Raw genomic sequence first — 70285 nt, forward strand, 5'->3', positions numbered from 1 at the left:
AATCTGCAGGGAAGTCCCCAAGGAGCCCCCGTGAAGAGAGAAATCAGCTTCTTTCCTAACAAAAGCAAAGAACTTTTCAAGGTGTCCTTTAGGCTTCACAGCACACAGTGAGATTGATCTGTGTTCGGCCCCCCAGAGAAAATCACCAGTCTGTATTTTTTCTTTCCTTACACATAAATGGGCAGGAGCTACCCACACCTTTCCCATCAGGAGCCGTCAGAGCCAGCACTTCCAGCATGAGGGAGAAGGGAGGGAGGAACAGCCCATGGGGCCATGTGATGCTTTGCAGTCCTATATGAGGCATCAGAGAATCCATCATATTTAGCATCACTCCCCGGGTCCTGAAGCCACCAAACATGGCTAGATGCAGAGTCCTAACCTGCTGGGTGCAATACGGGCACAGGAGCTGGGCATTCTGCCCTGGGGGCTGGGATTCCCTGGCATTGGGCATCTGGGCACATGGATGCATGGATAACCTCCATGTCCTGCAAGGATGTCACCAAAAAGCCCTGCCCCATGTGGGCCATGCTGCAATGACCGTATGGAGTGGCCTCCACCCCCCTGACTCCAGGCTGTCCTGCCCTGGGCTCCTTTGCTCACCAGCTTCCCATGAGCTGCATCCGTGGTCGGATTCATCCCTGCGTGCCCTAGTTTTGCTCTGCTCCTGGCTAAGCCCCAGCAATGATGTGCAATCCCCAGGCACAGGAAAGCTTGTTGCAAGCTGGGGAAATTCCACTTTTACTACAGCAGATGGAGTCCGACATCCAAAGTCCAGAACGAGAGGCACTCAGAAGACTTTGCAGGAGGCTTTCCTAGTCCCTAAAATTCTGGATTTCCCATTTGGACAGGACTTTTTGGTCCATGTCACATTGTATTTTGAGGCTCCTGGTGGGATGAGCTCTCCTGTCCTGCTGGCACAAGCGGGAGCCCCCAGGCTTGGTCCCAGTTGCTGGAGCATTGCCCCTTTGGAAAGGGCATGGAGCTCGCATCTCACAGAGCTGGGATAACACTGGCATGGACAAAAAAGCCAAGAACAACAAATACATTTTAAATGAAGCAGTTAAACACACCACGTGGAGGCTAGGGGCAGTTATTTACGTGCTGAGGCTGGGACGCTCGCCTTGCATCGCTCCCCACTGACTCCAGGGCGGCGGATGCTGCACAGGCAGAGACCCGTCTGCAGAGGGAATTGCAACGCGGAGACAGCGAGGAGACAGGAAGGAAAGCAATGGCAGAGGAGGCAGGAGCAGCAGCCTTCCCCGCTCTCCATTGAGCACAGACTCCTCGTGGTGCCGGAGCAGCAGCCGGTGGCTTCAGCATGACGTCTCGGGGACGGATGAGCCGGGGGAGGGTGTGTGTCAGAGAAACCCCCGGCTGCTTGCTGTGTTGTGCCAACAGTAGCGTGTAAAGCGCTGTCTGTGCGAGAGGAATAGCGTGTCAAGTGCTCCCCGGGGCCCGCGGATCGCTGCTCGCCTCCGCCTCCCTCCCTCCCCTTCCCCAGCCCGGGCTGGAGGTGAGGGCAGAGCAGCGGAAAGGAGCTGGAATTGGCATCCCGGCATGCAGCCCGCTCTGGAGCACCTTCCCAAAGAACGGCCAGGGAATGAGGGAATGGGGGGCACTGTGCCTTGGGATGCTTCTTGGAGGCCAATGCATTGGCATTGGTGAAGTTAGACCCTCTGGAGGTCTCCAATGATGCCAGCATCAGTTCAAGGTTGCCCTCATCCAAACGAGGGTCAGGAATCTCCATGAATGGAGATTTTGGCCTCACCAGGCACATGTTCCATTGCTTTGGAATATTTGTGCATGCACATAATTAACAGTAGAGCTTTCAGGCAGGCATAAAGGGACAGAGAGAAGGTCCTCAGCTGCAATATTATCTGTGCCTTTTCCAGCCGAGAACGTGAGCGTTTAATGGCGTAAAGTTGTGTGATGCCTTCTGCATCTGTTTGTGTGGGAAGCAGACAACCACGGCCCCAGCCAGTGTCCACCATGCGTGTCCATCCTGCGTACAGATGGAGATGGGGAAGAACAGCATTCCTCCCACTAAGAAAGCAGAGTTAGGCTGAGATGCACCACGTTTTGTAACTTATATATAGATATATAGCAGCTTTGAGGTTATCCTTGGAAAAAATAGGACAAGGGGAAAGAGGTGCATCATGACCTTTGCTCTGTCCCCTCTTCCCTGCCCCACAGAGCAGCTCCAGGAATTATACCTTGGCTAGATACAATTACCCACCTGCAATAACACAGCTGAATTAGGTGCCAACCTTATTTTTTTCAGGCCTGGTCATTGGGAAAAATCATCAAAACCTCACTGGAGAGAGAACACGTGTCACAGACAGTTCAGACGTTGGGAATCCACCCTATGCCTCCAAGGAAAGAGCCAGCAGAGGACATGGGTGCACAAGGAAGGGGGCGGATGGTGGTTAATCAGCTCTCTGCTTCCGTGACTGAGCTCGGAGTTTGCAGCAAAGAGCTCCGGAGAGGAGAAAAGCCTCTCACTCATGAAAGAAACATCAGTGCTAATCGAATCAGGATCCACCCCGGCAGCACGCGACAGGCCACAGCAGCTCATCCATATTTCATGCTTTGCTCCATTTGGAGGAGATGAAGCCTGCGGAGTGTCGAAGGTGGGGGACGGGACGAGGGGCGAGCGTTGGCCAAGGCAGGGGTGTGGGAGCTGTGATGTGGCCGTGCCTGTCTGGCTCCATCTGCTCTCAGCCTTTGCAGTGATGCCTCCAGGAAGGTTTCTCAGAGGGATACTGTGAAACAGCAACGCACTGGGCTGTCCCTTTGGAGGCAACACATCTCGCCAGGTTCCTGTAGACAGTCCGGGCTCCAGCACATGCTCAGGCCATGCATGCACTGATAGTGAGTGGTTCCCCAAAGCCTGTGTTGCTCCGTGCCTCAGTTTCCCCACTGGAGGAGGAGATTTAGCTTTGCCATCAGGTCAGCTTTGGGCTGAGTGTCACCCACATTTGGCTCCTGGCCTCCAGGAGGTCACAGGACTTTGCTCAGTCTCTTCCTTGGGCGCTGCAGACTTTGCTTGTTGCCTAGACATGGGGCAGGTGATCCTTGATGCTTTTGATGATAGATGGAGCTCAGGGAAGCCCTAGCTGGTCATGGCCAGCAAGGTGAGGAGAAGGCATGTCAGAAGCCACAGCAAACAGTGACTAGGCCCTGGCTGCCCTCCAAAAGGAGCCCTCCAGAGTTGTCAAGAGGCTCCATGGGGATGCCCTGGGATGAGGGTGTGTGCACAGTGGGCTCCACAGAGATCCGTCAGTGCAGGAGAGACTGGTGGCAGATGGACATCTCAGCTCGTGGAGGGGTTTGAACCAACCCTTCTGCTCTCATAGCCAAAAATATGAGAGCAGCTGCGTGTGGGTGGCTTGTTGCATGCCACCAAGCTCCGAGTGGGGACAGGGGGAGGAAGCTGTGCAGAGAAAGCGGGGCTGATGGAGCCCATGGACTGCCCCAGGACCAAGGCTGGTCAACAGGAGCATCACAGGAGGCTTGGGCAGCTGGGAATTAGACTGGCACATGTTCATTTCCACATCCCTTGGGGTTCCGTTACTGGTACCCACCACCAATGCTGCCATGGGGGCCAACGGGGCATTGCCCCGGAGCTGTGGCATCTCTGGGTCCTCCCAGGGCTGCAGCCGGGTCCTCCCAGGGCCGCAGACGATGCTCAGATGTTCTGTGCTAATGACCGAGAGAGGGAAACACTGATTGAATCTGACAGGCTCCAGGTCTCCTGCAGGGCTGGGGTTTCGGGAGGCTTCCTGCAGCACTCAACCTGTGCAGCAGCGCGCGGCAGCAGGTCAGGGCATGGGATCTGTGTACCGGGAGGGATGCAGACACCCAGGGACCAGCCTGGGACTGCAGGAAGCCACACGTCCATTTACAGACAGGCCCGTAGACGCACTGCGTGTCTGCCTGCGTCTGCTTTGGCTCCCAGCACCTAGGCACAAAAATACAGGCACAGGGAAGACCAGCTACTTGACAGAAACAAGAGCTTTGGGTAGCCCCTGCACCCCAGAGACACCAAATACTTTTAAAAATGTGGGGACTCCCACCCCATCTGCAATAGTGGCCTAAAACGCAAGTCCCAAGTGCCAACCCTGTGTACCCAAAGTGTCCTGTACCCCTCTGGCCTTCTTCCATCAAATATTTCTCCATGTTTCATCTTGGTTTGTGCAATGCACTTGGATTTTATAGAGGTTTGAAAAGGGAAAAATGAATATAGACATGATAAAGATGGAGTTGTGTGTTTTTCTTTCTTTCTTTTCTTTTTTTTTTCTTTGTTTTGCTTTAGGAAGGCTGGCAAACACAAATAGCATGAGAAAAGAAGAATGGAGAGAGAGAGCTGGTCCGGGCCCACTTGTTCTCCAAGGTGGTGGACTTCAGCCTTACAGCACATCGGCTCATCCATGCAAGCTTGCTAAGGGGACAAAGTTTAGGCTGTTCTGGAGCCATAGAGCAGAGCAGGACCAGGGGTCTGGGGACATGCAAAGAGCAAAGTCAGCAGCACCTTGTCTTGCCAGGGCTTGGTTTTGGCTCTTCTGGTGCAGAAAGGGCTCTGCTCCAAAGGGAGGTGAGAGTCCCATGGCCTGAGGAGCCATGTCCAGGGCATGGATGCTGGAAGGAAGATGCAGGAGAGGAGAAAAGCTGAGGCAGGGATTTTGTCAGTGATGGGAGCAGTCCTGAGAGAGGATCAAAGTGAAGGCCCTGCTTCGCGAGGGCAGGGAGTCAGCAGCAGCGGCTGTCAGTGCCGGCGCCGAAGGACTTATCAAAAGCGCGGGGAGCTCAGCGCGATGCGCCACGAGGATCGCCCGGCGCCGCCGCGTCCATCCATCCATCCCGTCCTCCCAGAGGCGGGCAGCTCTGACAGGCGCTCTGCAGAGGGGAAGCCAAACCCCCACCGGCTCCTCCGCTCGCATCCCCTCCTGCTGCCCGTGATGCGCGTGCAGCGACTGGCAAGCAGCACAGCTCTGCATCCGTGTCAAGGGAAGGAGCTCTGCTCTGCCTTGCTGTCCTTGTGGGGAGTGGAGCATTCCCAACAAACCCTTGGATAGGGATACAGCCACCTGCAAGAGGGCATCCCTCAGCACCGTCCATCCAGAGGGATGTCTGTCCCACCATGCTGCCCACAGTCTTCACTTTCCCAGCTGCAGGAACAGCCCAAGGCTTGGCAACCTGGCATGGCACAAGGATACGGAGAGGCAGTGGGCGCTTTCCTGTTGGTTTGTGAGCAGAGCAGGGAGCAAAACACCAGATAAAGGATGGAAACACAGAGCACGAAAGCTGCGAGTGGGGTGCTGCTGACAGAGCATCTGACAGAGCAATGTTCTGCCTGCAGAGAACCGTCACCGGTCCCTGTCTTGTGCTTCTTCCTGGACGTATGTAGATGTGAGCAGAGGCTGCCACCCTCTTGTCTGCAGGGGCACTGCTACCTCGCATACTCTGTCTGAATGTCATTTCTTTCCATGTAGGAACATGTATCCCTCTGTGTTTGCCGTCCCCTGCATCGTTTGGGAGAGGGAAAGGACAGGTGGACACATGGTAGGGCAATGCTACCCACCACTTCATCAGCAAGTGCTCACTAGCCCTCAAAAGCCCAGGGCAGAGGTGAAAAATATGGAAATATCTTGGAAAGCAAGACTGAAACACTTTAGTAATTTATGTGCAGTTTTTATTGCTAAGATCTTTTGCGTAGGTATAAAGATGCAGCTGGGCTGCTGGAAAGGACCTCTGGGTTTTTTGACCATAGTCCATGCTGGATCACAGGTTGTCCTGCAGCACTATTGACTTCAAATCCCTCCTGGGACATGTATATGTCCATATCCTCATGGATAGAGATGCTACAAGGATGCCCAGACCCTTCTGCTGCCCTCCTGGCAGCAGCACCAGCTACAGCGTCTCTGTGAACAAGTAACTGCAGAGCCAGATGTGGAGCAGACATGGAGCACAGATGTGGAGTGGTCTAGACACAAACACGGCGTGAAAAGGGACCTGTGGATCGTAGGGGTGAGGATCTGAACCCCTGGCTCCAGGAGCAGGACCGAGACTCCCAAAGGACAAGGGAAACTGAGGCAGAGAAGAGATCTGAGGAGACTAACACCGCTGGAGATCCCTTATCTTGGCAAAGATGGAGAAACAGAGGAAGAGTAAGAGGCACTCAGGGATGCTCCAGGACCGGGAGCATCGGGAGGCAAGCACAGAGTTCCAGACGGTGCCAGGAGGCTGCAGCTTGACTCGCTGAGACCCCGCAGCTTGCCAACTCCCCGGGTTTGCTCCTCCCTGCACCCCAACAGAAAGGCACATCAAAGAGCACAGCCTTTTGTTGAGGCCCTGTTTGAAGTTTCCTGTTAATTTTTGGTATTCAGGCAGCGGTGTTTAGCTGGCACTTGTTCCCAGAATAAACGCTCGTTGCATTGCTCTTAAATGATTGGAGAGACCTCCGATTTTAATCTTTTATTCATAATCTTCTTCCAGCTCAGACACAGAAAAAACATGTAAATTCAAAACCTACGAGAATTGAAAATTTCATAAGTGCTACTGACCCTTCCCTGGCAGCTCTGAATGAGAGAGAAATAAAAGAATTATAATGAGGAACCTCATCTTTTGATAATGGATTTAGAGGAGTCGGGCACTAAAAGGGGCTTAGCCCCTCCCTGCTTCGTATCCATGCAGGATGCAGCTCGTGTGGGATGGAGTCCCACCAGGATGGAGACTCGTGTCTGGTGCTCCTGAGGTGCATGCTTGCATGGATCATGAGTGCCGGTCCCATTCCTTCCCAGAGGGATGTGCACAGGGATGCTGCTTTCTTGCATGTGTCGGATGCACTTATGGCTGTGCAAACCCTTGCATGCTGCAAGCGCTTACTCCCATGTTCAAGACTCCATGGAGACCTGCAAGCTTGCCTGGTCTTTCAAGCACAACCTGTGTGCGCTTTGCAACGTGTTCTGTGCTCGAGCGCACACTTAGTGTGAGAGCACCCAAGCCCACCCAAATGCCACTGCCATCGTGTACTCCTGCCCACACACAAGTACAACCCCCTCATCCCCACACCTCTCCCTCTCCAAGCACAACCATTTCATTTTCACTCTTCTCTGCTTGAGAAGGACACGGATTGCTCCATGGTCATCTCTGGACGCTGCCTCCTGCCCCACTCCGCTGTCTGCTCCTTATAAGAGCCACTTTCCAGACAGCTTTATGGGGTGAAGATGGGAAGGCGTGGAAGAAACCAAACAGTGATAAGTAATAGTAAGCCCATGAGTCAAACACTCTGGGCTCAGAGAATATCAGTGAATTCTTGGCAATAGTTAACCTTCCTCAGCACCAATAAAGTGAACTGCTCTACTGTGACATGCCTGGAGGCCTAGATCAACAGGTTTCTAGGCCTTTTAACAAGTTTTCTGTGTGTTGTGTAGCCCCATAGTCTTTTTTAATTCAGTGAATAAGTGTCTTATTTTTTTACATTCAAACATTAACAGTACATTGTGTAAGGGGAGCATTGCCAGCTTTGCATACAGAAATCTCCTTGGCACCTGCAGGTGATCTGCAATTCCAACCAGGATGGACCGCATATCCCAGGTCAGGCACATGATGCTGGCTTTGGCCACAAGTCCTGTGGCCTTGGGAAGGTTGTGTGCACGGGTTCCTGCCCAGGATCTTCATCTTCAAAAGAAGATCTCTTAACTCTCAGACTTAATTTTGTGCATCGAATCCCATTCCACCTTCCGCAGCGCTGCAAGACACATTGGGGCTGCTGCAATCCTGACACATCCCCAGCTTGCTCCAGTCTGGACAGGGCCTGTGAATAGCTGGATAGATCCATCCTGGGAGGAAACATGCAACTAACTCACCCTGCAATGGTGATTTTTCAACCCGGATGTGGATATTTGTAAATCTCTGTAGAACTTACTCTTAACCCTTTCAGCTGTGGAGGATGCTTCTATCTTACCTCAGGTTATCCTGAGTAATTTACTGGGACATGATGCTAAATGGCTATGCTAAAAGTGAAGAGAGAAGGTGATTTGGGAATACAGCCTTTCTTGGCAGACTAAGCTGGTATGTGATCAGACAGGAATCATATCAGTAAATACGAAGCAGAGTTTGCCATCTGTTAAGACCATCCATGGAGTGTATTTGACCGCTGCGAGCTTGCATAAAGCCGTCATAAATGAGTGCGGGTGTGAACCTGAGACGGGTGACTTGGCCCAGGGCTCTGCAGGTCTTCTGCAAGCCCAGACTGCTCCCTCCATGCACTCAAATCCAGCAGAACCACACTTATTAACAAGTTTTGATTTAGCTATAAACAAAGTGCTTTGGAGATGACTCCCCATAGCTGTGAATCAGACGTGACTGGAGGAAGCAGGCTGGAGGAAGAAGTTTTATCATGGAAAGAGCAGCTCTCAGCAGTGCAAGCTGCAGAAATCAAAGTCTCTCTGGGGGCATTTAAGAAAGTATGAAAATTCTACTGGGTATTTTCATACATGAGGGGTTTTATTTGCTGCTGTGCATTGGCTGGAGTTTCCGTTGCCTCTCCTGAGGTGGGGCAGTCTGTCCATCTGATCAGCTCCTTCCCCTGGACATGCTTCCCATGTGCCTCCATAAGCCGTTGGCTTCCAAGCTGGTTCCTTTCCTTCAGGAACCTTGTTACACATTCCTGCTTGGGTCTGCAGGGGTTTTGGATGTAGGGGGTCCAGCGCCCAAAGGGATGATGTCCTGGGCATATTCCTCACCATCATTTATAAGCTGATACTATAGTGTCTGTGCAGCTCTGAGAATGGGCCCCTAACCATGCAGAGCCATGGCCACCTGCGTATCTATTCCTGGATTATCATCCATCCTTCTCTGGACTGAGTGTTTGCTTTGGAAGTGGTTCATATAGGTGAATCCTCGCTTAATTTTCCAGGGTAATAAATCAACAAAATGTAGGTCCTCAATGAATGTTGGAGAGAAGGTCTAAGCAGAACCCACACAACTGTGTGTGAGGGATGTGCTTGTGGAGGACACTGGCTGAGGTGGCCTCCAGAGGTCCCTTCCAACCAGATTTCATTGACTCTATGACAAGCAAATTCTCCGGGAAGCCCCCCAAAAAATGGAACATGATGCCTAAGGATGTCTTTGGGAAGTGGTGGGAGAAGAGGTGGGTCACCGATGAGGCAGGAGAAGGACGTGATCACAGAGGAAGCGCAATGGGTGTCCCGTGGTCATGACATGGGTGATAGGAAAGATGAATGTGGTGGTTGAGACGGAGCTCCCGGGAGGAAAGAGGGCATGTGTGCCAGCAGTGACATGGATAGGGCCAATCCTACCTTGCACTGAGGTGCATCCAGCCTCAAAAAGGCCTTCCAGTCCTTCTCTTTTTCTTCTGTTTTCTAGCAAGAGAAATATCCTTCTTTTCTGTAAATGCTTTCGTCCCTTCAGCTCAGATGCTGGCAAATCCTTCATTGAAGCATAGCTGGGATCAAAGCCAAATGCCTACAAGATATTTTAGCTCAGGCTGGGCGGGGGAGTATGTTTTTAAAAACAATTCCTGAATTTCCAAGAGAGGGTAAGCTTGGATCTGGAAATACCTGCAAGGGACCTATGCTTAAAGTTGGACTTGGGGATACAGGAAGGATCTCAGTTTTCTGCTTCTATGTCTGTTGTTGGGGCTGTTCCAGGCAATACCGGTTTGTGCTATTGCAAAATCCTGTGTCCCCACTGTTCTCCATCTCCAGTGTGCTTTGGTCACAGCTTACAGCAAATCCACAGGGGAGTCAATGCTGGAGTTTAGAAGGACATATCCACGTGTGATCTCACATGCTGACATGACCCTCTGTAGGAATGGCCTTGTGTTTGAGAGGGGACCTTCTCCCAACCCATAACACAGCAACACCCACACAATTCTGCAAGAGATTAGTGACTTGGACATGCCCTGTGCATGCAGCTCCAGGCATAAGCACAGTTGCTCATGCTCCCCAAGGAAGCATCCATCACATGGGAGAGGTTTTCTGGAGCAGATGCAGGTGGCTACCTGGGCATCTCCATGCCTGTGAAGCAGCTGTGAAAGTCTGGATGGATCCCATCAGCTGTGAAGCAGCTGTGTGAGCCACAGAGCTAATAATAGGCCATGAGATGCCCTGTGGGAAGGAAGAGTTTTATTGCCCAGGAAGATGTGCAGACTCTAAATATAAAAGACAAACCATGCCCAGCTGTTCCCGTGGCCAGAGCCCATGTGGCCAAGGGACTATAGTTCATCCAAGCAGTGGTGCAACTACTCCAACCTGCAAAATCAGTCCCATGAGCCACAATAGGTGCCCAGGAGTGCCCAGAAAACCCCAAAGCCCTGGGGACTGTGATGGTCCAGCCTCCAAGACCCCAAAGGCACAGGTCTGTCCAGCACTAGCCTGACCTCAGCTCTCCATTGGGTGCAGAGAGAGCTTGTTCAGGCAGGATTTGCCCATCAAGGAGTCCCGCACGCTGAGAAGACACAGTCAGCGCCCACTGTCCTGTGCTGCAGAGCTTGGACTGACCCCAGTCATTACACTCAGCGCAGGGTGGGTCCATGACAGGTCTGAACGCGGGGTGAAGGGTGCAACATTAAACTAAACAACACATTGCATCTGTCCCCCATTACAAAGAACTTCCATAGGAAGAAGTAGAGTGCCCGCCAAAGTCACAAAATCCATCAGGACCTAGGTGCCCTGGAGAGAAAGCTAAGCCAGCCTTAGAAAGACCAGTTTAGCCAGGATTATTGCAGCTGGAAAATGGCTTTAACCCTCCTGCCTTGTGCCCAGAAAGCACTGAGAGGAGAAGACCTCAGGCCAGCTCCTGCCAGGACTTGCATTGGAGTGCAGTCAATATTGCAGTGCCAAGGGCAGGTTCCTATGGGTTGTGCTGGTTCCCAACAGTCAGCGTGGTTCCCCTCCTGTGTCCAGAGAGCAGCATCTCCCCAGCCCACCTTCCAGCATTGTTTTTTTTTTTTTTTTTTTTTTTTTTTCAGTGAGTTCAGCCTCGTGACTGAGGCTTCTGTGCTTTGAGACCATTTTTGCGTACTTAACATCAGACATTAGTAAAACAGCCCCTAACCCTATAGAAAATTATATTTACACCCCGGAAAAGCCTCCCCAGCTCATGGCGTGCTCACCTTCCCTGGCACATTCCCATCTCCACAGCCTGCTCAGACCATCCCCATGTGTCTCTGGAGGCCACTACTCCACACCAGGCCAGCTCATTTAAAAGAGATGTTCCCAGTGGAGGAAAGAGGAGGACCGTGGCAGAAAGGCTGAGCTTCCTCTTAGTCATTGGGCTCATCAGCTGGACGATGCTTGAGGATCCCGTGAGCCTTGCAGCACCTGAGAAGAGCCCTTTCCCCAACATGTGGTCACAGCTGGAAATGTTGCTCCACATCCCTCTTACGCAGATGGCATGGCAGCCCTGGGCACAGGCAGGCAACTTGGTAATAGGAAGTTCTTGGGTTTCTCTAGGGCACTAAAAGAACAAATCAGAATTTGGCAGAAATCCCTCTGACCCCAAATCATTTGAGTGGCAATCAAATTCTCCCACTCCTCTCTGCTCTGGTACAGCTCTTGAGAAGGCCACAGGGCAGGAGGGATAGTTCTGTCATGGGAGAAACCTGAGCTTGATGCCCTAGGAAATGCTCCTGGGCTGCCGTGGGCTGGATCTGCAGAGGAGCAATGCTGGTGGGTTTGAGAAGTGGGGACTCTCCGTGGCACCGTGGCTTCTGGAAGCTCTTGACAGCAGCTCCTGCCCACCTCTCCTCCCATGTTGGGGAATCCTCCTCTCTATGCAGAGCCAGCCTGCAAACCTGCCAGCAGCTCCTACTGTTGCTGGCTTGCCCAGTACTCCATCATCTGCCACCATGGGCTTGGTGGAGCTGGACCATGAAGTTATTTGCAGGCCAGGGCTGCTCTGGAGGTCCAGGTTGAAGTGCACTGACGTTGCAAGCTACTAGAAGTAAGGTTCTCTCTGCCATGTGACATTGTGTGGGGGCATCTTCAGTTTGGAGATCCAACAAACTCACTGGATCCTCAAGTGAGGAACCAGCAAACTCACTTGGAAACAGGGCAGGATCAACTGTCTGATCCAAAGGAGCTGAAGGGCATGACGAGCTAAGTCCTACTGCTCCCAGTATTGCTGTTGCATTGGCCACCCCTCCATCTGCAGATGCAGCCGGAGGCATCCCTCCAAGTGAGGAGGTGACCACCTGTCCTGCATAGTTGCCTGGGGACCCCTGGTTCCCACAGGGACATGGTAGAATATGGAGAGAGGAGTGGCTTGTCCTCAGGCTGCTTGGAAGGCTGCTCTCCCCCTCAGACGAAGGAAGGAGACAGCAGGATTGTCGAGGTATCTGGAAAGCCATGTTTCCACTGGAGCTCGAATCAAAGAGTTGCTGGAGGGGCTCCAGGTCTTATTCTGGCACCCCTCTCCCTGCTCACCACCCTGCTGCCCCTTTGCCAGGGTGTTAAGGAATGCCCGACGCGGGTCTGCAAAGATGGTGATCAGAGATGCCTCCTGGGACCATTCGTGTTCAGCAGCTGGGAGCGCATGACCTGGATGCTGTTCAAGATCTTCTTCTGGTGACCCATCATGGTGATGCCCAGGCTCCGAACGTCCCTGGAGAACAAGAACCCTGTCAGAGACCCTGCAGCTTGGCCCCCCATGTCAGGCCCTGAAGATGCACTCCTGATCTTTATGCACACACCCAATGGGGCTGGCTCTTCTCACCCATTAGTGCAAGGATGCTGTGACCTGAGGAGCTATGCACATCCTTCCAGGAAAGGGCAGGCTGTCACTCTCCATGGCACATCCTTGTGACAGGGCTCTGTGACAACCAGGGGGAGCAGGAGTAGGGGGAGGGATGACTTCTGACAGACTAATAACTGACAAGATCAATACTCCAAAATTGGATTCTGTTTCAGCAAGATGCCCTCAGATAACCCCGTCAGACAGACAGACAGATGGATGATGAGCCTCTCCCGCTTAGAAGCTTCCTCAATGCATCTCAGGAAAATGGATCACTATCAACTCAGTCCCACAGCAAGGTCCTCGTCTTCCCTGTACAGGTCCAGATTGACACAGACCTGCCAGCCCTCCGCCTGCATCTCTCCATCTGCCCTTTCATTGCCTCCTCGTCAACCAGTCCCACCTTGACCAACACTTGAGCTGTCACATCTCTTCTGAGTGATGGTGCCTACTGCTTGGCAGCATCCTCCCAGCAGAAAAGCTCTGCAGTGGGACCCAGCCATGCTCTGCCTTTAGGAGGGGAGAAGTTGGAAATGCAAGGAGACAGTGACCTTAGAGCTGACCCTGCTTGGAGCAGGAAGCTGGACTAAATGACCTCCTGAGGTCCCTTACAACCCCAATTGGCTTATGATCTTATGGTGATGGCAGAGCTGTGTTTGTGCTCTGGTACTCACTCGATGTTCATTCGCATCACCATGCCCAGGGAGGAGTACCCTGCCATGGTGAAGTTGTCCCGGTAGTGCCCCAGTCTGATGGAGTCCAGCCAGTCCTCTACTGTGAGACAGCTGCTGAAGTCGAAGGCGCCCCTGTCGAACGGCGTCTGAGTGAACCTGGGAGGATGGAGGAAGGGAGTTAGCCCAGCAGCTGGGAAGGGACAACTTCCTACACAGTGAGGCTTGATATCCACCTGCACAAGCCTGAGATCTTGCAGGTGAGGGAACGATAGAGCATGGCCCAAGAGGCTGGTAGAGAGAGAACAGCTGTTACATTGGCAGCGTTGCCCACACTTGCGTAGGTCCTCGCAGGGGACAGTGCTGTTTCTCACTCTGCTGTTACTCACCACAACCAGCCTGTGCTCATAGGCCCTACGTATGGTCTCAGGGAGGCCACTTCTAGATGAAGGGAAGCTGGTGGAGCTATTCGGAAATCTCCCTTCTACATCATGTCCAACATGCTTTGCCCAGCATTGACTCCGGCTTGGTGGCTGTCCATCACAACCGGCCAAGAGGACCCTTACCGATTCACAGTGGCAGTGCACTTCAGGTTTTCAGGGTTGCGGATGAGCTTGTCCAGGATGCTGACGATCTGGGAGAAGCGAGGCCTCTCGTTGCGGTCCTTCTGCCAGCAATCCAGCATGAGCTGATGCAGGGCAGTGGGGCAGCCCATAGGAGCCGGCAGCCGGTAGCCTTCCTCCACTGAGTTAATCACCTAAAAGAGTCATATACTGAAGGTGGACCTGCTCTCCCAGTTGGGTTGAGCACCCCTTGAGCTCTCAAGACCATCAGAATGGGAGAGGGTTGTGCAAAAGGTTCATGCTAGATGGGAAGTTTTTTGCCAGCAAGTTGCAAGTAGCTTAAAGCACGAACCAAAGCCACTTTTCAATATGATAAAAACACTAGGGAGAGAAGGGACGTGTCGGATGAAAGAACAGGGAGCAAACAGATGGGTTAGTAGCCCTGATTTTTATCTGATAGGTAAAAATAAGGAGTCTGGTGACTGACTTGGGAGAAGCAGGCTCACACTGACCCGTAGTCACTTACGTCACGGTTGGTCATGTTCCAGTAGGGCCGCTCGCCAAAGGCCAGCACCTCCCACATGACGATGCCATAGCTCCACACGTCGCTGGCCGAGGAGAACTTGCGGTACGTGATGGCCTCAGGGGCTGTCCAGCGGATGGGGATCTTCCCACCCTGAAACAGCAAACACCCAGGACATCAATCCCAACGGCTCGCAAGGAGCGGTGCCATGGGAGAGGAAGAGGGGCTGCTCAGATAGCAGGAAGCCCCAGATCATCTGGGGCCCCTTCTAGCCCCTCCTTGTTGTGTCCCAAAGCTAAGCTGCAGAAGGCGATGCAAACTTGAGCAAAGCAGCAGGAACAGGCCTCAAAATTAAAGGATTCAGATATCAGATTTCTCCTTGAGACACCACTTCTCAAGACTGGGCCTCTGTGCACTCACTCCTCAGAGCTACAACTGCTTTTGGTCATGCTCAGCAGTGCCCTGAGCTACCTCGAACTAACCTGAAGCTCTTTCTGCTTCCTAGTCATGGTTCTCCCCAAAAAGGGCTGCTCAAAGTCCTAGCCGGGACTCCTTTGCTGGTCCGTATCAAGCACAAATGCAGGAAAAACTATCTCGCCACTACATTTGCCCAACCAGAGCTGAGCCCCAGGGGCACACTAATCCCTTTCATGGACAGACAAAAGCAGAAACAGCGCATTCATTTTATTTCCCTTCTGATGACCTCTGGTAGAGGAGCACATAAAGCTCCAGAGCAGTCAGGTTACCCAGAGGATCTCAAAATAGAATCACAGACAAAAGTATCCTACATTAAAACAAAATTATCTGGGTTGCAAAGCCAAGTGCCAGCAAGAACATCAGAATCTGTAATTCTCATCCTCTCTGCACCCTTGAACGAGGTGGGGTCACATGGAAAAGCAAGTATGTGACCATGTTACTAAAGACTGCACCATAAGACATGCCAACTGACCTATGACTCCAGGACAGGCTGAGGCAAGGATGGAGCTATACAGTCTAAGGAAGGACCCAGTAGGGGACACGGGAGTATCCCTGTGCAGCAGGCCATGCATACAGAATTGAGACAGCAAGCACTCTTGCAAAGACCTGTGCAGCCAAACAGCAGGAGCTAAATTAGCATTGGGCTAAGTACAGAGGAAGAGGCATCTATTATTCCACCTTGATAATGGAAAGGGACCAGGATCTAAAGAAGCAGCTGGCTGGGGAGGTTTGATCAGCTGCCTGCTCTCCTACACCACTTCTCTTTGTTCGCTGCAGACCTCACTCCTGGGATGGCTCTGCCTCAAGGAGGCTTTTCTCATGCAATGCATTAAGGGGCGGAAGCGTTTTGGGTTCGTGCCCTCAATCAGGGAAGCACATCTGAGGGGGCTACCTCCACTCCTGTCCCACTGATCTTGACTTCAGGTTGTCTTAATTTTCCCAGAGCAATGACTGCCCGTAAGCATCAGGAAAAGTGCAGCAGCAGGAAACTCCCGAGCCCACGACGCACCGTGGTGGTGTATGCGGCATCAGGGTCATCCTCCAGGATACGAGAGAGACCAAAGTCGGACACTTTGCAGACCAGGTTGCTGTTGACCAGGATGTTGCGGGCAGCCAGGTCCCGGTGCACATAGCCCAGGTCGGAAAGGTATCTCATGCCTGCCCCGATGCCTCGTAACATGCCCACCAGTTGGATGATGGTGAACTGCCCATCATGTTTCTGCAGGGGAAATAACCCAGAGATTACCCATGTTGTTTTCCAGCATTGACACTATCCTCGTCAAACTAAACCCCTTTTAGCTTTCATCTTTGAGTTAGTATTTCCCTTCCATGCACCTATGGCCCCAGTTTGTCTCAGTGCAATTCCTCAGCCTCAGGCAGGAGGACCTGAACCCTGCACCTTCCCAGCGCTTCTGGCAGGGGCACCTGCCTCCTGCAGCGCTGCCCCTCCAGGGACCCAACATCTTCTGCAGAGATGAGAGCACAGAGCCCGCAGCGCCTACACGGAGGTCGCAGTGGTCACGGGGCCGAGCAACGTGAATCCGCCTCTCCTTCAGCCCGCAGGAATGTGCGATGAATAAAGATATGGGAAGAGCTCCTTACCCTGAGGAAGGTGTCTAGTGAGCCGTTCTCCATGTATTCAGTAACAATCATTACCAATTTGCCTGCAGAAGACAAGGGAGGTCAAGTTAACAGAGAAGTCACCTTCCTCCTGGAAGCCCCAGTGCCAAGGTTTCCACTGGAGGGAAAAAACATATACAGGACTGTGGATCTCCTGCAACCCCACGGAGTCTCACCCCAGTGCTGTGCAGGAGTGTGGCTGCAGCAATAACCCTGACACTTACCCCTCCCTCCAGGTGCTATTGCTGTGGCTAGGTCAGCTTCGTTATCCCTCTGAAATTTGCATGTCATTAGCATAATGTGTTGCATCGCAATGTGCCTTTTTTTTTTTTTTCCTGGAACGAGGACTTCAAATTAGGATTCAATACAGGCAGCTTTTAAAAGAAGTGCTAATGGGCAGGACTTCTCCCCGTATTGTGACTCCAACGTGGGGCTGTGGGGCCGGGGGCACATTGTGGAGCAATGTGGGCCACTGCCCCATGCAACAAAATGTGATGGGGATGGTCGTGTTTCATCTCCTTCGGAGGAAGGGTTAAATCCCCCCCACCCATGATCACGGTGGTGCTGCCAGGGCTTTGGGCCACAGCCAGGAATAAGCAGCTCATTTCTCTAATGGAAGGGGAAGCAGCGGGGCTGCTGGTGACAACCTCTCTCCCTCTGAAGATGTTAATGGGGAATGTCATTGAGGAGAAGCTGCCCAGCAAGAGATGCCTCCGAGAAGCAAGCCTCGGACCTGGAACCTTGCTTCAGCTGCTGGTGCAGAGGAGCGCAGGACAAATGAATTTTTAGCAAGCAAGACACCCATGGCAACCAAAAACTGGATCTCAGAGCACATCCAGAGTGAGGCCTCCAAGGGTGACCCCCGGGAGAGCCCCATCCCCTCCGGTCACGTACTCCTAGTCACCACCCCCTCCAGGTGGATGACGTTGGGGTGGTCAAACTGGGCCATGATGCTGGCTTCGCTCAGGAAGTCCCGTCTCTGCTTCTCCGTGTAGCCGGCCTTCAACGCCTTGATGGCCACGGGGATCTCCCTCTTCCCCGGCAGCTTCAGGCGGCCGTAGCACACCTCTCCAGACTCTCCTGCAAGGCAAGGCAAGGCGAGGGCACGGGGTGCTCCCAGGCACCCACCAGCACCCCGGTTTAAGCAGTTTGCTAGTGTGCTTGCGGTTTGCTGCAGTCGGCCGGGACTCCTCCGCTCGTTTTCCATCACTGAGTCACGATTAAGTGTCTCTGGCTCTCAGTGATACCTCTGGGAACTGGGCAGAAATACTCGAAAACACCTCTCACAGATGTCTTTTATCCAAGGCTATGGATAGTCACCTTCCTTTGGGATCATCGCTATCCAAGGCTATGGGTCAAGAGGAGAGATTGCAGGGGGACTGCAAGCCCCTTTTCCTAGACAAATATCTCTTTTTTTTTCAGGATGAAAATGTAACATTTTTGCTTGCGATTTTGCTTGCATTTTGTCACCCCAGATGCTCGCTCCGAGGTTTGGAAGTGGAGCGGCTGTGCTCAAGCACCCACGCGGGACGGGCCGAGCCATCTGCCGACGCCAGCCTGAGCCGTCAGAGCCACCGCAGCTGAGCAGCTCCGCTTTGTACCGGGCTGCCTCGGAGGGGTTTATTCCATGCACTAAAACCAAATCCTGTTGACTCTGAGCTTAGAAAAATAAAGCAATGGTGAAGCTCTACATGAGCACTGTAGTAGTGCCCTGCAGCCTGCCATGGCCCCAGCAGGCCACACCAATGGTAATGTCTCAGATCCCACATTCTCTAAGCACACATGACACAAACAGGCAGGCCAGGGCCAGGGACTCACCAGACCCAATGACCTTCTCAATCTTGATGCGGGAAGCCTCAATTTCGCGGGTGAACTCATGCACGGCTTGGCACGGGTCCTCATATGTGTGGGGATCGACGTAGAACTTGGACTCGGGGAACTTCACTGTTAGATTTCAAAGGGGAGAGAAGAGAGAAGCTCTTCCAAGTAGCCCTGCCACGAGGTGGGCATCCAGGAACCCAAAGCACAGATGGGCAGGGGCAGGACTCCTTGGAGTGGCAAGCTGAGAAGACACAGGAGTTGCAGGCCCAGATAACCTAACGCATTCCTTGGCATGGCAATATCCTCTGAGCAAACCTGGCCACCACATCACCTCCATGGGTTTCTCCTCCTCCTTCTACCAACTCCCTGTGGGTTTTGGATTAATTTTACGCTGTTCTGGCCTGCTTCCATGTGAGATGTGCCTGCAGCAGCCCCACTTCTCGTTGTGCAGGTCTTCAACCCAATCATCACTATGCCTATGGGATCAGAGCCCCTGGCTCAGCATCCACAGGGGCAAGTGGTGTTTGAAATCCTCCAGTCTGCAAACCATAGCGGTGGCTCAGGTCCCCACCCATCCACAAGGGCCTTCATGAGCATGAGTAAAGAGAGTCCTACCTTGCCCATTCTGATAATGCATCTTCTCCTCGTCTGAGTCCTGGAAAGCCTTGCTGTACCCACAGTGCCTGCCATGGAGATGTTACAGATCAGAAGACATATACCCCCTCTTCCTCGGTCCCCAAAATTGCCCAAAGGCAGGGGAGAATGGGGTGGGTGCCGGAGATGCAGGCATCCCAAGAGGAGCTGAAGCTCATCCTGCCACATCACCCCATCTTGCTTGCCAGACACTTTGGCCTGGACCTGGGGACTTGCCATGTGCTCTCCAAGGAGAGTGGAGACATTGTCTCTACACAAAGCCTCTTCATTGCTCGCTGCTCCCTAAACCGTGGATGCTCTGGCCCAAGCTGGCAGGAAAACAGCTGTGCCCAAGCCTCCCCTCCCACCCTGTGACAAGCTGCAATGACCTCCAGGAAAGGACCCACCTCTTCTTGCAGATTAGGACCACCAGCAACGTGACAAGGCCAGCGATGAGGATCAGGCAGATCCAGACTATGGTCATGGTGTCATATCGGAGAGACACTGGAAGAGACAGAGCAGGAGGCAGGTGAGTGGATGATGCAAGAAAACTCACCTACTTCGTGGTGAGTCACCACCTTCATGAATAACAGCACAATTTCTCCCCTCTGGCCCCATTTGTGCAGATATGTGTGCAAAACGGGATCACTGAGCCATGCTCCTCTGCACTGACCCACGCTTCCCACACATCCATCTCGCATGAGCTCACCTGGCTTTCCCGTCTCCACCTCCACCGTCTGGCTGAACCTCCCGCAGCCAGCAGAGGTGCGGGCCCGAACCTGGAAGATGTAGCGGGTCGCAGGCTTGAGCCCAGAGATGGTGGCAGTGGTGCCTTTGGCTTTCAGAGTGGAGTAACTCTGCATTTCTTTGTCCTGAAAAAAGCCACACCGAAGCCCTTGCTGAGCCAGCACAACAACCAAGGAAAAGCCTCCCCGGAATTAGTCCTCGGCATAACCCGTAATCCAACACGCGCAGTCCGGGTCGTAGCAGCAAATGCAGCGTTACCTTCTCGTAGTACTTGATCTCATACTCCAGGATGATGCCGTTGGGCTGATCCGGCTCTTGCCACAGCAAGGTGACACTGTTCTGGCCTGTGCTCTCCTGACGGACTGCCACCACCTGGGATGGGGCTGGAGACAAGACAACAAAGTGTAGGTTAGGGTGGCACGCAACACAACACGGCACCTATAGAGGGTAGACCCAGAGTCCATGGGGACAGTTTAAGATGTGCTTCTGCTTTGGCAAAAGCCATTTGGACATGAGTGCTCTGAAGAATGGAGATGGAGGATGGACTAGCAGGAGCGCTTGTGTTCACTCCAGTTGCCTCTTTCCTGTGGACACTCCTGTAGGAATGAGGCATTTCCACAAAGCTCTGCTAACCAGGTGAGGGTCCCTGGGCTCTTGGCACTGCCCCAACAAGATCAGAAGGGGCTTACCATCACAGCAAACTCCTGCGGGCTCATTTTCAATGGGGAGAGTTAAAAAGAAGGGTCAATCCCTGCCCTGTGCCCTCTCCCTCCTCCCTCATCTGGACTCTGCCCTTCACAGATGCCCAGGTGGTCCTGGTGCAAATCTTGGCTTGGCTGAGCTAGGAGATTGCTCAGAAATCTTTCCTGGGGAAAGTGTATTTCACAGCAGGAGTTCCGCAAAGCTGAAGCATGCATAAGAGAGACTTTCCCCAGCAAAACCTGTCACCAGCCAGACGGTTGGTCCTGGTGTGAGCTGAGAACAGTGTTCCTAAAGCATATCTGAACTTCTGCTTGGCCCTTTGGGAAGGGCTGAGTAGGCTGGAGGAGCAACCTGAAAGATTCATGCTGCACTTAGTGTTCCTGTCAATGAACAAGTGTTCTCCATGCCCCATCTCCTTTAGAAAAGGAGCCTCCACCAGCAGCTTCAGGTTGGAGCGAAGGAAAAGGGAGATGAGAAAGACCACGAACCAGAGAAGTGCACCAGTTCTCCTGCTCCCACTGCAGGACCTGGCTCCAGGGGATGCTCAAGCCTTGTCCTGGAGTAACATCAGCATCAGCCCAGCCAGGCAAAACCCTTGGGATGACGTCTGCTCCTCCTACCTGCCTGGTTTGTCGTGATGTTGGCAACTGCAGCTCTTCTGGGCTCCAGGCTGAGGTCCGACACGCCGTTGACGGCCTCCACCCAGAAGGAGTAGTTGGTGTGGGCCAGAAGGTTGGTGACCGTGAGCGCTCCCTGCGCCAAGCTCATCTGCTGGGGGACGAAGCGGACCCCGGTGCCGCACGCCTCGCACTGGCCGGCGTCTCCTGTGCAGCGCCTGCACACCACGTTGTACAGGATGTCCAAGCGTCCGCCCATGTCCAGCGGTGGGCCCCATTCCAGCACCACCGAGGTACCGTTCACGCTGGAGATCAGGTTCACGGGAGCAGAGGGGGGCCCTGGAAAAGGAGCAGAGGTTCAGGCAGAGCAGGAGACACTGCAATGCGTTGGGGCTGGTGGAGTCTTGGGCAGCTTCTCCTACGGGAGATCCACAGCTGATAGTCCTGCATGGGCAAACGAGGCTTTGGAAAAGCTGCCCAGAGAGAAGTGCATCAAAGAGAGGACCTCAAAGACACTGAGGTCTTGGGGTGACACACTATGGTAAACCAGATTCCCTGGAACGATGCTTTGGAATGAGATAGCGGGTGCCAGGCAGGGAAGAGCTGATGGGGGATGCAGGAAGCTCTGGGAACGGCCAAGCTGTGGACAGGCTGGAGGAGGGAGAACAAGAGCAACCAAAGGAACAAGAAACCCCTTTCCCAGCAGGATAAACATTTGGGGGAGGATACTTTGGAGCCTTAGAGAAACATAATTCAGATGTTGCTGACCTGACTTTCAAGCAGCACCTCTCTGCCCTCCTAGATCAGCTTCAGAGAAGACAACTCCTTCGGGGATGCTTTTACCCCCCTTAGCATCGCAGGACCCCTCAAAGCAGCCCCTTGCAGGCAAGGGAGGTGAAAAACCATGTGCCACATCCCAGGTTCCATCTCCATGGACCATGGGACAGAGCACAGCAGCTTTTTCAGGCTGTGGGCCTCTAAGGATGCAGGAGCAGGGTACTCACGCGTGCAGGCGGCCGAGGGGGGGTCCTGCAGAGCCCGGTAGAAGCGGCTGTCGCAGTGGCACACGCGGGCAGCCCGGCTCTCCGAGTGGCTGTGCGAGGGGCACTTGGCGCACAGCTGATCCCCGGGCGCCGACTTGTAAAATCCCAGCTCGCAGGCTGTGGAGAAGGGAACGCGCAGAGGTCAGGGGGATGTGCCAGGGCTGGGATCATCCGACGGCGCTGCAACCCCCTTCCCAGCACAGAGATGCACCCCAATTTCCCCATCATCTATCCCTATCATCTATCTAGTGCTTTCTCGCTGCAAGTTGGCAGCTCATCCAGCCCGGATGTTCCCCACGGAGGGAGCAAGGTGGACAGGGATGTGCCCAAGAGTGGCAGGCTCAAATAAGAGAGAAACGACTGTAGCTTCCTGGGTCCCCGCATTCATCCACCACCTCCAGGAGCAACTCCTGCATTTCCAGCACTGCTCCTGCCTCTGGCTTGTTGCTTTTTCCCTACTGATGCGGCGATACCTTCATGTTCCTGCTTTTACCCCAGTGACCAGTGATGTGAACAGCCTCAATTTTTGCTTCCAAGCATTTTGAAAGGTTTTTTCCCTACGATCCAGCTTCCTTGATGGTCCAAGTACCTCCTTGCTTGGTTTCCAGGTGCCAATTTGTTTTTCTATCACCAGCTCTCCCTTCCTCACTGCGGCTGGCCCCAAGGATCGCTGCATAAGCACTTGGTGTGTTGGACGCTTCAAAATCCACGTCCAATTTCTGGGGGGGTTTCTGCACTGATTTCTGAGGTGTTTTTGCAAGGAGAGCCACTTTAAAAGCAGAGTACCATTTCCAACAGGACACATATGCTGCATGGTAGCAGCATGCAAAAAGCAACAGGCTTTGGAGCCTGTTCCTAAATGTCGGCTCCTCCACAAGGTCCCCAAAACCCCTCATTTCCAAGCTATTCAGTTCCAGCCTTTGAACTGGGGTTATTCCCCACATTGCATGCCAGGATTTGTGTTCTTCAGCTCAGCACCAATGGCAACACCTTGGGCCCTGCCAGCCACCATCATCTTCACCACTGCAAGGACTAGGAACTTCCAATGCAAGAGGCACCAGAGCTGATCCCCGCATTGGTGTTTAATTAAGGGCAGAGAAATCAGTGCTATCCCAGACACGGCTCCGCTTTATCTGCCTGGGAGAGCAACCGGCTGGCAGGAAGGGTGGGCGCGTGGAGCACAGCAGATTTTCAGCGAGTCGCTGTAATCATTTAGCATTTAATGTCGCAAAGAAGCGTTAATTACCTGTAGCAATGATTCACAATTATTTCAGATGCAGTCAAGGGGAAAATTATGCTAAATGATGAATTACGAGTGAGCTCGTGCACCAGGGCAGAGCTGTTTGGAGCCAAGTATGTAAGAGGGCCTGGAGAAAAGCTGGGTTGGAGCAGGGCAGTCAGCTGGGTTGCAGAGACCAGGACCTCTTAGGGTAGCTCTGGGAAGAGCAAAACCAGCAGAAAACTGGCTGAAAAGACAAGTTCAGGCAAACATAACAGGTCCGAAAGCTACTGGGCTCTACTGCCATGGCTACACCATACCCTGAACCTGTTGCAGAGCACCTCTTGGTGTTGATGCTCCCGGGGTCCCTGTCCTGCTCAAGCAGCCCCATCCTTGCAGGCATTCCCTGCCCAGGAGGTCCTGGAGCAGCAGGCTGGTCTCTAAACCCAGCAAGCGCAGGGAGGGCTTTGCCAGCCATCTGTAGCTCGGTCCATTTGTTTCCCTCCTTCTTCGTCCTCTGGGGACAGGACAACATCTGCTGACAAGTTGGCAGGGCTGGGGAAGTGATGGATGAACCTGTCGAGGAGATGTGAGCCAGGAAGGAGCCACGCTGCTGCGTCCGAGCCGCGGCACAGACCCAAGGAGCACCAAGGGCTGCATCCAAGGTACCACAGGGACATAGCAGGACATGGCTGCGAGGCTGCAGGTGACACTGCTGCGGGGCAGCCCTGGCTCCCTGGAGCTGAAGCCACACTCTTGTCTCTGCAGTGGAGCAGCCAGTGCCGGATATCAGCTCCCAGCAGCAAAGCTGATAAGTCTCTAGCAGAGGCAGGTCCACGCCAGCTGCCAGGCTGGGCAGCCATCCTTGGAGGCAGGTCTTCCAGGGATTAGCAAGGCACTGGGGACTAAATCTAGCACTGAGCTCATTCCCAGATGCTGGCTCCCCTCCTCTCCTCCTGGCCCTGTCAGATTGAAGTGTCGAGGAGGAGATGGAAGTGAGCCAGGCAGGCTCAGAGCTCAGTAAAGCCACCAGGACCCTGCCTTGCATGCAGCCCTCCACCCTCAATTCCTCAAAGTCAGAGAGCTGGGAAAGGCCAGGCATGAACACAGAGTGCCAAAGGGACGCCAGTGTCCCCAGCGTGCTGCAAATGACTCCATGCAACTGATGTATTGGGTGGAGGAAAACCTAGATCCCTCCTGCAAGACTTAGGGAAGCAAAGATGCATGAGATACAAGGGAAGAAAGGAGGTAGGAAACAGCAAGAGCTTAATCCCAGGTCCTGCTGGAACCAGCATGCTCCTCTGGAGGGGGGTGCAAGCCCTCACACCATCTGGATCTTGGGTTGGACAAGTTTTCCGCATGGAAAACTTTCTGCTCTGTGAGGAGGAGGAGCATCTTCCCAGGCAGGGAGGCTGCCTTAAGCCTCTGAATGGGGTTAGGACTGAATTTAGGATCCCCAAACGCCCATTGCACTGCACCATCCCCACCATAAGTGCTTCTGCAAATTTGGAATGCCCAAATTTGGCAGAAAAGAAGGATTCAAACCAGAAGCAGATATTTCAGAATTGGCGAAGGTCTTTGAGAAGATCCATCTATAATGTTCCAATGACTCTTTGGCTCTTTTCTTTTAGGAGAACCGCACAGACCTTTCCATAAAGGAAATTTTTTTCATTGTCATCAATATGCTGAACTCCAGCCAAGCATCAGATTCACCCTTCACCTGTGGCTAAACATTTGAAGCCCAGAGGAAAAGTGGCAAACAGTAAAACATATTCAGCTACAGACAAATAAATATGTTGTTCTATTTGTGGGTAAAGAGCAGCTTTGCAATCATCTCTATCCCTTTTGTATGATCCTAAGCAGAAAACTAAAGATGTAGTATTATGTTGTTGAATTTGGGGGGTTTGTTTTCTTTTTCACAGTAAATGCAATAGGCCACTTGCTTGAATTTTAGAGGAGAAAGTCTTGGACATGCTGAGATAATCTTGTCCTCCACCCTGCTTTCTCCAGCACCCTCATTGAGCTACGCTGGCTCTGCGTGCACAGTGCAGCTAACCTGGGATCCCAACTGAATAACTTGCAGTTAATTCTGGGACTGTAAATGGGAACCTGAGATACCAGGGAGACCTTGAATCCTGGGATCCAGCTTGGATCGCTCCCTGCGGAAGGTCTCCATGGTGAGTACCCAGGTTGGTCTAGCTCTGGATCACGGAGGTGCAACACAGACACCAAGGTGGGCTCCAAGCTGGCGCACTGGGATCTGTGAGAAGACCCTGGAAATCCAGATAGATTTTCAAAGCAATGTTAAATGCATCGCAACACGCTTGTCTGGCCTTGTGATGACAAGGTACCTTGATGCACATCTGCTGGTGCACACATCTAGATGGGACACAGAGGAGGGGGAGACCTGTGCAAAATAGCCTGATGATGGGTGACCTGAAATCCCAGCTCTGAACCCTGCTGATGGACAAGAATCCATGTATAGATCCCAGTCAAAGTGATAGGGGGACCTATGCCTCCCATGCAGAGCTGGGAAAGGGGGATTTTCCTTGGAATCAGCCTGCCAAGACCAGTGTCCTGCTTCCAGCAGAGCAGCCTAGATAGGCTGGATCATGTGAAAACACAACATAAGGAGCTGTAGTTGCTGTTGTGATTCTCCTAGAAGTATAGGGGGAAAAATAGTTAGGAAAAGACATAAGGAATTTGGGAACGGAAGGGAATGCTGCATGGCTCTCACCGGCTCCCTCAATCCCTTGGCCCATCTCTCCTCCTCCTTGAACCCTTCTTCTCCGTCCATCCTGTGTTGAAGGAAACAGAGCCGACTCCTCCGGAGCAGCTGGACCTCCTCCATCCATGTTGCAAGCGCTGCTCCCCCTCTGCCCTGCCATTTGGACAGGACAGGGATTCCTCCCTCCTGACTGGCTTCCTAAATGTCTATGGATGTAAAACTGTATTCACAGGCACATAATTACCAAGTCGGGTATTTTCTCCTCTTAATTAGCAATGCTGTGGTGCTTTAATTGCGTGATTAAAGTTGCCCACAAGGAAGGTTTAAGGTACATTAAATTTGCTGATTGGTTCATCAGCATGAAGCCCACCAACTGGAAAAAATTAACTGGCTTCCAGATTGCTAACCAGACTTCCCAGATCCATTTCCACCAGCCGTGTGTCACAGGAGGCACAAGAGAAAACGGTAGCAGAGGTGCCTGGGAGGAGTATCCAACTGTCCCACTCCTCCGTATCTCCTTAATTTGAGGAGCTGGAGGTGAGAGAGTCCTGCAAACCACAACCTGCCTCCCCTCTCCTTGTCCAGAGGACATGGTCTGCCTTACACAAGTCACTTTCTTCCAGTTTAAGCAGTTTATCTACCTTTTATGGGGTTAAGGGAAGCCCTTTCAGCCAGTGCTCATCCTCATTTCCAGTTACTAAACACCCACAGTCGTGTGCAAGGAGAGGGACCGGCTCATGGTTGCTCTCTCACCAACGTTCTCCTGCTAAAGTCAACATCCCCATGAAGCCCCCAAGCACCACGGAGTGCAGCAGCAACCAGGACACCCAGACACTAAAGAGCCTGCTCCCAAACTGTGGAGGAAAAGGTCCACAAGCTCCAAAAAGTCATGGATATAGAGGAGTGAAGGAATATTGCTGAGTTCATTGGGAATGGCTTTTCTGCCAAAGGCTGATCTTCTTGCTCTGATCTTGGGGCTATCGCTCCCATTATACCCTTTTTTTAATTTATTCATTAAAGAAAATGTTTCCTGGGGGGTTCTGCATCCTGGACATTTCCCTGCTGCCTGGATGAATGGATTTGTGTCAGCTCCTCGACAGCAGCACTCGTGATCTGCAGCCGTGACACTATTCCCGATGGCCCGGGATGACTCTCCGTACATATTTAACTCACTATCAGCTAAACAGATTTTAACCCAGCTGTCCGGCACTGCTCATTGATAGCTGGTGACAAATATGTCAGAAAAACAGCCCTGGTGGCCAGTGCCCAACACAGCCACAACCACGATGCAGCCCAGCCAAGGGAAGGACTTGAAGGACGTTTTAGGAGGTGATTTGTGGGTTTCCTTGTTCCTGCAGAAGCAGGACCATGGGACTTGTCTTGGAGTTAAATGCTCTCCTTTTTCATCTAGCTAATTGCTCTGATCACATAGAAATATGTCTCTTTTTGGCCTGTGCTATGACTATATACAAAAAAAGAATTGCTGACACTGTCCTTGGTGTGGTCCCAATTCTGGTGGCCATTGTTGGCTGAGATCTGGCACCCTCTAAGCCTGTGGAAAACCTCTCTTATGGCAAGCATAGGGACATCACAGCACGAAAAAATATGTGGATGCCACCAGCCCAAGCAGTGATGTCCAGGGGACTGCAGAGAGCAGAGGAGATGAGAGATCATGCAGTCTACTGGATACCCACATGTCCTTCATCACATCCAAACTCATCCCAACATCATAACTCCATGGCACAGCCTTGCTTTTGCTTCGGATTGCTTGGAACAACTTTGGCCATGCTCTGGTTTCCTGGGCTGTCTTCCATCACTCTGGCAGGTCCTTAGAAAAATGAGCACTAAAAAGGAGGGGGAGAAACCTCCACTGTTCAAACATCTTTAGCTTTGACAAATAAGGCATCTGGCTGTGAAAGGCAAAGGAAATTAATTTGGAATCACATTTTAAACATGACCATAAAGGCAAAGTATCTTCTCTTTAATTTTTTTTTCACCCAAGGGAAAAAAAAAAAAGAATTTCCCTGATATTTATAGAAAGATTATTAGGGCCACAAGAAGTGATTTATATCATCTCATCCCAGTGACGGAGAATGAAAAATTACTGGGGAGACAGCCACTGGAATCCCGCTTTTGTCTGCCTGACAATTAAAACGGCTAATTTCCAATTCCGACAGATTCGCCAGGGTTATAAATCATCCCGGAAAGGCACTTTTCACCGTGAAAAATGAACTCTGCCCCAATCAAGCACAAGAAGCTTAGAGCAGAGATTTGTATCTGTTTGCTTTTGTGTGTAAATATATATAAATATATATATATAAATACTCTGGCTCACACCCACTTGCCAAAGGAGATGCTGGTGAGGAGGTGTTGCCCCTGCTTGTTTGATGCTGGCCTATCAAACTCTTCCTGCTCCTCCATGATGTTAAATGTGATGGGGTAGACAGAAGGAAGAGATGACCCTCAACCTTTCCCTCTGAGGACAAGGAAAAACTTCGTTTCTGGCTCAGATACCTTTGGGAAGCCTCACCCAAGGGTATGGATGGCTGAACAGTGCAGGTCTGAGTTCATCTACATGCACTAGAATAGAATAATTACGGCTGGAAAAGACCTTCAGAATCATCGAGTCCAGCCATAAACTCATCACCACCATGTTCCTAAGTGCCTCATCTACACGTTTCTTGAACACTGCCAGGGATGGTGACTCCACCACTTCCCTGGACAGACTGTTCCAATGCTTCATCACTCTTTCTGTGTAGAAAACTCCCCTAATATGTAACCTGAACTTCCCCCGGTGCAACTTGAGGCCATTTCCTCTTGTCCTGTTCGTAGTTATTTTGGAGAAGAGATCGAGCCCCACCTCACTACAAACTCCTTTTGGATAGTTGTAGAGAGCAATAAGGTCTCCCCTGAACCTCGTCTTCTCCAGGCTAAAGAATTAAGGACCACCAGGACTAGCCTGTATCCATCCCATTTGGTTGAACCACATCTCATCCCACACTATGCACATCTTAGTCGCAGGATGACTTTAAAATCGATGGTCACCGGCAGAAGGACTTTCAGATAGAAGCGTTTATTCTGCCTATCCTTCCAGTTCTGTGCAGCTCGGGGCTCTCAGGGGCCAGCGCTGGTCCCGACGGCACCTGGATCTCTTCCAGCCCTGCCGTCGGACGTTATAACCTTGCACCAAGCCCCTCTAAGACAAACGCTTTGCTTAACGTTTCTATGAAATGCAAACAACGGTCCCGCACACTTGTTTGCAGAGGCAGGACGCCTTCCATGAAGACACCAGAAGCAAACAAGGATGCGTGGTGGGCTCTCCCGGGGCTCCCCCGGCACCGAGCTCTGTACACACCGAGCAGCGGAGCCCGGTACACGGTCACCCTGGTCACCCCGCTTCCTTATCGCCGTTTGTACAGTTGGCAGCCTGGAGCCCATCCTGCGGCACGGAGGGTCTCAGGGAAGGCTCTCCTCGCCTCTGCATGGGAGCCACCCCGGGGAAGGGGAGGATGATGGATGAATGCGATAACCTTGTTTTATAGAGCTCAGTTCCTCTTTTTGTTTTATTTTTTTGCTGCCAAAGAGAAGAGAGCTATGGAGGACATGAGAGAGCCCAGCTGTTTTCCTTTCTTTTCCTTTCAGGAGCACAAGAGCGGGAATTGCAGCCTGGGGGCACAGATGGCACCTCGGGGCCATGAGCATCGTGGTGGGGTAAAATGTCTTCTTGTACCCAAGGCAGCCCTCATCCCAAAGCCAGGCCCCCGTTCCAGTGCCATGCTCTGTGCACTAGGCACATGTCCACAAGATGCTTTCAGATGCTACGTGGACTTCTTTGCTAGCAGGAGACACACAAGCAAACAAACACCATCCACAGGCCAAGGAAACAGTACTGGTCTCTGCCATGGTCCTACCAGTTCATTCTAGTTCTCCAAGTTCTTGCAAGGAGGTCTCCATCCTCCAGCCTTCCTCCTGCAAAACGCCAAGAACATCCCTGCATCCTGCCCTCCCCTTGCAAGCCCCCATAGCAAGAAGCAGGGACTCACCCGCGCAGGAATCCCACCGCTCTTCGTAGCCAGCACTGCACACACACTTCCCGATGGGCACCAACCATTCCCCCTCGGCACTGCAGTACATTTTGGGGGTGTCCCTCTCCTCCGAATGGCCTACACACTCTCCTCTCACTTCCACCAAGGAGGACGAGTCAGCGCCAGTGACAGCCTCGGAGAAGGATGCCAAGTTCCTCACCATTGCAGGACACTTCTTGTAGTACACCCGCACCGAAACGATGGCGATGCAAGCGCCTATGTCCTGGAAGGCCAAGTAGAAACCCCTCTTGCTCAATGGCCCCACGCCCCGCACCTCCGTGTTCAACTTGAGCCGCCTAACGCCCAGGTCCACGCTGGTGAAGCTCTCATCTGCTGCAATGGTGTCAATCTTCAGAAACTGGCTCTCCCGCGTGCTGGTGCCCAGGTCACGGTCCGACTCCAGGTAGTAGAGGTTGAAAGTCTCCTTGCAGGTGCCCAGCACACCTGGCATGCTATTGCAGTCCCGCAACGTGAACTTAATCTCTGCATAGACCCGCCGGGCACCATCCCGTTGAACCCAGTTGGTCCGTAGCCAGTTGTTCTGGTTGGGGGTCATGACGTTGCAGACCTGGTAGGTGTGGATAGGGCTGAAGAACTCATCCATTTCATTGATTGAATCCCACTGTGGAACAGAGAGAGGGTAGGTCATTCCAAGTAGCCTCAAAGAGCACAGTGAGCACAGGCAATGCAGGAGTATGGGCTATCATCCACCTTGGGACAAATTCCCAGTGCCTCTAGCTGCATCTGAACATGGGATCGCCACCAGCATTGGCCATAGGGAAATAATCACCTGGGGGAACTCCCCTGGTGTTTTGCCTTTAGGACAAACCTCTGCTTCTCACTCTTCAAGAGCTTGCAGAAGCTTGGAAGGGGCTGCAGCTCCAGGTGCAGTCTGCAGGGGAAGCACATTCAGCAAGTGATAGGAGAGACAAGCTGCTTGTGGGAGGAAAAAAATCATTTCTAATTTAAAAAAAAGCAAAAACAAAAACAAAAGAAAGCAAACAAAAAAACTCCATGAATTCAGAAATACCTGGGCTTGCCCCAGCATTGGGCAGACCCTATAGGACCTGCTCCTTATGACCCACTCCACACCCCATGCACGTCAGGCAGAAGATGTGGAAATTTCTGATCTCTGGGAAGAGCCATGCAGAGAGAAGCCCTTTTGGGAAGTGCAGGAAAACACACTTTGACACCCAGCACACGCTCCGACGCCTCCTTTCTCCTCCGTGCACTCGGGAGCTGGCCCGTCTCCAGCTCCGGCGTGGACGCGGCGGAGGGTGTTCAAGTCATCGTCACAATTAATTGAGCACAAATTAATGCAACATCTGCTTCCTGTCTTTTCCCTGATGGATCCTCCCTCCGGGAAATGAGGCAGAACCACGTGCTGGGAAGGATGCGCGGCGGGATGGCAGAGCGGAGCGCGGTGGGCAGGGATGCTGTGTCCCCTGCTGCGAGGTCGGTGGGCTCAGGGCTCTCCAGCAAGCCCGAAGGAACTCGCAGCGTGGCCAGCAATATCTTACTAGCTGGATGATGTGGCTTGTTTTAGTTGTCCTGCACCCAGAAACATTCGTTTCTACCCCAAACCTGGCAAAAGGAATGATGCTCGTGAGTGCAGCATCTCCTTTACCCCTGGAACAAAAAGTAGGGGGTGAAATGTTCATCTCCAAGTATGAGCAACAATCAACGTCAAACCCAGGGAAGGACTGGGAGAGTTTTGCACTTGGAGCATTTCTTGTTCAAGCTTTCCACTTTTGCACAGAACACCTTCCCTGTCATCTCTTCCTTCCACCGTGGGTTCGTGGTCTACAACCAGCCTCAATACTGTGTCCCTCTAGTTAGCCAAGTAGCATGAGTGCTGTGCCATGGGTGGAGATGCCTGAAGGCCATCTGAGCTCAAATTTCCCTGACAACAAGTCCTACCAACCTGAGGTCCCATCACCTCCATTTGAGTCCCAAACAGCACCACAGAGGACCATCCCTCTCCACAGGGCAGGTCCCATTTGGTACCAGGGGACCATGGTGGCTTAGGAACCACCATGACCTCCACGGTTTTTCCCTTTCCCCTTTATTCTAGGCTCTTACAGCAAGCTCCTTCCCAGGGAGGGGAGTCCCTGACCATTGGCAGCTTTGACTTTGCATGATGCAATCGGCTTGGGAGCACAAGCGCCGCGCGTGCTCCCGTCCCCGCTCACACCTGCCTGCTCCCGGTTGCCGGCGTGAAGTGACTTTTATTAACCGCAGCTCGGCTCGGCCCTTGTCACTGCGATAAGATCCCCTAGCGAGAAAGAAATGAGGACATCATAATTAACGTGCATGCGTGGGGCCAGGGCACGATTTCATCTGTATGCAGGGGCTGCTCTAATAGCTTAAGTTAAAGTCAACATGAGTTATATACATACATACATATATACATATATTATTTATATAAAAGTTGCCAGATTATGAAACGCAAAAGATGCAAACACCAGATATCTGGGCATCTGAGCAAGGTCTTAAAAGTCTCTCTGGGCCTGGGGGTGGTGCAAGGTGGGAAGGAGGAGGAGGAGAAGTGGAGGGGAACGAACATGCAAGGAGAAATTCCTTTCCACTGAGGAAGGCTCTCAGTCACTTTATTTTGCAGGACCAAGTGCAAGGATGGCTTCTGGGAGGGTTCGCTGTGTCTGTCGGACACAGCAAAGCTTTTACTACTCCTGGAACCTCTAGCACTTTCCTGCTTTCTGAGAGCATCTCTAAGCTTGTCCCTCCCCAGGAGCTGTCTGGTCCCTCACGCCGAGGCGAGGGGGAAAGAGAAAGGAAGATATTGCTGCTATAAATCACTAGGTGGGAAAAGGGGGGTGTTTAATAGAGGTAATGCCCATGAAATCCGTCCCTGCGACGGCTAACGAGGGATTTGTTAGGCAGTTAACTACCCTGAGCTTTACTGCAGGTGATTAACTCCTGGTAGTGACCAGAGCCTGGGGAATTAGCAATAACCCGCTGAACAAGCACTGGGGGATGAGCTTTTATTTCAATTACTAGTTTAAATCTTTATTTTCGGATGTTCTGTTACTACCAACATATTTTTTTTAATGGAAATGAGTTTTGCCACAGCTTGCTCCGTAATGTGCTGGTATTCTCCTAGGCAGAGGGTCTCCATTTAAGTGAGGAAACCCAAGGCCATGACACCAAGGATACCACCGAAGTGATGGGCAACAGCAAACACGGCCCCAGGCAGGCAGGAGAGCCCTGATATCTCCATGGGAAGTGCAAGAATCACCTCCAAGGTCTTTCTCCATGCTCCTGGAGTGAAGCCAAAGCCAAGCGTGCCAAGGATAGGGTAACGGGTGCCCACCAGCTCCCTACGCTCACCAGGTCACTGGGATCATGGTAGCACCGTTTCCCAGTGCTCAGGGGAGCATTTCCCATTTGCAAATCGAAGTAGACAAAAAAATAATTATTAATAATATGTTGACTTATCTCATCACTGTTTTAATTAGATGATAGAAAAGCAATTAGCAGAGGGGGCCGAGCTGCCTCCTGTGGGTCATTGCCAGGCAAGGAGAGGGGACGAAAAGGGCACTGGGGCACTGGGGCGTTTTGGGGGAGAGCTCTGGCAAACCAGAGAAGCACAAGGGGACAGAGCAGCCCCTTTGGCAGCCTGGATAAGAGTTTAATTATCGGTGCCCAGGGAATTGTCCCGGGGATGGAGCCGTCTGCATTGCTCCTGGGAGCTCTTTGAAGTTATAATTGAGCAAAGGCAGAGCCCATGGGACGGGGATGCTCCCAGTGACCCTTCGGCTCCCTGCACGCGTCGTGGGGGTGGAGACGAGGGGCGCACGATTAGACCCCCTCCCTCCCCCGCCCCGAGGGGCTATTATGGCCAATTACCCCCGGGTTAATTATCCGTTGAGAGGAAATGTCACAACAGGCCACGCTCGGCCTCCCTGACGGCTTGACCCTCCGCGGGGCCGGAAGGTCCCTGTTGGAGCACTGCTCCTCCATCCTTGCTGGCCACGGCGGATCCTGAGAAATGCCTTCTTCATGCACAGGTGTGATGAAAACATCAGGGCTCTGCAAGCGGTCGCAGCGAGGCTCAGCTGCAGCTGCAATGGCACCATGCCTGGTTGCAGGACACCCCGGCCCTTGTACCCGCTTGCAGCCTGCGCGTGCCCACGTGGAAAACTCACTCTGCCGACATCCTTCCCACCCAGCAGGCAAAGGCAGAGCAGGATTCAGCAGCCAGGAACCAAAGCTGGGTAAATTCGCACTGCAGATAAGCCGTGTTTTTTCAGCAGCGATCTGCGAGCAGCTTGGAACAACTCGCTCTGGGATGCAGAGGATTTGCCATCCCTAGCAATTTTGAAATCGAGAACTCTTTTTTTTTTTTTTTTTCCTAAAAGCTCTGCTTTTATCAAACGTAAGTTAACTGACAGGTCTGTTGGCCTGTATTTATGCAGGAGATCACCTCATATGAGCTCCGTGGTTGTCCCTGACCTCTTCTCTGCAAGTGTTTCCAGGACAGTCATCATTGCAACAGCTAAATGCTAAAATTAGAGCCGAGCTAATAATTTAATGCATACACATATACGACAATAATTGATATAAATCTCATCACCGTTATTATTATGAATTCACAATTCTGATCACTCCTGCTCAAATAGACCATGCAGGGGATGCAAGTCTCAGGCAACAGATCAATGAAAATGATTAGAGGCCTGGGAAGATTTTGGTAGGTGACGGAATTGAAAAGATTAGGAGTGTTTATTTCAGAAGTGGGGGCTGGAAAAGAGTGGACGTGAAAAACCAGCATAACCACCAGTACTTGCTGGGCACCCCAATCTTGCACATTTTTGCATGCAGCAAAACACGCTGCACTTGGTCCTCGTGTCTTATGGGGACCTACCAACAGATGAGGTCCTCTCTGGTCCTGAGCACTGACCCAAAAACCACCAGACCAGGCCTGAGGGGTTGTCCACTCTCCCTGGTCACATGGGTCAGTGGTGGCCTGTCCCTGTGGAGGCCCCAGAGTGCTGAGAGCCACTTCATACTTACTCCGTGTGATGGGTAAGTGAGCCAGCCCCAGTCCCCTGGCATCGTTGATGTGTCTAGCAAGTTCACTGGAAAACACAGGAGCAAAAACATCGTGTTAGGAAGCTTGTTGCCTGTCACCGAGGAGCAAGGAGCCACCCCACCTCGAGCCACCCCTCCTTGCATGCCCACCTGTCCCTCCCTGAGCATGGCATGCTTGTCCTCTGTGCCTGTGTCCCCAGGAGGCTGTGACACCAAGACACATGCTGCCACCCTATTCCAGCACAGCACGCACGGATGCTCAACAGGACACGAGAGCTGAGCGTGGATGAGGTTCTCCACTGGTCCTGCCCATCCTGGACCAACACGATGCGGCCAAGCCCTTCTCACATGGATAATCCTCATCCTCTGCCAAGCCCTTCAGCTCATGGCAGCTGAATCTGCACTCCAAAAGCAGCGGTAATTAAGCAGAGTAGCACCTGCCACAAAATGACTCCCTGCCATCCCAGCTAACATGACACCAGTGAGACTGGAGATGAGGAGCCCATCAAAGGCATCCCCTTCAAAAGCCTTGGTGTCCCCTGGAAGCCCAGGAACCTCAGGGTTCACCTTTGAAGACACTCAAGAAGTCCCTATTGAAACCAGCGTGGTGTCGGCATCACCGCGTGCATGGGGTGAGCTACCTGCAGCTCTAATCCACTTTGTGGGATGCCCATTAGCTCCATGCCAAGGTCTTGGTAGTGGGATGCCAGAGAGCCCGCTCTGGTACCCAAGGACACTTGGGTGGCTGGAGCTCATGAACGAGCTACGGGCTCCCAGGCTCTTGCATGGGAGCTCCAGGGTCTGCAGCAAACTTGCTGCCAGTGCACGGATTGTCACGGGGCAGATGTGGCTTGTCATAACGGCAGGTTGCAGCCAGAGCAAGGGCTGAGATGCAGCAAAATGCGAGTCCGGGCAGCTGGAGGAACCGGGTGCCACCTCCGCGTGCTATTACCAGGCGGGGAAGGAGAAGGGGGGCGGGAGAAAGAAGCAGGGACGTGAGCTGGCTGCGAAACACCCGGACGTCATGCTCCTGACAGAGCAGATTAGGAGCTTTTGAGGCATTTATTAATGTTAGCGGAACCATTTGAAAGAATTTCCAGGGTTTCTGGCGTGGCTTCATTGGCCCGGCAGCGGGCTGAGCCCCTCTGCTCCCTGCAAGGGGCTGCTCCGCCTGCTAAGGAGGCCCCTCGCCCTCAGCACGGAGTAATTACCTTGGCGATCTCAAATCCATTTTTATTTGTTATTGTTAATCTGAAGATTTTCTGCCTATTTTCCCTGGGTAATTCGCCCAGCGGGAGCCGGGGCCGGGAGTTTCCCCGCTCCTAGTGTGGGAGCGTGGTCCCGGTGACCCTCCGGTGCGCAGGGGACCCTCCTGCAGAGCCCACGTCCCCTCCCCATGGTTTCTGCACCCTCTTTCCCACGCTGGGATATTCAGAGGTGGGCACAGTCACAGCTTGCTGCAAGAAAAGACTTTCTGGGAGTCTTGAGGAGCCTGCGCACACCAGGGTTGCATTGCACCGTGCACAACGGTGCTGAGATCTCCCCAGGGGACCTCCCACTTGAGGACATCACTCTGGTCCCCAAAGCTCTGCAAACTCTTGTACTGCACGGGAGCAACGAGCCCCAGGGGAGCGGATCAGGCAATGGATCGCCTGCTCCTGGGTGGGGAGCCCTTTGCTCACCCCCATCCCACCATGTGGATGACATGGGTGTCCCTCACACCTCCATATGGAGCAAAGACCTCCCTGCTTCCAGCTGTTCTGGTGCACAGATCCCTTAGACTAGCATGCATCCCTTGCAGCAGGACATTGTCCATGCCTTTGAGCAGGAGGAGAGTTAAGAAAGCTCTTCCATCATTATTTGGGAAGTGTTTCCACCAAACCCTACATCTTAAGCTCAGTGCAAGGAAAGTGGACAAGTAGAAAGGTGTTCCCTGTCCCAGAGCTCTTGCGTTTATGTTATGGCAGAGCAGGCTGCTCTCTATGAGGTCCTGTTGAGCAACACACGTCCATGCAGGGTCCAGGTAGGGAGCAACCCACACTGAACAAATGCAAGAGCCACCCCATCCATGGACTCACACCCCGGATGTCCATCTGGGGAAACACCTCCAGGCCCCAAAGCCCGGGTCCACGTGAACTCCTGCTTCCCCACACAAACACGGAAAACGCAAGGGCTATCAGGTGGAAAAGGGCCTGCAACTGCTTTTAAAGCAATTCCCCCACCGTATTGGTTTGGGAGACCTCCCTGTGTAGAGCGGGGCGATTCTGTTTGATGTTATGGCCTGTCTGCCCCTATCAGTCTCAAGCGACAAGCTCCATTTTGTCTTCCTGAGCACCATTTTGATTCTCCCTACGCCGTGTCTTGGCCTCGGCTCGGCGCATTGAGCCCAAGCACCAGGAGGTGTCAGGAGGAATTCTTGCGCTGATGGAAAAGCTGTCAGGCCCGATTGTCCATTCGCATGGAAGCTCCGAGCAGCAGGCAGGTCTCTTCCCCTGGTGCAAGCCCGTATTTTGAGCTCGCTCAAGGCGGGCTTAGCTCGCTGCTTTATAAAAACTTGCAATGTGCAAATTGGCACGTTGTGATCCCTTGCAAGATGATCATCCAGGACCGCTAGGTTTTTATGTTTGTATCACCAACCAAACTCTAAACAGTACTTGAGATGGGTGAGGTAGGGTGGTATGTGTATTTTTTTTTCCTGGATCCATACCTTTGGTATTGCTTAAAAAAGAGAATTATTGCTTAGAAATCCTTCCCGGCACATGCCGGGGATCACGGATGCTGCAGGGGTTTGTTAAATCCATGCAAATAGAGGCTGGGGTGTTGTGGGGAATCGTGTTTGCGGGAGCCACCAACACCCAACGGAGGGGACTGAAGCGCGGTGGGGGACGCCCCATCCTCCAGGAGAGCGGTCGGGGGCTCCGGGCTCCCGCGCTAATTGAGAACCCACCGCGGTCCTCGCTCTAATTGCTCCATCGTCTCCCTCCACCGCTTTGCCGAGCGCCCGCAGGGAGGGAAGGGTCAGAGGGAGCAGCCCCCGTCCCCGGGAGGTCCTATCCTTCCCTATCGCAACTTCAAAGGCTCCCAGCGCGGCTCCCTCCCTGCCACGGTGCCTTTCACATCGATGATTAAATTCCCGGACCGCGATCGGCAGAGGGAATTAAGCAACGGAGCTCTGGGAAAGGAGCTGGGAAAAGCTCCCTGAGAGGAGGGGGGACAAGCAGGAATCGTTTGCTGTCATCTGAGGCAGGTGGGGCCGGGATGGGTCAGTTATTTGTATCCCAGCATTTAATCCGGGGCCGTGCTGAATAGCCGCCCGCGACCTTTCTGAATTCGCGGGGCGAAACGGTGCAGCAGAGCCTGGTTTTCCCTGGCCTCCGTGTATCTGGGGGAAAGGCGCCTGGCTTTCAGCCTCCTTCTCCACAGGAGGATGTTTATCCTTAAAGATAGAAAAAATAGATGTTTATTCAACGCGTGACCCCCAGGGTTGGGGTTTTGGGGCGGAAAGCAGCAGCTTGGCCGGCACAAAAGCGGCAAAGGGTAGACGCTCCGTCCGGGATCTGCCGCTGGATCCAAGGGAGGTCGCTCAGCCGTGGGGCTGGATGCACCAAGGACCTATCGGTAGAGATGCACCAGGACCATCGGCATCTGCCAGTTTGGGAAATTTGGAAAGACTTTTGGAAAGGAACATGAGTGAACAGCAAAATTGCAGCCAAATCCTGCAGGCACGGGGGATTTCCACCTTGTGGGAAATGCCAGAATCGGGCCAGAAAATAAGGACAAAGCATCAATTTCTGGCAATTCCTGTGCAAAGCCAGGGCTGGCTTTGACCATCTCCTAATTGCCATTTCTTTTTATTATTATTTATTATTTTGCTCAGCACCTGCAGATTGTCACTGTGAACTTTCCGTATTCTTTAATTTTATCCTGTTTTGTCATGCACCAGGAGCGGTAATGCCTCGAAGGACTGCCCAGAGGGTCACCCCTTTTCAGCATACCAGGAGCAGGAGCTACTTTGATGTAGGAAGAAAGCCTGTTTGCTCAATCAGTGCTAACAAAAAGCCGCACTTTGGGTTTTAAAAATAAAAATCATCGCCCTGATCCTGCCAGACCCTGCCTGGTGTCATGTAAGACAACATGGAGGGGACGTGCATAACCCGTGGTGAGATCGAAATGCCAGGAAATAATGGGAAAACAAAATAAAACATGCCAAATAAAATATTTCTGCGGAAAAAAAAATTACGAGGCTTTCTTTCTTTTTTTTTTTTCTCAGAAAATGAAACATCTAAAGCAAAATAATAATAATAAAAAAAAGCCCCTCTCTCAAAAACACTGATGAGAAAAGGCAGGCACAAAGCGCTAATCTTTTCTGCTCAGTTTGAGGCTCTCGTGATGTCTGCATGGTGGGACAAGCGGAATTGCACATCCCGAGGTTTTGGGGCAGCAAACGGTGCATGGAGAGACCGGGACACAAATAACATAGTGGAAACAACTTAAAGAACCGTGATGTCCCCCAGTTGTAGGGTGGGATATTTGGGGGTAGGAGTCCCGGAGCGCAGGGTGAGGATGCGTTTCCTTCGGATCCCTTGTTTCCCGGCCCAAGATCTCTGTCGCGGAGCTGTGCCGGGCTGTCGAAGGAGCTATTTGAGGCTCCAGGGGTGTTTGGGCTTCTTGTAATTCAGGGCAGAAGACGGAGGAGGAGGTGGGAAGGCTCCAGGGATGGGAAGGGGGTGAGAAAGGTCAGGGAGGCAAGAAACTCCATGGAAACATTGCAGGGCTGGGAAGGCAAGCGAGGGGAGGGAGCCGGAGCGTGGCAAGGCTTGGGAGAGACACGGAGCAGAGGGGAGCCACAGGGAGCCAAAAGGTCCCTGAGGACGTGGGATGCCCCTAGGACAGAGCAAAGAGTCTCCTTCTCCTCATCAGGGCATCCAGGAGCTGCCACCCCATCCCACTCTATCCAGGTCTTTTCCCAGCACGGCTTATTCCCAGCCCGTTCCCAACAGCACCATACACTCCCACTAGTATTTCCAGCCTGTCTGGGCTTTTACAGCATTCAGATTTCTTACCCCAAATTGGGATTTCCTGATATTGGCAGTCCTGCAGCTGCCTGGAGCAAAGATTCGAGTTTTGCCTTCTCTGGAGAGTTGCACTGAGATGTGGATTTTTTTGCAGGTGTGCTCATTTACCTGGGCTCCACAAAGGGGCTTGGATGGCAGCATTCCAGGCTATCGGGTGCTTCTCCACTAATTTCTCCGAGGACGTCTCTCACGCTCGCAGCAGTTGGCCACCCTAAATCACACTGAGCCATTTGCACCGTGGTGACTTTTTTTTTTTCCAGGAAGTTAATTTTTTCTAATGGCAAATACTTTGCTCTCTTAAAAATAGCTTCTTAAAATCAAACTTTTTTTTTTTTCCCAGGGACAAAAATACCAATGCTAAAATAATTTGAGGGGACATGCTGAATGCCTCGTGCCATCAATAAGGAAAAATTGTGGGAGTCTTTATATATCCGGGAGAATTTCCTAGCACGAAAGATAACACAGTTAAGAAGCTCCGTATCAAGCCTCATAAAGGTGAATTAATCGCAGGACTAGGAATTAGGGCTTGTTGGCAGAGCAGCCATTGCGACCTGAGCGCCCGTGGCACGGATAGACCCCAAAATCCGCGTGCGCCCTTGATGGGACGGAGCTGATTTTTCCCGCTGTGATCAGCATGACTGGTTTGTGCCGCGACCTTTGATTATCCAAAACTTTTTATGGGAAAAATCAGAGTAATAAGGAAAAAATAAATAAAAGCGAGCCATGACCATGACAGGGCTGAAGGAAATGTCTGAGCGTGAGGAACTTGCTCAGTGTCCGTGATTTATGGAAGAGAAGGGTGCAGAGGGCTCCTAATCTAGCCCAAAAAGCATAACAAGAACAAATGATCAGAAGGGGAAGGCAGAGAAATTCAAAACAGAGAAAAAACAACAACTTTTTTTCATCAGATTTTTTAACATTGAGGCTGGAAAGTCATTGCAACAAATTATTAAACGAAACAACGGCTTCTGCCTTCGTTGATGTCTTGAAATAAATAGTGAGCATCTTTCTGGTAGGGAAGCCTTGGCAAAATGCATTTAATTTGGCTTTATTGGTAGACCTGCTCCAGGAAGGACTTGGGTCCTTTATCTAGTAATTTCTGTCCTTAAGTAGCATAAATGTAGCATGTAGATTTTTTTCTGTTTTCTTTTTCTTTCTGTTTTTTCTTTTTTGAAGGAAATAAGCCTGCAAGAGCGCTTTTGAACTAGGAGGGCTGAAGGGGTTAATCGTTACACAGGGACAGGGGGATAATTTTGAGCCCCAGTCATGCTACCAAGGCCAGGGTGGGAGAATGTCCTATCCCCAAAAAAAACGCCAGCGCTTGAATGGAGTTATCATATGAATGGATTTGCCTCCGGATTTGCCTCCAGAGAGAAAGGGAAGAGCAAAGGACGTACAAAATGGGGGGACCTGACCGGGACAAAGAGCAGAGGTGTCGGGACACCCCGCTCGGATGCGGGATGCTCGGATGCCGCCGGAGCACGGGAATCTCGCCTGCTGGCAGATCCGGAGCAGCTGCATCCCAAAAGGACGAGTGGGAAGAATGGATTTGTGTGTGTGTGTGTTGTTTGCTTTTTTGGTCATTTTTCCTGTAAGCACGGTATTTTTCTCACCATTTTTCATCTATTAAAAAAATAAAAAATAAAAAAAATGGGGAGAGTTTCTCTGTCCCTTTATCAATCAGTCGGGTTTTTGGCTGTGCTTAAAGCTGGATTCATCACGGCTCTTTCCACCCCTCACCATTTTTTCCCTCCCTCCCGCCACCGTAAATAAACCCTTCAGGAAGCAGGAATTTGAGGAGGATGAAAAAGTAGGTCCATGCTGAGCCCTGTTGCATTATTTTCCTGCAAATCTTTTTATTTTTTTTTCCAGAAGTTTTCTAAGCTTTTCATAACGGGGAGACAGAAATGAAGGTGAGAGCAGAAACACATCCCTTACAATACAGCCTATGCTCATGCAACTGTTTGCTCTGTCTCCCAGCATTCTGAGGGCAATCAAAATGAAAACACCCCCAAAATTACTGTTTTTTTGGATTTTTTTTTCTCACACGCTGCAAATCCTTCCCTGTTTCCAACGGATGCTCCTTCATTCTCCCATCCTCAAAACCCGTTTGGCTAAAACCTGCAATTCCCTATTTTTATAGGAAATTTTGTTCTTTTTTCCTGCATTTTTGCAGGTGGGGTTGCAAAGTGCCACTGAGCAAACACGCAGATGAGTTTTTACCTCTTTTTTTTTTTTCTTTTTTTCTTTCTTTTTGGGCATGGGGGCAATTAATGAGATTATGGCCGCGAGCTTTGGCCGCCTCGTGCCCGGCTGCGGTGCCCCCATCCCAGCCCCAAGCGAGCGGCCGAGCTTTCCCCCGGCTCTTCCACATCCAAGCATCCCATCTCTCTCCACAGCAGGCCCCGGCATCCCGGGGAAGCGTGCACGCACCTCTTCATATTATCAAAAAGCACCATTTTTTTTTTTTTACCTCTCTTCACCCCACCAGGCTCCAAAACATTTTTTTTTCAAACTGAATTTTCCCACTGCAAATTATTTGAGATCCTGTGTGTTTTTCCCAGACAGAAAACATCTCCGTTTTGGGCTTCGGATGCATTTTTTTTGCAATGGCCGCCGCGCTGAAATGGGAGGATTTCCCATGGAATGGCAATTCCTACCGACTCCCATTCCCAGGGAATCTGTTTCACGGTGGGCTGAAGAAAAATCAAAAAAATCAACTCAAAATTGCTTGGAACCAATCTTTTCTTTTTCTTTTCTTTTTTTCCTGGCTAAATAACCAGATTGAAGCAGATTCTTTGGGATTAATACACGTCTTTACAGACCAATTACCTCCCATACGCGCACGCAGAGCGCAGCACAACCCAGCCTTAAATTCGCTTTGTAGCTGTAATTTCCCACCCTGCAGGTCTTCAACCCCCCGAATAAAATCGGCGACGCTTGGCAAGGGCAGAGCTGGCAGCTTGGGCCCCCCGTGCTGGCCCCACTTGCCTCTGTGGGACCTCCTGGGCCATCTCCGTGAGGGTGAAGTGGTGGGGAGGTCGCCGTGGGGCCGGGACCAACACTGTGGGTCTGGGAGCATCACCGTGGGGGCTGGGACCATGGCAGAAGGCAGCGGATGGTCCCTGCATCCCTTCCTCCTGTCTCCGGGGTGTTGCGTCCTTGGCCCTCTACTCTTGGCCTCCCGGATTTGGGAGCCTGTTTGGGGACAACCCAGGTGGAGGGAATGCTGGAGGGCTCAGGTGGTCCTGGCGCTTGTGCTGGTGACCCAGCGCAGAAGGACGGATGGTTCATACCCTTGTAGCTATGCTGCGCTTTCCAGCATCTCCCCGCCTCTCTAGAGCCACTCCAAGGGACTCTTCGCCACCACCAGCCCCGGTGCTTGCAGAGGCCCCAGCAAGCAGAGGTGACAGCGGGCAGAGCACTCTTGGCTTTCTTCAAAGCCCCATGCATGGTCCCGACAGCGCCCAGCACCTTCTGCATGGCCCTACCCCATTACTGCCCCGCGCAGAGCCGTCACTGAGACCAGCTTTCCTTCCCAATGTGTCTTGCAACAACTCCACATCTTTCCTGGCCAGGGGCCCACGGGGAGCAGTCCCAGGTCCTGCTGTCCCTGCAGGTGCTGCAGAAGCCACTGCAGAAGCCAGCGATATCCAGGAGGCCTTGCCTGGCATTCAGGAGCTCCGGGCATTGCGGGAAAGACCATCCCCGCTCCCCAAGGCTGCCGACTCTGGCGGTGGAGCCTGTGCTTTGCCATCCTGCATGTTTGGGGTCTATTTTTCTCCTGTTCTGAGTGGACAAAACCAGGGCCTGCAATGACAGCAGAGGGTCCCCGCTACACCATCGTGCCCAGTCTACTCATGGAGGTCTCCATGAGCTTCACCCTGGACAACCCGCTCTCCTCTCAGCTCCTGCACCCTGGAGAAAGCTGATTTCTCGGCTCCGTTCACCGCCCAGGGAGCCCGGCACGGAGGAGACCAGACGATGCTCCTAGAGCATCATTTGCAGAAGACGTCCCACCAGGGCAACACGGGCCAGCCCTGCACCAGGGTACCGTGCTCGGAGCAGCCTGTGCACCAGAAGAGCAAACACGGGAGTGACAAGATCCCTTCCTATCCCCTCACACCCCATCTCCATCATCCAGAGGTGGATGCAGCCCCGGCAAGGGCGGGAAAAGCGTGGGGAAACGACAACAGGAGCAGCACCGGGAGCTGAGGAGCTGGCAGCAAACAAGGGTAGGACTAGCAAATAGGTGGAGATGAGGGATGCAGATGAGGAAGGCAGGCTGGGAAGGAGGGATGCATGTGGGAAGATGGCAGCTGGAGCGGCACTCGGCCCGGCAGGGAGCCACAAAGGGCACGGAGCATCCTGCCACCGGCCCGAGCACAGTACCGGGGCAGGGACGCCGGGGACACGCGGCCGTGGGGATCCGGCACGGAGCAGGGGAGGAAGGATGCTGCTGCCGGCGCCAAGGACGCGCTCGGCAGCAGGAGCACCGCGTCTGCGGGTGGCGAAGCCCAGCGGGGTTTCACTGCCGAGCGCGGCTGGAGCAGGCCTGAGGATGCTGACGTGGGAGACGGACCCGGCTGCATCCCTGCTTCCCGCTTGAGAAGTTCCCAGCCCCTTCCCCTCTGGACAAGTTTCCCACCCAAGCGTCCTGCTGCCACCATCCCCTCCTGCGCGGTCCTCCCTGCCCATCTGCTCTCTCCCACCGTCTCCCGCTCGCTCCAGCTCCAGTGGTGGTGATCGCCGCGACCGAGCCGGTACCCACGTCCCCATCTTCGCTGCTGCATGTCCCCTGCATGCTGCAGCACCGCGCTGGCAGGGGAACGCGGTGTCGGTGTCGACACCAAGTCGTCCTGCCCGGTTCTGAAGTTTGGCCCCGTGCGAGAGCTCCAGGATGCAAAATCCGGAGCTGCATTCCCCCGAGAGCCGGGAGAAGTCGAGCCCCGCGCGGAGGCCATCGCTCTCCTGCAAGCCTGTGCAGGTGCCTCCTAAACCACTACCCAAACCCTTCCTGATGGTCCCCCCGCCATCGCCCCGTCGCACCAGGGCCGCTCGGGCTCCTACCTTCGCTGCTGGTGGCGGCGATACAAGCAGCCAAGGCAACGACGATGGAGAGCGAGGACGCCAGGTCCCCCGGTGCCCACGCCATGGTGCGGCCAGCGCCGGTGCGGGACGGGGCTGCCCCTGCAGCGGCGTCTCGGCGAGTGAGCGCCCGGGAGCTACAGCGCGCGCCGGCTCGTGCAAAGGCACTTTGCGCGCATTGCTCGCATCCACACGGGCGCGCGGCGCGGCGGGGAGGGAGCAGCCTGCCCGTCAGCGCTCGTGAGCCAATTGGAGCCACGGGCTCTGCAGCGAGCCCCCCTTCCCGCTCCGCACACGCACGCTGGACCCAGACGGAGCATCCGGACCGCGGGCTCAACGCCCTCGCAAGCCCGTTAGCCTCCCCCATGCCCCATTCCGCCGCCTCGTGCTGCTTTGCTGCTGCTGAACCTGCACCCGCGGCTCCTTTAGCTCCCTGTCTTCATGCCAAGGAGGTTCTCACCAGGTTGTGGGGAAAGCCAAACTTCCAGCCCCAGCTTCACACACCATGTCCCGGAGGCTGCGGTGATGCTCCCTGGCCTTCAGCTTCTTCTCGCAGGCCTCCTGCCCTGGGCTTCCTCTTACAGATGGTGGCAGAGGAGCTAGAGAGGAGGAGAAGCTCTGGGGTCTCTCTGCTGCCCAATGGAGAGCTCAGGCCCAAGGGAGGCAGATTTGTCCTTCAATGATGCTCCCATCCCAGCAGCTACAGCTCCTCTGCTCACCCTTGAGCTGGACCGGTGGGAACTGAAGGCACCCCACTTGTCTTAACCTTTTTAAGCCACGCTGGAGCTCAAAAGCAGCACATCACAAGGACATGAGATCAAGGAGGTCTTGTGGGAGAAATGCATCTTGCATTTGCCCATGCAATTCCTGCTGGGCTCACGTTTCCCTTGATGCAGCTCCTTGGAGGAGCTGTCAGTGTCTTCCTATGGTGAGCTTTCCACCAAGGAGTGTTCCAGAAACATGGGTTCTCCTCTTCCAGAGGTGCCCTGGACTTGGGTCTCAGTGGATGCTTGCACTTTACCATGGCCTGGGATCCCAGAAAAGCTGCTATGGTTTGGCCCCATTATGAAATGAAGAGGATGCCCTTCTCTGAAAATGGGGTCCTTTCCTCTGCCAGGAGCACAGGAAATCCCCACGAAGCTGCAGTACTGTCCAGGGATCCCTGTGGAAGCCCTGAGCAAGGCTTTGGGGTAAATGTGTGTTTGTTGCCTCATCCTTTCCCGAGCTCTGGGCATGTTCCCTGGCTGGCATCTCCACCGCTGACGAGGGCTTGGCTGCATGTGGGCGAGTGCTGAGAAGGCCAAGTCGGAGCACGGGCCACGCAGCCCACGCAGCAGACACTGGGAAGACATCGTGCCAGGATCCCCCGCCCTTCCCTCCGTCTGGATTCCTCATCCCTGTTCCCATCGCTTTTCACCAGCTGGGAGCCTGCCCTGCATCCAGCAGCATCCTCCCTTCCATCTCTCCTCCTCGAGTCCCTCATCATGGCCACGTCCCTTCAAGGTGGTGACCTGGCTGTCACAGAGGACGTCTCCAGAAGCAGAGCTGGTGGAGGCAGAGCGGGTAGCAGAGGTGTTAGGTGAACAGCACCATCTTCAGGGCCTTCTGCACCTCAGGCTTGGGCCACCAGCAGAGCCAGGACTTTCCTCCTCTCTCCCCAAGAAAGGAGATGCTCAGAGGGTGCTGTGGATCTTTAGACCCCTGACACGGTGCTTGCCTGTTGGTCTGTCCCCTCCCATGCATCCCTTTCCTGGGAGAAGCACTGGGAGATGACGGGGTGCAGGCATCTCCCCTGAGCCTGTTTGGCCCTGCTCAATGCGTCCCTGTCCCACACAGGGTGTCTGCACGAGAAGGGAGAGCTGTGCAGATTGCTGGGAGCTCCTAGCTCAAGCTGTCGTCCCTCATGCTTGGTGGGATGCGAGGTCTCTGCCCCAGAATGGCCACAGAGAGAGAACTGGAGATCCCCTCCAGCTCCTGCACAAGCAACGTTCCCAAACTGGGGAATATTTTCAAACTGGGGTTAATTGGACAAGCTGGCACCATGCTGACAATTATGCACATCTGCATGACACTTCACCGAGAGCAATACTCCTGTTGCACCAAAAAACACTGAAACTAGCCATGTTGTATCAGGCCTGGTGCAGGCTAAGGGTTGAGAGACCTTGGAGCTACCCTTAGCCATATGAAGGACTTGAAGCATCCCTTCTCCAGCCCAGGACGTGTGAATAAATGCTAGTTGGGAGGTATCCCAGAAAGCTCATAACCGTGGTCCTGGGGACCCTCTCCTTGTTCCCTCATAGCTCAGTATTCCAGTTCCTCATTGTAGTGTCCCCATGCAGCCAAAGCTGCAGTGTCCAAGCATTTCGCACCAAATCTTCTCTCGACACAGGCGAAATGACCTTTTTGGCCCCAAACGCTCGCTCTTCTTGCTCAATATTGAAGTCAACCACCACAGGGAAGGTGTGTCACGACCTCCCAACCTTTTCGGGCACCTTCACCGGTCTCTTTTCCCTGCTCCATAGCATGTGTCATCACAGGGCATGGCTGCAGGAGGCATCACCCCAGCTGGTGGCCAAGTGAGCAATCAGCACCCGATTAATTCAGGTCAGGGCTGGGGAGGCCCAGCGAGCTTTCCTTCCTTGTCATTATCAGAAATGCTGTGTATTAATATCCTTTCTATTAAAAAATATAATAATCTTATCATAATTTTGCCTCATTGAAGGAGATGGCTTGGAATTGGAATTCAGACAAACATAAGCCAGGAGTACTAGCTGCAGAAGGGGAGAGTTTAAGAAAGGCCTTTTGGTAATATCCATCGTTCCCTTATCAGTGAGGATATTAAACGTATTGAAATGCTAAACAGCTCTTTAATGGCTGTCTCTGATTTTCATTAAACAAGCTGAGGATGAGCAGGAGGGAAGGGGATGCAGTACTGTTCTCTCTCTAAGAAATTCTGATTGCTGGATATTAATGGTATTAATGTTCTTTTATCCAAGAACGCCTGCGTTGTGCTTGTCTCCTTGCCTATTTTCCATCTTGCTAAAGTGGAGCTAAGATCCTCCTCCCTAAGGTGGGCGCCTCACTGCTATGAAGGTGGTAGAGACAGGGGTTTCATGACAATGCGAAGCAAGAGCTTCCTAGAGGCTATGGGTGGTCCTAAAGGCTATAGATAGTCCTAGAGCTTTTAGATGGTCCTAGAGGACCTACATGAAGAAGAAGGACCTAGATGAGGAGGGCTCTGCTAAACTCAGGAATCATCCCTTAGCTTCCCAAACAGGTACAAAGATGTGACACGGTCAAGTCCAAGTTCTTCAAAGACTCATCAGGAAACAGAACACCCAGATCAGGTGCTAAAATGACATAAGAGCCACAAATGCAGCTTGCCATACATTTGCCTCTTGGTTTTTGACCTTGGTTAAAACTCAGCTTGTTCTTTGTTCCTCCTCATCCCTCTGCCCTTGCCTTTTTTTCCCTTTCTCCTCCACAATTTGTAGTCTCCCATCTCCTGGGCTTTTGCCCGCATGGATAGATGAGTTGTTTCATTTCTGCCAGATGGTGACGGTGCCTCTGTCCCTGTCCCCTGCCACCCGTCGCCTTCTCCTCTGTTTGCAGCCGTTTCACAGCAGGTCACCCTTCCTCCCGCAACACTTTAATTTAGGTACACGGTCAAGTTTCAAGTATCTGCCATTAGGTGACTCCTCTTTAGTTCTGCCTTATTTTGTCTCAAGCCCTTAAGCTTGCAGAAGGGCAAGACCTGCTGCCACGGTGGAAACCAGCCAAAAGTCTGGGTGCCAGAGGCGAGATGGAAGCCACCATGGTGCTCGAGTCACCTCCAGGGACCTCCAGCCTGTCTCCAAAGCACCTTCCAGTGAGTTTCACCACCCTCAGCAATGCCCTATGTTATCCCAAGCAAAAGCTCTTTGCTTGACCCCAAAATCCTGGTGCCAATGACTTGGCCATGAGATGGGCAGGAAAAATATCCAGCCTCCCTCTTAGGTATCCTTCACTTTGCAGACAAAACACACTGATAGCTACCTAAACGGTCGGCTTTATTTCAAGTGCTTTGTTTCTGCTGGAAGTGGAAATCTCAAAGAGACTTAATTATAGAGCTGGGCAGACGCAGGCATAATCCTTTTGAAAGCCTACAATGAGGCAGGCGCTCCAAAATTAATTGTGACGCTGCAAAAATGCCAAACAAAGCTCCACTTAAAATGGGGCCAGTGATCAGGGAACAATAGCTAAAGGAATGGGAACATCCGCAGCCACTTCAGCGCTCAGCCAGGGTTGACCCTCTGCGAAGAGGGGCACGGGGTAAGGATGACCTGCTGGCGCAACTGCTCCTTGACAGACTTACTCAGATCTTGTTTGCTTGGAGTATGTGCTGGGGACATGTCCCTGCCTCCAGTTGCCTTAGGAAAAGGAGGAGCAGGCCACCAACATGCAAAGGTGAGACTGACGATGGCACAGTAGAGTCCCAAGTCAACATCTTCCCCTCCAGCACGGGTTGCATGCCCTGGGTTCCTCACCTACAGCTTCAGCTTTAATTTTTGCTCTTTTCAATGGTTAAGTTCAGTTATGCGAGGGTCCATGTCACCAGCTAGTGCTATTTATCACATCACATAGACCTCTATGATAGCTCTTTGGAGGCAACGTCCAACTGGGAGCTGTATTCTCTTGTGTGGGATGCTAGACGGAAGACTATTTAAGGAGAGATGAAGCCACAGACCCAGCTCTGGCTATAACACGAAGTTATATATAACTTGGTTACCTTGGGTAACCTTGGGGAATTGCAGACTAATTTCCTCAAACATTCACTTCTCCACCTTATTTCACTGAGATTTAACTCCCTGTGAAGCGTGAGGGCTCTGTGAAAAGCCCTTCATGAGTTCAAAGGTCAGCAGAAGATGAACAAACAAATTGAAATTTTGTAAAGGGCTTCCATTTAATTAATACTGTCTCAGGAACTAATTAACAGATTCACTTGGAAATTGTCAGAAATATAATTTATGTTTCGAGGGTAAATGGCAAAGGATGAGAGAGGACATACTATATATTTCACATGGAAAAAAAAGGGCTCGGATCCAGGAATCAGCCATGGATTAAATCCAGCCTTCAGCCCAGAGCCGGAGCAGTGCTCTGGGAAGGACCGTTGTGTCACCACAATATTACTGCAGAAGCTGGTTCCTTCTCCTGGAGTCCACCTAGCCCATAGGGTCAACTCAAAGCTCATGGGCTCTTTACAAGTGTTCTTAACGAATACTTTTAACCATTAATCATTTTAATCATTCAGGTCTCTCAAAGTGTGACCTGCATAAGGTGTCCCAAGACAGGGTTTGGGCACTAGAGTTGCCTTTGAAGAAGTTCTACTGCCAGATCCACTTGTCCTGACTGAGGGTCTTCCATCCCAGTCTGATCACTGAAACTTTCAGGGGGGAAGCTGCAAACTCTGTGCAACAACTTGACTATCCCATCCGGCCACCTAGGAGAACATGCTCCAAGGTCTTCACCTCCTTTGGTCCCCCACGTACAGCACTCACATCTTGGGATGCTGGACTTGTTGATGGTGCTAGTACAAGCAGGGTCTTCTCTGGTCAATGGCTCACTCAGCTACCAGCCATACGTAGCTAAGAAGTCTGTTCAGTGCTGTCAGATGTGGCCTCCTTTCGTAGACACACTTCCTGGCTCCCTCTTAAATATATATGCTCAGAAAAAGTATATTCCCTTGGCCTTGAGACTAAGAGACCATTTGCCTTCTGCTATAGCACTGTCCTTCACTCCTTTGAAGAGTTCATACAAGTTAATAGCCTGGTCACCTTCTTCTTTATCCACCCCTTGCATCTGCTGGTGCTTGCAAACTCCTGCATTTCCTGCGCTTCCCCAATACTTAAGGCTCGCTCTGATTTCGTTGCTTATCACAGTACCTGCAGCTTCCAGGTGCTGCTTTGGCTTCATTCCTGCTTTCAGATCTGCTCTCATCTCTGCTGTGGGTCACTTGCGTGGTGTCAAGTGTTCTCAATCGTGTCTGTGAAGGCTACGCATGACCCGCTCTTCAAAGTCCTCACTTTAGACGGGGTGACTTCTCCTGCTTGGCAAATTCTAATTGCATTGCCTAGAGCTAACTCTGCAACCAGGGTTTGCCCTCTCTTTCCCTCTCCCTTGCCTCTCCCCTATCCACAGATCAGTCACAAGCTCTCCTGCGATTTCTCCTTCTTTCAATACACTCTGATTAAAAGCATGTCTTATATGCTCTGTTTTTCCACGGTGATCCCGTTTATCCTCAGATTTCTATGCTGTATTTTTCTAATTAGCTTCCTCAACCTGAGTCAACTGAAAGCTAATACGGTCAAATGTCAAAAATAAAGCTACTTTCTTAACACCTTCCATTTTCACTGCAACCCATTGCTTGCAGGTCTAGTGAGAAAAGCTGCTTGAACTTCACTGTGCCAGAGGAGTCCAACTCTGAGTGGGTTTTTAGCATCCTCTGATGGACCAAACTCAGGAGTAGGGCCTGGATCTGGGGTCGTACCTGGGAGGTGCACCCCAGCCTTAGAGAGGATGGAAATTTGGGCTCCCCAGCTTTTCCCAAGGTCCAGAAGGCTCCGGCTGCTCTCTGTCCATTACCCTGTGAGCCAGGGAAGCAGATTGCACAGACTGAGCTGGTATCGCAGCGACAAAATCCCTTGGAGGACACGTGCCTACACGGCTGAGGTACTCGAAAGTCAAGTGTAACGAGCTCTAACCAGGCAACTAAAAGTTACATCTCTCTGCTTACAAGGTTCGCTCAGTCTCCAACAGCAGAGATCCCTACAACATCTCCCAGACTGGGGCTTCCCAAAGCACGTCTTTTTCTTTTTCTTCTTCTTTTTTATTTTTTTCCCTCTTCCAGCCATCCAAAATCCTGCTTCTATAGAAACATTTTTTTTTTTAATTGATGGAAGAACCAGGTGCACCAAGCGGGAAGGAACCTGACTTGACTGTGGGGTTGGGGGGTCTATCTGCTCCCAAAAACCTCGCAAGGGCAGCGCCCTTGAGCACAGCAGGAGAGAAATGCTGAGGACACGCCACTTCCAGGGGTGGCAAATGTCCTGCTGCCTGGGCTCACACCTGGCACACAGGGAATTGCCAGGGCCTGACATGGCTATGCTCTCACTTGAGATCAACCTTGCACCTGCAACAGAAACGTTTCTTCTGTCTGAATCCCTTAACCAGTACAAATGAGAGGAAATCATCAGGGAAAGGCTTAGAAGTCAATGAATAAAGTCAAGGGCCAGGCCAGGAAAGGTCTGCATGGGCCAGATGGATCCATCATTACCACTGCTTCCTGCCCTCCGGCAGAGTTGATGCCAGCATTTCCCAATTGCTGTCATCCCAGGCAGCAGGAAAGCACCGCAATGGGCGTTATTGTGCTTAGGGACAGGAGAAAAGCAAACAATTTAAGGCAGAAGTCAGAACTGAAATCTGGGGTCACTATGAATATCCATGAAGCTCTGGGAGGACCTCAGTCTCACTTCAGCATAAATGCCGGGGGCTTCTCACTGGAGGCATCCCCTGGGGAGCAAGGATAGGGACTGCTGGGATCCTTTGGAGATGTGTCCTGGCTTCTGTGATCAGCAGGGAACTTGGCTGCTGGATGCCTCGCTCAGAGCAAAGTGTTTCTGCCCGCGTCATGACCGGGCTGTCAGGTCTTTGTTGGAAAGATCAACGAAGCAACACAGCAGGCTCCGGCCGCAGGCAGGGGTGGTTGGACCCCCGAGATGGGCTGACAGACGGGGATGGAGCTGATGCACCAGCCAGAGTCCCCCGGCACGCGCAGGGTCTGCGAGCGCTGCCCTTGCCTGGCGCGAGGCCATCGGAGACTCGTGACAGGGCTGTCAGCATCTCGCCAAGGCAGAGCACAGGGCCAAGGCAAGACAAGCTCCTCCTGGGGCTACGGAGGGGATGGGGTGCAGAGCACGACCCAGGCCAAGAGTTTGGGCCAACCAAAGCCAAGAGCACTTCACCATTGACCCTGCTGTTGCCTTGAGGGCCTTCCAACCCCATCTGCTGCATGGGGCAGGGCTGGGGGCACCCACCTGCCTTCTCCTCCTCATGTGCAGGTATCCAACGCTCCGGCTCTGCAAGGATCCACAGGTTGGGATTCCAGAATGTTCAGCCTTTGTGAGAAGGGGCGAAGGTGCACGGCTGGTCTCGAGCTCAGCTTAGGGACTTATCACCTCCCTCTCCCCAGGTTTATTTGCTGCTCCAATCAGTGCTAGGGAAGGTAATTGCTAGCAATAATTTATTCATTAGGGCCTTCGTTAACCCGTTTAGCCTGTCTCTAATTAGAAAACAAGGACCAGGCTGTCTCTCTGAGGTGGTCTCTTCCCCTGCAAGGAAGGTTTCCCATTAGCAGCACCCCTGTCTAAGCAGGAGAGGAGGCAGCAGCACTACCAATAGCTCAGCAAGAGCAGGAGCCCAGCTGCACCCCAGGAGCCATCCCCAAGGTCTCCCTGCCAAAAGAGGGACCCACGGATGCTCCGGGGCTTGCAAAGGGGAGAGGTTGGGATGCAAGCCCTGATCCGGGCAGGCCACGGTGCTGCGGGGGCTCCCCCTGCCCACGGGCAGCCCCGGCTGGGCAGGAGACCCCAGTCCCAAATGCGCCGCTCGCAGCCGCTCGGTGCCTGCCGGGCCTCCCGCTGGGCACCAATCTTCATCCCTTTGAAACAGGCATTAAAATACATGAGCCGCACTCTCTGGCCAGGGCTCCCAGCGCTGGATAATTGCTTCTTAAGTGCTTTCTAAATGCAAACCGCATGTCACTCTTACCACCGCAGCCACCTCCCCGGCACCCAGCCTTTGATCTTCTGCATGTCCTGACAATATTGCAATTACCCCGTCAGTGTCGGGACGCGGAGGCCGGCAAGCGCAGGGATGAGCTTGGACCGCTCAGTCCCGTCCTCCCTCGGATCGATGCGTCTAAGCAGCCACCAAGAGTCCCCCATGCTCCATCACGGCCAAGCCCCAGCAGACCAGGAACACCAAGGTGGTTTCATTCAGCTGAGCGGGGCTGGGAAAACCCTAGGGAATGCAGGGGGGATGCAGGGAGGAGGAGCAGCCCTGGGATCTTCCCCATCCCCATCGGCTCTGTCTGGTCCAAACGGCCAGGGTGCTGGTGTGGAGGATACAAATTGCAATGGAAATACCATGCAAAATGCCACCCAGCAGCACGAGAACCCTCCAGTCCGTTTTGCTAGCAGCCCCAGGGAAAAAATAAATCCTAATTAAGCCGTGTGCGTGCATTGCACATTCCACAACACTGCCGAAAGCATCGCCATGAACGGTCAGGCAGGGGAAAAATTACTGTTGCTCATTGAATATCAGCACCAAGGGGCAGCTTCCCGTGGGGACTGTGGGGGGACAGGTTGGGGGACTACTTTCTGCTCCTGGCTGGCAGTTGGACCAGTGCATCTGTCCCCAGGGACACCTGACAATTCCTGCTCTCCCAGGGCAGGACAGGCAGCATCTTGAAGCCTCCAGGGAGCCGCATCATCTTCTCCTGCTGGGCAAAGGTGACAGCAGGGACATGCAAAGAGCTCAACTTAACAGTCTTTTAAAGGACCTGCCTCTTCCCAGAGCCCTTCTCCCAGTCACCTGTGCACTGAGTTCCCCGTGCTCAGCTGGGGCCTGCAGAGGAGCTCGTTTGAACACAACCTCGTCTCATTCATTACCGTCTCCACCGCGCTCTGTTCCCTCTCATTCGCTCCTCTCACACTAAATAGCTCCTTTCTCCTTGTGTGGAAATACTTCCCCATCCATTTCCCTATCCACGATATCGCTTCTCGCCCGGATCCGCTGTGACGGAACTCCACAAGGCGGCAGCTCCTCGTGCGTTGCCAGGCACGTTGGCACATCTTCCTTCGTGACGGCGTGTCTCGTCTTAATGCATGTGGAAAAACTCATTTCCTCCCTTTCAACAACGATGCCATTCCCCCATAAGAGCTCTCCGCCGCTCTTCCCAGGCTCTCCTCTCTCTAACTCTGAGGAAACACGTTGCAGGGCACTTGCTTCTGCTCTCAGGTGATCTTCTGCTCAGCCTTGCAGCCCCCCCTTCAGCTCCTCCCTTTGCATCCTCCCATGCTAGGAAAGGAAGATGCCCCGTGCACCTCTCCACCGTTTCCCCAAAACGCACTTAGTGGAGCAGGGATTGGAGCCATCTCTGCTGCAAGGCAGCCTCTTTCCCACGTGTGACATAGCTGGTGGCTTTTCCATCTGCGTCCGCCCCAAGCGCTTGTGGAGTCAGCTGCTTGTGAGCTGAGCAAACACCCAGGCTGGCGTCCTACTGATAACACTCCTTTTTTCCTTTTTTTTATTTTGCAAAACAATGTCACACTTCTTATCTGACACGAATCCGCAACATTGCTCCGGTAGTTCTCCAAAGCAGTAATTTAACCCCAAACACACTGGTGCGAGCTCAGGTAATCATATCCAGAGCCGAGTTTAGCTCTGCAAGGCCTGTGGGTGCTACAGGTGCCCTGTCCCAGCAAGTTAGGGGGATTAGACACATCATCCTCCCATGAGACGGTGGCTCTGTCGTGGAATATAAATCAGCCTCTGTTCTCCAGGCTGTCGTGTCACCTTCTTCACATGGCCCCTGGGGCACGGTGCAGAGCTTTGCATTGAGTTTCCCCTTTGAGTGGCCACAACATTAGCAACTAGAGCTGCTCTTTGGGGTCTTCTGGGCCGTGGCCAGCTGGTAAGTGGGTTTTCTCGGCAAGACGTGAGCACATTTTGCCCCAGTCCCACCCAGTGCCACCAGGAGAGCCTGGAGATGATGGGCTCACACGTGAGCAACCCCGTTAGCCAGGCAAGGTGGGGAGGATGTGTTGGCCTTGAGGACAGCGTGGAGAGATGCTGGTCTTTCCAAAGGACAGATCCCGCAGGGATGTCCTTTGGGTCCATTGACTGGTGATAAATGGACAACCACCCAAGTAGCTGGACACTCTGCATTGCTCATCATGCCTGGGAGCATGGAGAAGGTGGCACCACAATGCAGAACCTGGGGCAGATGTGGTCACCAGCGTGAGGGTGACACCCGCATTAGCATCCACCATGCCACCACACATGTCCCCAGCCCCAGTGTGGCTGACAGGAGACCTTCCCGCAGCAAAGAAAACCTGCTCCTCACCCCGGGAGCCCAGGAGAAAAAAAAAAAACGGGGGGGAATTTCCCAGGGTTGGGGACAAAAGGATGGACGGGGAATGGAGATGTCGGCATTGTAGATTTTCAGGCTGAGCTCTCAGTGTCTAATGGAAAGAGATGCTCTTCCACCACAGAGGGAATGAGCTCAAATAGGCTCCGAGGGAGGCACACAGATGCCAGTATAATTAGCCACAAAATAGACTTTTCAGTACCGCACAATGACAAAGAAAAATAATATATATAAAAAAAAGGGCCTGCACACTGATAATTCCTCAATGCGCCGCGCTGACAAGGAACTGGGACAGACCCGAGCTTCCAGCGAGCTGGACGAAAATGTCTTTTTTTAAAAAAAGCAGATTATCTGGTTAAACAGAGGGCAGGGGGCTGAGCTGGGAGATAAGGGGGGGTGCCCGTGACAGCTTTATTAGGAAGTGCCTAACGTCGCCGTGATTTCACGGCCGGGCTCAGCGCGGCGCGACGGCTCCGGGAGCTTCGGCCTCCTCCCGGCGGCGCCGTGAGACAGGGCCTGACCCCGGCTCCGAGCTGCCGGGGACAAAAAAGCAGCCGGGAAATCTGCATTCCCGCAGATTTAGTAGTGCACGGGGCTGAGGTGGCATGAGGGGACAGCACTGTTGTTGGGGTAGGATTAATGCTGCCCAAGCGAGGGGCATCTTTGCTGACACGGAGTAATGTTGCTCCCTCTCCTGTTGACCTGCAGGCCCTGACTGCAGCCTCAAGGCCTGGTGGAGTCACTGTCCAAGCTCCCTTTGGTCACAGCTGCCTCCCAGGATGCTCTCGGCTGCTCTCTAGGTATTTTTGCAGAGTTTCATGGATGCTCCTGTCCCATGTGGGACTTTTCTGCCTCATCACATTCCAAGACGCTCCTCACTGCCTCTCCAGGAGCTGCTGCTCCGTGCCCTGTGGAGGGCATTAGCTGCAGGGTGGGCTGCCACCCCCTTGGGCACCCCGGGATGCCCCACACAACCACCCTGCGAGGCTGATCCCCTGCGTCGTGGGCATCCACAGCCCCAGGGTGAACAGGCAGGACTTCCCAAGGTGGAAGCACTTTCCCTCTCCAGGCTTTTCTGCCCCATCTTCAGCATGGAATGAAGCACTGGAGGGATGCTTGTCACTACACGACCTGAACCAAGAACATCCCCTTCCCAGGGACCAGCCAGCAGCACAGGGGTCCTCCAGGGTCCTCGAGAGCAAGCCTGAAATGGGGCTTTGCCAGCATGAAGCCTGCCAAGGGCCTCCAGGAACAGCTGTAATCAGGAGCAAGGGGCACATGAAACAGCCTCTAATCCCAGATTTCCCCGCAGCTGAACAGGTTCCCGGTCAGGTTGCCTGCCCAGGCCATGGCTCCATCCGTGGGCATCAGCTGGAACATGCAAATCCAGGTCTCTGGGAACAACAGGCCAGGGAGCCTCTGCCCCCGAAGCCGCCGGCTCGGCGTGCCGGGGCTCCCCGAGGCGCGGGGCAGCCGGCGATGAAGCTGTCTCTGACAAGGGAAACTAAAGACATAAGCGGCAGCATGAAATTGCCGGTGACAACCATAGCGGCTCCAGGCAGGAGACGGGGGGAGAGGGAGCCCGTCCACCTGGGCCGCTTGGCAACCTTTGTAAGGAGAGATGCTCGCGGCGGCGGTCGGGGACCGAGTGACAAAGTGACGCTGGGGAGCGGTCCCCATCCACCCCAGCTGGCAGCAGGATGGGGATGAGCCCCACGAGGCTCCTTCCGTGGTGGCCAGGGGCTTGTAGGAGCTCACGGGGGCAGGATGCCCAGCTCAACTTGCAGCTTCCCCTTGCTGCAAGAGCTCACCCCCAGCCTCCCGATGGGGCAACCAGCTCGAATGGAAAACACTAATTTTCCCCCCAAAAAAGCATATTTCTGAGCTATTATCATTTTAACCCAGATTGCTCGAGTCATTACGCAGCGTGCCCGGCTGCCCGCTCGCCTCTCCCATCCCTGCTGCAGCTCCCTGCTCGTGCGCGCGCAAGCGCACCGGAATTTAGCCACCCTCTATTTCAACTTTTCCCCTCTCTCTTCACCCCCCCTTCCTCTCCCCTCCCCACTGTAACAAATCAGTGAAAAGAGGGACGAGAAGAGGCTCCAATGACAGATGGAGCTGGTGCTATCATCTCTCTTAACTGTCACCGAGAAAATCACACGGCAGCCACTGAAATTCAAATTAGAGTTTTGCTGAAGCTGCTAAAACTCATCAAAAGATATCTTTGAAGTCCACTGGCAGGCTGGTCATTTCTTTTAAATTAGTCCCTGTTGAAAATGAAATTGCGGGGAGCCGGAGCATTAGCATATGGGAGTGCGGGAGGCGGCGCGCCGCCCTTCCCGGCAGCGGAGCCGGCACAAAGCAGCCGCTCCGACCGGGAGCTGGTTGCGTTGGGGTAAACGGAGGAGTCAACTCCAAGGTCCCCATTAATGAGGATGGGCTGGCACTTCCCGGTGACTGTGTGATGCCGAGGGCTTGGTGGTCCCCATGGTGGCTCCTAAATGGAAGCCTTGCGTGCCTGGGTCTCCGGGATTGGCCACCTACCATCCGTACAGCTTGTGTGGATTCATGGTGTGCAAGGTCCTCGGGAGCCAAAAAGGACACCAAGGAAAATGCCCCAAGACACTGGAATCAGAGCAGAGTGGTGGCCAGTGGCCACGGAAGAGCTGTGGCATCTCCCCTCAGTAAATATTCACCAGTGAGTCCCAAACTACATTGAGATCTGGCTGCAGCTCAACCCAGTGCAGGTGTCTGCCCTCAAATGTTGGCCCTTGGGCTAGGACCAGCCCTTGTTTCTCCCCTTGCTGCCCGCTCCAGGGGCACACGGGGCTCTTTCCCAGCCCAGGGAATCTGGTTTCCCCTGCCTGACCTGAATCCCTAAGCAGAGGCTTCCCCATTAGCCCAAAGCCTTGAGATGTCACCTGCTTTTTGGATAGAGCTGCTTTTTTCATTCCCACGCTGATATGATGGGATTTTGAGCGGCACTAGCTCCACTCCGGTGGGTTTTTTTACACATAACGTGCTCTTGGCTGCCGATTCCACATGGCTCCGGGAGAGATTCAGAGGGTCAGGGATGGGAGAGGTGGCCGCTTCCCACCTTGGATGCAAGAGGACGTGGAGCAGGATTTGCCCAGGGACGTGTGAGCCCTCGCTGGGAAAGGTGTCTGGGGATTTAACCTCTGCCAGAGCCAAGAGCCCCTCTCCACACTGGGCATCTCCAAGGCCTTCGGATCAGCTTCCAATCCTGGAGCTCCCTGAACAACATCGGCATTTCTGGCCAACACGGTTGGCTTGGACAAGGTGGCAGCCCAAGGCTTGGTGTGATGACACCACATCCCTAGCTTAGGCACTCGTCAGGAGGCGTCTTGAGCTGCCACCACTCAAACCCAGTCACTTTGATACCCTCAAAATGTAGGGGACTCCTGTAAAACAAACCTCAGTGGGAGACAGCACCAAAGGGAGGGGATTTTATCTAATATACTTTCCAAAATGACCCAAATGCCCCCATACACACCAGCCCCTACATGTGTGTCCTGTTGAGTCTGGTTTGATAGATGGACCTTCAGGAAGCAACCAGAGCTGTGTGTCTCCGGGGGCTGCATCCCTGCAATGAAGCCCAATGGTGCCACTAGAAGCTACTCTTCTAATTTTTTTTTCAAAAAAAGTTGTTATTTGTCTGTTTTTGTGGGTTGTTTTGGTTTCCCCCTGCCCCCCACCCCAAGCAAGCCATTTAGTGCTTGTTTTGAGTTCAGCAAATCAGCATTTTCCACGAAAAACACACACTGTCCGGGTCAAACCACCATCCTACTGCCCCTACCCCATCCTGCTGCAGCTGAATGTTGCTGAAAACATGGAAACTTTAGGGAAAAAGAGAAAAAAAAAAAAAAGCAGGCAGGCACAAACTAGAAGCTGGAAGGAAACACATGGGGTCCTCGGGGTGCCACACTCCTGCGATGAGAAGAGACGTACTCATAAGGAATCTCCTGATCTCCTGGATCCAGCCACAATTCCATTTCAGGGTTGGGTAGCTCCCTCACTTCAGTCGTGCCTTGGTCCTTCTGCTACAACTGGAGCAAGGATGTAGCAAGGATGTAGCCCTGGACAAGAAGGATCCGGCCACCAGGCAGCAGGGATCTACTGACCCCAACCAGCTGGGCACTGCGTCTCCAGCATTTCGGAAGGGTCACAGGAGACCGTCTCTTCCTCCTGAAGGATAAATGCCTCCAGATTGTAGTCACTCGACAGGTCTACCGAAATTCATCAGTTCTGACTTGAAATGAAAGCTGCAATAAATCTCCCTGTTGAATAGGAGATCAAAGGCAGATCATTAGAGCTCTTGGATTACCCTGTGAGATGGCACTCCTGCCCGCAGCCTCGCTGCACCTTCCCCAGTGTCCAGAGTGACCCTTTTCCGGGATGGAGCTCCGACTCTAAAGGAAAGGACAATTTCCCCCTGGAGAGCCCCAGCCTCTGCACCTCTCCTCTTCCCAGCTCGTGTCCTTGTCCCCCTGGGGAGCAGCATTAACGAAAGCCACCAGGAGCCACCAGCAGCAATCCCTAGCTCATCCCTTTCCAAACGCGTGTGCCGGGAACAGTCTATGGCCATAGCCTCAATGGTCAGGGAAGGGAAAATTGTCCCCCTTTCCTACCCGGTGTGGGCTAATTCCCCAGGTGCAATAGCAGACACTCACCCTAATCCACAGCAGCATTTTGGGTCCTCAGAGGCAAGAGATAGGGGAAGAATTAATAAATAGGTGAGAGGCATGCGGAGCCTGCACACAGGTGGATTTTGGCACATTTATGTCCAAACTGATCCTTCCCAAAGCCCAGGCCTTTGCATTGATGGATTTGTGGGGTTTTGTTTACTAGAACAAGTGGACAAGCATCATCTGAAGCTTCTCGCTCTGTGCCAGGGGGACCTTTCACTCCAAGCATGGGAATGTGCCTGCTCCCTGCATAGCAGATCCCAGAGAGGCATCCAGCCAAGGGGAGCGGATCCTCCATCAGGCCCACGCGGAGGTGAGCAGAGAATTTATGTCCATGCAAAACGCATCGTGATCAACGGAGTGAATTCCATTCCTGGAGAGAAATTTTCCACTGCAAAAAGGAGCTGAGACCGGGTTTGCTGAGCTTAGCTCTGATATGAGGGACTATAATAAGTCCATTAGCTTCAGAGGAGAAATCCCGCAATCGCAGGGCGACCCGTGATCCCTAATTTCACAAAATGTGGCTAAAACGCGGTGGGGACGCAGCTGTGGCCAGTGAGCAAGGGGGGCACCTGCTGTTTCTGCACGCGAGAGGATGGGTCCTGCAATACGGGGGCATGGGATGCCCCGAAAAGCAGCGCTTTTTGGCTTCCATTTCATTAAGCATCTGCCTGGGGAGCTGCAGAGCAAATGCTGCAGCGGAGATGTTAGGAGGGACAGGATAAAAAGCAACAAAAAGCGTCGCAGCGCTGGGGCTGTGATAATGCAGAAACCACCTTGTAATTTGTAGCTGAGCTCACAGTTCTGGAGGCTTTTGAAGTGCAAAGTTGGAGCCACACAGCACATGGCCCCAGCTCCCAGCATGGAAAAGCACCAGCCCTGGCCGTCACCCCACACTTGCCTGCGTCCTGGACCACAACCTCTCGCCCGATGCTCCCACAGATGGAATTGCTGAGTAAGATCAAACGGGAAGCGCTCCTCGAGCTCCCTTCCTCCTTCCCCAGGCGCCTGGATAATCCTCCCGGGTGAAAAGGACCCCGAATCCTCGGTGGTTTTGTGCAAAAGGGAACGGAGATGATGCTATGAACCTCCTGCATCCTGCCTGTGCTGGGGATGAGCTGCTGCTGCTCCGAGCTTCACCCCAGCATAAACCAAACTTTCTGTTTAACGTAGTCATTAAAAAAAAAAGAAAGAAAAAAAAGGTGGGGGGAAATATATGTCTTTGATCTTGAATAAAGCTTTTATCACACAGCCTTCAGTCCCGGTGAGCCAAGGGGATTATCTCTCCCTCGTACAAAAGTTCACCTCCTGGCACAGGTCGGCTGAGATTTCAGCGGGGTGGGAGTCCTTTTCTCCAGGGTTTTCACGCCAAGTCCCCCAGGCACAGAACTGGGAAAAGCTCTGGGGAGCTACCCTGCTGCCTCCCATCCTCCGGGCTGCTTCTTTTCAGATGCAAAGGGAAAAGGAGGGTGAATAATAACAGCTCTGCAAAACAGAAAGCTCCGTTTTCCCTCTACATGGGAGCCCCAGGATGCAGATCTGATGCCTGGCCGGGTATCCGGAGCAAGCAGAGAGCAGGGAGGGTGCGAGGAGAGCAGGTTGCTCACGGGACATTAATGGAAGCGACAAATACGCCTTGACACCAATTATGCTGCTTTCCCGCACAGCTAAGGAGTAATTAACTTAAGTGAAGCAATTAGGCAAACTTATCAAGTGAGGTTTGCAGCACGCTCGGCAAACAGCTCATCGGGTTGGCGGTGGGAGTGGAGCATCGGGAAAGCGGGATGGGGACGAGAGGGTCCCGCGGCTCCGGGCACCTCCCGGGAGCAGAGGGCCGGGATTGCGGCTCTGGCGATGGGCACGGGGGGAAGCTCCATCCTTGCGGGGGGCATCGAGAGCAGACCAGGCTCTTCCCCTCCTCCTCGCTGTCCTTTCCACTTCTCTCAAGACAGCGGCAAGAGTAAAAGACGCAGCCTCAGGGGTCTCCGAAGAGCAGAGGTAAGAAATAAAAGCGATCGATGGGGAACCCCACTGTGCACAAGAGATTCGCACAAACAGGCCTCAAAGTGTTTGCCGATAATAGCAGGTGAGGGCGAAGGACGGCGGCGGCCGCTCGATGCCGCTGAATTACCTGCGGCGACAGCCAAGTCTCATGGCAAATGACACTGGAGTCGCTTGGGCGACCGTCCCGGCCCCTTTTCTCCTCCTTCCAATGGGGGAAGCAAGAGAAAGGGTTAGGACGGGTGAGACATCCATGAGGGGGATGAGGAGGTGGGATGGGGAAGGAGGCACTAGGTGAGCATCACCCCAGGCCCAGAAAGGCTCCTGGAACTAAAGCAACCCTCATCTGTGAGCAAGGTGCCATCACGTTACAAGAGCAAAAGCTGCCTGGAGGGTAATGACAGAGAGCCATTCGGGTGCCATTTTGGGCTGCAATCACTTGTAAAAGGCTTTTAGAGCATCTTTTTCACAGGGCGGATGCAGCCCCCTTTCCCCTCTCACCCCACTGAACCACTGCTCATTTCACCAATGTAATTCCTGCAAAATCAACAGCCTAAGCAGCTTTGCGAGTTGCTAAGGTGTTGAATCCCAACGCGATGCTATAAATCATTAATGCCCTCCCGCATCGCGAGGAAGCCGCGATGTTTTAATCACCGGATAATGAAGTCGCTCCGCGCGAACCTCGGCTGTCATTAAAGCCGGGGCTCCACGTCCTCCACGTGCCGGCCGGGAAGGAAACGCTGCCGGGAGAGAGGGTTTTGCTGCACCACACGGGACACGAGGGGTTTATGCAGACCCTTTTGGTGATTGGCTTTTGCTGCCAGTTTCTGGGGGAGTTTGGAGCAGGGAACAGTGTTTCCAGGCTGCCTTCAAACCCAGAAGAAAGGATTTTGCCCCATCCCCACTGATGATGGGTTGGAGCCAACACAGAGCAGGAGCGGCGCGTGGAATAGGGAACATATTGGAGAGGCAGAAGCCCTGGAGACACCACTGAGGAATGAAGGCGAAAGGGCAGAGATGGAAGATGAACAGAAGGCAGAAGGGCAAAGTTAAGAGAGTTCTGCAAAGGGCGGCAGGCGCCCGCGGGTGACGGGGACCGCCGCGTCCCCGGCACAGATGGAGCACATGGAGCTGCAGGGCAGCGCGGGACAAGAGTTACGGATGAGCAACAGCTTCCTCCAGGGAAGGAAAACACTGGAAGGGCAGCACCAGGCTGGGAAACATCATCACAAGCCAGCACAGAGACGAGATGTGGAGGGGCCAAAAGGAACCAATTTAGAAAGAGGAGGTGGAAACGCCGCAATAAAGGTCTTTCTGGATCCGCTGGGATGCCCGGGATACAGAAGTTCTTCCTCCCGGACTCAGGGGAGATGAGTCTCCATCCCTGAGTTGTTCTGCTCCACTGATATCAGGGCCTGAGGATCACTCCAAGCCACCAGGGAAGGGCTCCTGGGCTTGGCCACTTTCTCTCCAGCAGAAAGCAGGGGATGAGCTGGAGATTCACCTGGGACCCGCTCCAACCCTTCGCATCAATCCTTGCCCTGTTTGCTTCCAACAACATGAAGCATGTGGAGAAGCCACTCTTTCCTCAGGCAGCCCATGGAAGACAGTCCCTGAGCTGGTCCCCTGCTCTTCCCCAAAGTTCTACCTCCAAACCAAAAGCTGTTCTACCTCCCACCATGGGTCATGAAGACGGACAGCTCTTGTAGCCCTCAGACCTTAGAAATGAAGCTAAATCCATTTCAGTCAGGAGAACGTTCATAGGATTTGCAGCCGGGTCAGGCTTTGGCCCTCCAACAGGGATAACCGAAGCATTTACTTAAAAGCAGAAGGACCCACAGTGTCCGGGAGGGATTTCTCTCCCAGCAGGGCTGTTGCAGAAGTCCTTGCGTGGGTAGCAGAGGATTTTCACCTTTGGAGCACGAGACCTCAGTCCTTGCAGGAGAGAGCACCCCAAGTGCACCGGCCTGGTGGTTTGATCTGGCGTAGCAAATCCTGTTTCCTCATTGATTTTCTCGAAGGGATGCTCCGGCTGAAGCTCCGTGTATGAATTCGTGCGAGCAAGGGATATTAGAGGCTCGTGCAGTGAGATTATAACCGACACCGAAGGTCGTTCTCTCCTAAACCCCTCTCTTCCAGTAGTAACAACTTTAAAAAAAGAAGTGTCCTTTGTGCTGGAAGTGGGGGGCTCAGGCTTCATCACCATCCGAAGGGTTTTGGGGAGAAAATCGAGAGGAAAGCTCTTTGCAGACACGTTCTGCCTTATCTGGGCTTTTTTGTTTCTTTAAAAAAATAAAAAAAAATGAAAAAAAAGGTGGTGGAAAACACTCCCCAGCAATTGCCTTTCATAATCCCCTTCTCCCACCGTCCTGCCCAGCAACAGCCGCTCTGCACTGCCGGGGCGCCACGCTGCTCCCAGGCAAAGCAAATGTGTTATGGATGAGGCACGGAGGCTCCCAGGGATCAGGGCATCCCCACAGGGGCCGGGAGCAGGAAAGGGGCCGTATCCATCCCCTCGATCGGCGGCTTTTGCCCCCGGTTGCTTTCAGGAACTGCTTTTGCAGGGAACGCGGCGCCGATTAGCACTGCCGAATTGCAGGGCTGAGCAATCGCCCTCGGCCCTGGGGAGGCGATTGCTCCCTGGCACCGCATTGACCTGATGGGTCTAATCAGGCCCCGGCAGCCTCCACCTGCAAGCGCCTGGTGGGAGCAGAGCCGCGGGAAGGGCCTTGTTACACCGAAAAGGAAATTGCACTTGATGGCTCGGGCAAGGTGAGCTCCTGGCTGCCCTGAGGTGAGAGGGGAGGCTCATCTCTGCTCAGAGCGGCCAGGAACAGGGCAGGACAAGCCAAAGAAGCCACAAACACAGAAAAGTGGCGCTCAGGAGGAAGCCGAGCCATCCCCGGCTACGTGCAGCATCTGCTGGGGATGCAGCAGCTGGAGGAGCGCGGGGCGCCCGCTCTTCCCGGAGCGGCTCCGAGCCGCTCCGAATAATCTCCCGGGCGTTTGCATTTCTCTGCCAAGTGCTGAATCATCCTCCTGCAAAGCTTGCATTAGGAATGCAGGAGCGGTAGAGCCTTTTGCAGCAAGAAACAGGCAGCAGAGCGGGGATGGGGACAGGTACAGGCACACGAGAAACAGGAGCAGGAGGAGCTGCTCTGCCCTAAACCAGGGAGGGGGAAATCTCTGCCTCCGAGTGGAGCAGATGCCAGGTGGGAGCTGACCCACACCCCAAAGCTCCCAGCACCCTGGATCCCCGCAGCTGCACCAGCTTTTGGCCAGCTCTATCCACCATCCATCGGTGCTACCGAGCAAGAACCGAGTAATTGTTTTCCTCCTGCCACATCTGCTGGCCATCCAACCATCCAAGCTACGAAGAGCATCGCCCGGCTTCGAAAAAGCCAAGGCCTCTCCTCCAGGTGAGGCCACCTCCCCAGGTGAGGCCTGGATGAGTGGAAGCGCCTTATTTATCCGGACATTCAAGAAGTCTTTGACAGCATCTCGCAGCGGGAGGATTCGAGCAAAGCTCGCAGCCCGCCGTGTTACACACAAGGACATCAGAACTGGCGTCTGTTGAACAGATCTGCTGGGAGATGGCAGATAGCAGGGGACGAGCGGGGCGATGCGAGGAGGAGCCGCAGAGGGACGTCGCTGCCAACGCGGAGAGCGGCGGCGCCGCGGGGTGGACGCTGCGCTGATAAACCCGGGGTCACGCGCGCCCCGGGGAGCGACTGACCCGCTCCTGCCTGTTGCCAAATGCTCACAGGGATGTGTCAGCGAGCCAGACGCAGCGCCGGTCACCGTGGGCAGTGCAGTGACACCAGAGCCAATGCCCGGAGACGATCAGCACGGGAAAACAGCATCGGTTTGGATGTGCAATGGGCTAAACGGATGCAATATTATGTATTAAGCATTGACTGATCCTGTCCAGTTTGCACCCAGCATCGAACAGAGCTTCCCCCCTGTAGGAAGCCAGAAGGAAAGTTATTTACCAGCTCTGGGAGCAGCGGGACAGGGAGGTCTCAGCGAAGTCCTGCATGAGGCTCAGCTCACCTGAGCATCGCTGCAGCCTCAGGACGGACCATCTCCAAAGGCTGCTCTTCACCCAAGCTCACCCCAAGGGAGGGCAGCAGCTCAGGTGAATCCAGGTGACGGGATGCAGGGAACCTGTTGGGAAACTGTCCCCAAAGAAGAGCCTGGAGTACAACCTTGCCTCTCTGCACAGGGAAAGGCAGGTTCCCATCTCCCCAAGAGCCATCTTGGCTCAAGGCAAGGCAAGTCCAACCCACGCGAGGCAAGTCCAACCCAGCCAGAGAGGACACGTATTGATCTTAGAAGCAGTTCAGAAATGGGGACAGGGCTCTGCTCACCTTATGACGGCCTAGGGGACACTCAACCACCTCTGGTAGGAAGACTCTAGCAGCTGGACAACCTCTAGGCTGAGAAGGAGGATTTTGCACAACAACCAAGCTGAACCCAGCCTCTTTGGGCAATTTTGTTAGCAGCTACTCCACGCTCTGAGCAAGGACACGTCCAACAGACACATTTTAGGTTGCCCTCCCTGTCTACAAGGAGGTCTGGAAGAGCCGGGCAGCAGCAGACAGGCTGCCCAGATGGCGAGCAGCCGCGTGCCCATCCATGCCCATCCAGATCAAGTATCCTTGATCCCAGGCATGAAGGAAACGTAAGCCAGCAAACTCACCTCAAGGTGCCCAAGAACAAGATCGGAACCAACTGCTGGTGAGAGAAACTAAACAGTCGCTCTGTGGACTGCTCTCAATGCTGGGCATCTCAAGGATGCTCAAAAGAAGGAAACTACACACGTCCAAGCTGTGAACAGATGGATCCAGGCTGCTGCTGGTGCCTCTCAGAGCTTTTGCCTCGCTAAGTTACAGACACATCCCGATTTCGTGCAAGATGACGGATTTTTCCCAGGCCTTGATTTGGGCTGATGATAATTACCGGCGCTGTCTCCAGTTTGTCATCTACCCGTCATCCATTGCAGTGGGCAAGTGGCTGCAGACAGGAATGACCTCAAGCTGCAGCGACGGTCGGAGCAGTGAAACCTCCTGCTTCTGCTGACAGCAGCTTGCCAAGGTCCCCAGCTGTCCGGCCCCGCTCCACTGTCATCCACCGCTGCCCTGAGGATGCTTTTGGATATCTTTCCTGAGCACTGTCTTATCCAGCTCATATTAAATGGATTAAGAGCCAGCTTACTTCTAATCAGGTTTGTTTCAATATGAAGAGAAATCCGGACGGATTTCCTGCTTGGCATAATCAGAAGTGGGGCAGAGAGGGCAAAGTAAATGCTTCTTCCCGTGTTTCCTCATCACCTACGAGACCCGCTACAGGGAATTCCTGCTTTAACATGGGAAACGGGGAGGTGTCAAGGAGCTGAGCCGGGTGCACTGGGGGAGCAGAGGCAGTAACTGGAGGCTGGAGACACTCGTGCTGATGAGGGGCTCCCTGGTAGCCAGCCCAACCCCTTCCATTACAACAGGCTCCGGAGCCCCTCTCCTGAGGGAGCTCTCCAAGCCCCTATGCTTGCAGAAGGCCTCCAATATTCAGGGAGCGGGAATTCCCTCCGGCTATGGAACCGTCTCCTCTTTGCCCCGGGGAAACACCGCTTGGCGCTTGCCGAGCTGGGAGCGCTTGGAAAATGTCGCTTCCCTTTCCAGAACGGAGCCCGCGGCGGGGGGAGATCATGAAACCTGCCAGAACAGCAGCCCGAGCGGCTGCGCGGGGTCAGCCCCGGGGAGACGAGGCCCAGCGAGGCCTTCCCAAGGCACCGGGGCCCATTTTATCCCTCTATCCCCTCAGAGGCCTGAGGATGGGGCCATGTCCGAGTGGGCTCCCTGCGGGCTCCCACACGGGCTGGATTTCAAACACAGCAAGTCCAGGGGACAAGATGTGTCTGTAGCGTGAGGCTGCAAAGCTGCTCCTTGCATTGGGAAAGGCAGGGAGAAGGTTGCTCGCACAAGTTCATGCCATGGTAGGTCGTTTTCCCAAAGATCCCTCAGAGGACAGAGTAGATACCGGGGTGAATGGAAACTGGACAAGAAGAGAACATTTTCTACCAGTCACAAGCTTACACTCTGCACCCTAAACGCACAGATGTGTATGGAAGTCTGAACCCACCCGTTTCAAGCATACGATCCTCATGACCCACCATGAACTGATCATGTCCAAGCCTCTTCCTCTGTGGGTTTCTGTCACAGATGTTTTGTCCTTTTCTCAGAAACATCTGGCACCTGTGACAGGAGGACACAGCCAAGGGTGTCCTCATGCCCCGGTCTGGCCTGGCAATAGCTTCTCCTCCTACTCACAGGGACGGCCCCACAGGCGAGAGGTGTCCAAGACTCCAGAAGCCACAAGCCAATGGTCACCCAAAACCTGGGGGAAGACCTTCAGAAAGGAGAAAACCACCTTTCGAGAAATACGGATTTTCCTGCCAATCAACTGCTTCACATGATGCTGTGTAGCAACACATCCCACTCTCCGTGTTTTATTTTATTGGAGAAAAAGAATGCACAGAGTTCTTCCCACCTCCTTGCATGGGGAATACACTGTCCCCAACATTTCCCTCTCCGCTGTCCTCCTGGCTGAGGGACTTTTGCCTCACAGTAACAGCTGTATTTTCACCTTCTTCAGAGCTGGGCCTGCTTCTGGCTCTTCTCTGGGCATCAGTGAGCCAGGCTTGGGTTTCTGGCTCGGCTTCCTAACAGTTTAAGAGCTTTCCACACCTGCCAGCCCAAGAGCCAGCCAGGGAAGGAGGCCGAGAGCTCCAGCAAAGCTGCAGAGGCACCTGGCCGTTCACACTGATCCTCAAGACCTTGAGCACCATCTCCTGGTCATTCTTAGATTCAGCGTAACCTCAGACTTGCTCCACCGTAACGCCTTGGGGACAAGCACCAAGTACAACCAAGGGAGAGAAAGGTGGGAGCCTTCTGCACATGCAGCCCCAACAGGG

General features: G+C 53.2%; 1 protein-coding gene across 2 annotated transcripts; it reads right to left on the reverse strand.

Moving 5' to 3' along the window:
• Window positions 1-12368: 12368 nt before the first annotated feature.
• Window positions 12369-45487, reverse strand: EPHA8 (EPH receptor A8). 2 transcript variants are annotated; one of them, XM_088529552.1, is made up of 17 exons: window positions 45403-45487; window positions 35240-35304; window positions 30167-30830; window positions 22138-22293; window positions 21137-21472; window positions 20073-20197; window positions 19777-19939; window positions 19475-19571; window positions 19050-19117; window positions 18432-18557; window positions 17508-17693; window positions 16596-16657; window positions 16003-16212; window positions 14520-14669; window positions 13997-14187; window positions 13434-13589; window positions 12369-12630 (listed from the first exon to the last, which is right to left on the reverse strand). In XM_088529552.1, exons 1-17 carry the CDS (start codon window positions 45485-45487, stop codon window positions 12516-12518), a joined length of 2955 nt encoding a protein of 984 aa, XP_088385678.1. In that variant the 3' UTR covers window positions 12369-12515. The 2 variants fall into 2 exon arrangements, with proteins under 2 accessions (XP_088385678.1, XP_088385679.1); XM_088529553.1 differs by lacking the exons at window positions 35240-35304; window positions 45403-45487 and having other exon boundaries at window positions 13434-13637; window positions 19014-19117; window positions 30167-30827.
• Between the last annotated feature and the right edge of the window lie 24798 nt (window positions 45488-70285).

The sequence above is a fragment of the Tinamus guttatus genome, unplaced genomic scaffold, assembly GCF_059628265.1.
Source record: "Tinamus guttatus ecotype Peru unplaced genomic scaffold, ASM5962826v1 Tinamus_guttatus_pri_ptg000332l, whole genome shotgun sequence".
In the NCBI taxonomy this organism is placed as follows: Eukaryota; Metazoa; Chordata; class Aves; order Tinamiformes; family Tinamidae; genus Tinamus; species Tinamus guttatus.

Excerpts from the sequence above, each read along its gene's own strand:
- EPHA8 (XM_088529552.1), bottom strand. The coding sequence starts at position 45,487 with ATGGCGTGGGCACCGGGGGACCTGGCGTCCTCGCTCTCCATCGTCGTT. Across the intron at positions 19,572-19,776 it reads GGTGGAGACGGGAAAGCCAG|TGTCTCTCCGATATGACACC; the intron begins GTGAGCTCATGC and ends TGTCTCTTCCAG. Across the intron at positions 19,118-19,474 it reads GTCCTAATCTGCAAGAAGAG|GCACTGTGGGTACAGCAAGG; the intron begins GTGGGTCCTTTC and ends TCTCCATGGCAG.